This window comes from Magnolia sinica, chromosome 11 (assembly GCF_029962835.1).
Source record: "Magnolia sinica isolate HGM2019 chromosome 11, MsV1, whole genome shotgun sequence".
Taxonomy (NCBI): Eukaryota; Viridiplantae; Streptophyta; class Magnoliopsida; order Magnoliales; family Magnoliaceae; genus Magnolia; species Magnolia sinica.
Window position 1 is genome coordinate 80,911,568 of NC_080583.1, and position 72,089 is coordinate 80,983,656.

Genomic DNA, 72,089 nt, shown 5'->3' on the forward strand with positions numbered 1-72,089 from the left:
ATATGAATATCCGTAGAACAACATCTTCCACTTTGGTAATCTTTAAGGACTTCATTTCTTAAGGGAGTAAATCCATAACCTTTCCCGTGTCCTATTCTTGTGATGACATAGGCCATATGAAATTTGAATGCCTTATCTTTAGAAATCGGCAATCCACCTAAGTCCTAAACTGTATAAGTAAATTCTCTATGACTAAAAAAATGACACATCAAAAGAGGAGACTTCCTAAAAGATCACTGGAAAAGAAAAAAAAGTTCCCATCTCTTCCGAAAATGAATATCCATATGGGGGAGTTTGTGAAATATATTACCATTTTGAATAAAAGAACTAGGAAAATAATTAATCAGGACAATATCACAAGGGTAGGAATTATACGAAAAAAATCTCATACCAAACATAAATCTCCAAGTAGAGACACGCGTATGAGAGTAAAATCTAGGAAAATAAAGCTTCTGAAATTGATCCGATCCTAAAAATTTCACACCAACGTGGGTTGCAAAAAAGGATAGGTGATTCGTAGATATCTATGTGTGCTTAATAGGTAAATCTGAAAATTTTAGCATCTTTTTCATTTTGATAGTTTATATTTAAAGTTACTTCATTTAAGTTTCTTATATTTTTATTAAATTATCATTGATCATGTTGCTTGATAAGCATATTTATTGAATGATTATTATATGCACGCTCAATGTTTCCATTGTTAATATGCACCCTGCATTCCCTTATTAGCACGTGCTTATAGATAAATTAATAATTTATAGAACTTTTCATATTTATGATTTTATTGGTATATATATGGAATTAACTCTTTGTCAAATATTGACAAAAGAAGGAAAAAGATCAAATTTCACTGAAACAAGTTGAATTTTGTTTTGCAGGTTATGTTTGTTGTTTCAGGGAGTTAATGGAGTTAGGGGGAGCATAGCAAAAATCTACATATCATGTATTATATTTATGTTATAAATTATTATAATATTGACATGTAATATTTTGAGTTATTTTTATTTTCCATTGGTATGGACCATGACAAGATTTAGGTAGTTTTTGTCATGTTATTGACAAATGTGGTGTCATGAGTCGGTTGAGCTTCCATTGGAAGACAACGAAGATCGAAAGCTTGAAGACTTGAACCATTAAGGTTTTAAGACACATGTAAAAGTGCGGTGCCTGGGTAATCCTAGCCTTAGACCCCTTTAGGTCTAAAACAACATACCTTAGATGAATTGTTTCATATAGGAAAATCCTTTCTCATTAGGTTTGTGCTGGCTAGATCATGTGTTAAAAGAAAGATAAACCATATACATAAGTTCGATTGAAGGCCCTTCGCTCGATCGATTGAAGATGGTCAAAATAGTTTAACGAGCTTTCTGACATGTTTCGTAGAAGCCTTGATCAATTGACATATCAAGTTCGATTGATCGAAAGTGTATAAAAGTGTTCAGCAGGCTTTCTTCTTTATAATTGAATTAAGTTTAATCGATCGAAGGGGTTACTCACTCGATTGATACTAGCCGTTATAGATCCATTAGATCCTTATATATATATATAAAACTAGAAACTAAATCTTTGTAGACATGGTAATTTTGAGTGAATTAAAAGCCCTAGTGTGTCCTAATACTTTCCAACACTTCTAGGCTATCACCCAAAGAGATCAATGTATTGTTCATTGTGATTAATCACTCTAATGAGCATTTTAAGTTTCATTTGATAAAGAACATGACATTTTGAATTCTTTAAACTTTAGGCACCACACCTATATGTAAATCATTGTCTAAGCACCCTTTAGAATGTCCATCTAGGTAAATCCCCACTTGGAACCAACTATCATATGGTTGCAGGAGATTCAATCTCTTTCCCATTACCTTGGTAGCTTCATTAGAACATCAAGTGTAAGGTAGCCGATCGTTTGAATCCGAATGAGATCGACATCAAAGTTCGGGGGAGCAATTGAAAAACCCATTCAATATTGAAGAAACTCTCAAGCAATGTGCTATAAGGGGCTCAATCCGACAAGTTAGGTTGTTATTTTAGAGTCAACATACTCTTTACTTATATATGATTGAGTATAAAGTTTGTGATCCAAACTCAAATAGGTCCTCATGTAAGACTGTCTCTAGTGGGAGTGTACATACATTCTTGTGTAGGATGTTCACACCCCAAGTATATGTTGTGATGTAGTAATAATCTCGGTGAGACCGAGGTCGAATCCACAGAGATTGTACCTTATACGTATTCTGAAAGTAACTGGAACGAGAACTAGGCGAAGATGTAATCTAAATCAGAGGTTTTTAAGAGAGTAATGGTGAAATAATAGACTAAAACTTGTGAAATTCAAAGGTAGGAAACTAGGGTTTTCAGAGGATCCACTTGTAGAGATCAGGGAGATCTATGCTTTATTCAAGAACACATCTGGACTCAGAGTCCTATCTTCATCCAGATGGAAGATATAATATTAAAAGTCAACTATAAACTTCCTTTGATCCAGTTTTCAAGAGATAAGAGGTATGAGAATTAGACTTGATTCTATCACAAGACCATGCTCAGGAGATAAAGTAAACAATAAAATTTAATCAATCCACATCCAATCTGAGAGAGTTATGAAAATAGGAAAGGATTTCATCATCCATCCATGCCCATGGGACGATGGTGAACAACAGAGGTCCTACGATCATAACCTTCATACATGCATGGAAAATACCAGGAGATATTGCAGATCCATTGTAATTTAAGTCATAATAAACCATTAAAAACTAAATGCATTCCATATAAACAAACTAGAATAAAATAGAAGGCAATTTAAGAATCAAAGGCATAAAGAAAAGTTTCCCATCTCACTACAAGCTTCACCTCTTAGCCCTAGCTAAGAGGCTTAGCCAGAAATGCTTAAGTTAAGAGAAAATAAAGACAACATAATCAAAAAGAAAGAAGATAAAGAAGAAGAAAAGAAAGAACTCTAGGCGTTGGTTTCACGTTCCACCCTTTCTCCACGTGCACAAGCTCCCCCCGGATGCCTTTCTCTCTCTCTCTTTCTCGTCTCCTTTTATAGATAGCAGGAAGGTCGGTCGAGTGGAGAACCGACTTCACGTTCGCAGCCAGCTATGCAACTTACGTAGACCCATGTGTAAAGATTTTTACGCAGTTAAGAATGTCTGTGAAAAAAGTGCCACTTTCCTTGCTTTCTTTCTAAAAGTAGCTTAGGGCGTTTTTGGACGAACACGATGGACGGTTTGGATTATCCATCTGATTAAAGATAGTGGGCCACAACCGCTCGAAAATCCTGAATTTCCCGGAGGCACGATCCTGCAAATTTTCTTATGCTGAGATGCTCGGTGGGCCCCACAGTGATGTTTTCTGAGAAATCTGACCCATTCATTGGATTCTTGGCTAAAAATCAGTCTGAAAGGAGTGACTTGATTTTCTCGAATCTCTGGTGTGTAAATTTTTCGATCTCGGTCCCTTGGGGTCCGTCCCTTGCCTTGGTGATTTATGAGCATGAAATCCATGCTTTTAGTACCCTTTTTTAATCCTGACTCTTAAATTCACCTTGCAATACAAATACGATTAAAATAGGACGTTAAGCATTATTATGCACGTAGAACCAAGCAATAACAGGGGTGTAATATGCAATACTTGACCCTCAACATAGGACTGCCACCGGGCACGGGTGCATACATGTTAGTCTCCATGGGAGTCTTCGACGGGAGTATGCATAGGTATTTGGATTATGATCATAGTGGTTGTTGATTAGACGATAGAAAACTAAGTCTCTACGGGAGCCATCGATATGGGTGAAAACGTGGTCCACCGACATGGGTGTGTACATGTTCTACCAACATGAGTGCATAAGTGTAGGTTCTTGTATAGGACCGAAGGTTTGTGGTGAACCTATTAAAAGCCATTGTAAATGTTAGAAGTAAAGCTATTGAAAACCTTCGAGATAGCGAAATCCGGTACACTTAAGGAAAGTGTGTCCGTCGAGAGTGGAGTATATATTTAACCGAACTACTATACATCATTGTGTTTGTGATTGTCATGTGGTTTGTAATTCTATTTATGCTTGTGGATAATTTACTTATGTTAATGCATGAAATAGATTGCATGTTAGACACTTAATTTGTAGCACACACACAATTGATATTTCACATCTTTCCATAAACTAGTTAATCAATTAATTGAATCTATTGTGGTATACGTACTTGGACACACTTAGCTTAGAAGCGTAAGTATTAATTAATTTTAATTGGCACATAATTTTTAAGTGGTCTTATTTACCCCCCTCTAAGACTTAGTCGTAATTCTAAGCTCTGCTAAGCTTTCACGTGCCGTAGTAGACAATCCATGTAATTTTATTATCAAACATATCTGGATTTATGATAAGATCCTTGCCTCGATAGGTTTTTTACAAGCGAGTTGGGTATACTTCTTCAGTTTAGTGCTATACGAATTAGGGCTTCATGTTATTCGTTGCTTTATTTTCTCTAGAGGCGTGCGTACAATTCTGCGCCACTGCATTTATGGAAAGATGAGTGTCACTGAAGGATAAGGGTAAAATATATCCTTAGGTGTGAGTACGATTTTGTTATTATTAGGCATGAGTGCTGACACATGACAACTCCTTATTAGTCCAAATAGGTGTAAACAATGCCCCTGTATCCATTCGCATCGGGAGATGTGATGGGACGTTTGACGTTCGGCATTCAATGATCGCTCTGACGTGTGACACATGGCGGCAAGAGGTTCACGCTCGATCATCATACGAATTAATGATTGCGTCGGAAATCTCTTGCCATGATTGCTATGGTATGAGCTTCGACATTGAAGATTACTTATAAATATAATCGTCGTCATGTGAGCTCTTCACCGAATATTTTCCATCTTCCAGTTCTTTTATCATGATTGCCTATACTCTTTCCCTAACACATGAAGTGATAAAACTCTAAAAAAATAGGCTATATCAATCGGGTCCAACCAACTAGTTGGCCATATCATGGATGACTCTAATCCTATCCATCACTTCTCTTCAGTTTTCTCCACTTAAGGATTGGCCGGGCTGCGCTGAACCCAATAATTAATAAAATACTTATTTTGCACTCAAATTTTCTTATTTATCCAATGATTAAGTGAGCCACACTTGCATAAAGAAATTTAATAGGAATGAATCCAATGGTCTACATTTAAGATGGATGGATTGCATAACCAAAGGATTACATGTGTAGATTGGTGAGATATAACAAATCTACATATAAAATAGAAAATTTTATAAAATAATACTTTATTGATATGATATTTACATCTCGTTATCTTTCTTAATTAGATTTTCATTAAAATACCTCATAAATAAGTTGTTGTAAATGGAGTACATTCTCTATTTTTCTCCAACGGTCCTGTCTGTTTAAAGTATGATTTTTCCTAAAATGATGAAAATGCCCACAAAGCTTTTACTCTCATTAGGATTGCATGCGGTGCACTGTGGGCCCCATGATGATGTATGTGTTTAATCAATGTCGTCCATCCAATTTTTCAAATCATTTTAAACAAGATCCCAAAAATAAGGCAAATCCAAATTTCCGGTGGACCATACTACAAGAAACAGTGGTGATGAATGCCCACTGTTAAAAACGTCTTGTGGGCTATAAAATTTTTAGATCAAGCTGATATTGGTTTTTTCCCTTCATTTTGGTTTATGTATCCTTATCAACCGTTTGGATGACAAACAAATGTGGGCATTACGGTGGGTCTTAGGAAGTTTTTTACAGTGGGCATAACACCATTTTCTATGGTACGGTGGAGCTAAGATTTTGATCCGCTTAATTTTTGGATTCATGGCTTAAAAGGAGTTGGCAAATGGATGGACGACATGGATATACAATATATATCAAATTAGGCCCATGGTCAGAACCGCATGGTGTTTGGTCCGCATGTTGTTTGGGCCCACGGTCAGGACTGCATGGTGTTGGTGAAGCTGAGGCTGCACTTATTCCAGAAACTTTTAACCCGCGGCAAAGACAGAGGAAGATTGCCCATGTTCTTGAGACTTTGGGTAGTTGGAAGCTCTATGGGGACAGATTTCTATAATAAATCCACTCCCTTCATCGGTTTTGCACGACCACTAGAGACATGAATCTAAAAATCAGGCAGATCTAAAACTTATGTGGGCCACACCACATGAAACAGATTGGATTGGATGTATTTACACATGTTTTTAGCGCATCAATGGAGACTAATAAGTAGTCACCACATATTGACATTATGGGTTCGATGCTGATGGAAATCATAGTCGTGCTTGAAAATATCTTTGGTTGATGTTATCTCCAGGGATACTCATTTTCTTATTAATGTGATAGCACAAAACCTTATGTATGACTTTTGGAGAAAGAAACTGTCACGCCCTAAACTCGAAAATCGGGCTCACAAAATTTCAGATCGCCGAATCCGGTGCTGACAGCCTCCGTAGTACCCTATTCTCGGCTCCCAACGTTCATATGCTAGATTCCGATCCTGGGATCCTACAAGGAGGATTTTCCAATGTATATTTAACTCGTAATAAGCATAGCCACAAGTTTACCCAAATCACAAAGGTAACATCATCATCACATATCCACTAATATAAACATTTGAATACAGTGCTAAAAGGGAAATACATATTTCAAAATCAAAGCTCCAGAAGTCCGCTACATGTTCCAAGCTCAACGTTGCTGCGACTTAACGCCACCTGCACACATCCATCGTACATAAGCATATAGAAAGCTTAGAGGGTGGTGAAAGTGTGTGCGCAAGGTAAGTGTCAAGAATGTAATACAATGCCATAAATCATATAACATCAGTAATACATGCAAGATCATGAATCATATGATATCAGAGTAAGCGGAAATACTGGCAATCTATAAATCCATGAATGCTATCAGTTGTATCAGGGCTATGCGATGCAAAAACGTAATAAACCAATATCTTATGCTGAGAATGCAAGGTAATATGCAAATCATACTAAGTCTGTCTAAGCTATATAAGTGCTGAAACATAACAACCCCACAATGCCATATGCAACGGATGTAATATAATATGCAGTGTGAATGAAATGACCAAGCTGGAGTGAAGTCGGAATGATAGTACGTAGTATTACAAGCTATGAGGTCTATCACAAAGGACTTCTATCCAAACCAATCCCATACCTAAATTTGGATAGTCAGACTTAATGTGGTAGACTCCTGATCTCTAGTTAGTCGCGCGCCCAACTAAAATCCTGGCCATGTGAAAGTACACAATAATTAGTTGCGCACCACTAGCCCGAGTGGATAGTGAATGAATGAATGAATGAGTATATAATTCCCACTCAATAAGTCCACATATCAGTACGGTTCCTCTCTGGGGAATCACCGGGGTCTATTACACTCCAAACCAGATTGCCACCCCATCTCGCGCAACAAGGTGGGTGGAAGAGACCTCACTATCCACCTGCCAATATCGGGCCTCACTCATCGATTGCGGACCCATTCCTCGAGCTGGTCAGACTCAGCCTAGCAATGTCCCCTCCTCTCGGGCAGGTAAGGTCGTACCCCCTTCCAACCGACCACGACGCAGTGGGAGACACGGCCTAACAGTATACGGCCCTCATGCGTTCATGTATCCACTCGGTCTAGACGTTGGAGCAACCTTTAGAACTAAGAGGGTTCTGGGACTTTTACCCAAGGATATCTATAGCACCCCATGTAAAACAGATTTTCGGTGTCCCATCTGGCCATCCACGATATGCATGTGGAGGCTACAACCCTGATGTCGCTAGGGCGTACGGTAATCAAAATCACAAAATGCAAGATGCATGAGTCACACAGTCCAATCATACATCAATCCTGCGAATACGGTGCGCTCATGTGGGGCAACTCCGCCATCAGGGAGTCCCATGAACCACCTGCCCTATAGCATATACAATAGTCAACCATATCTCATATCAAACATGCAAATGATGCGTATGGGCATGTATCATGATGCCATGCTGTCACACACTCATAATCGGTATTAACAATTGGCCTCGATAATCAGCCTCGACAATGTGGACATTTAACCAACATTACCCCTAAGGGGTGGCTCATATAGAGCCTAATATATAGTGGACCCATGGCCTCACAAAGGGCCTGATATACAACACCATGGGTCTCACTCAAGAGCTTAATACACATCACGATGGGCCTTTCACATGGGTCTAACGTACATCACAATGGGATCCATCACCTAACCCTCAATTGCATCACAATGGGTCTCATCACATAGGCCTCATATACATCACATTGGAACTTAAACACAGGCTAAATACACATCACAATGGGCCTCAAATATAAGCCGCATATACATCACATAGGTCTCGACAATCGGCCTCGGCAATCGAAATCGGCCTTGACAATCGAAATCGGCCTCAACAATCGGAATCAACACTCAAAATCAGCCTCGACACTTGGCTTCGTCAATCAGAATTGGCTTATGCAATCGGCCTCGACAAATCAGAATCGGCCTCGATTATCGGAATCGATTGATAATCGGAATTGGCAAATCGGTCACGTCAATCGGAATTGGCAATCGGTCATGACAATTGGAATCAATCGATAATCAGAATCGACAAATCAGTCACGTCAATCGAAATTCACAATCGGCCATGACAATCAGAATCGATCGATAATCAGAATCGACAAATCGGTCACGTCAATCGGAATTGGCAATCGGTCGTGATAATCGAAATCGATCGATAATTAGAATCAGCAAATCGGCCACCTCAATCGGAATTGGCAATCGGCATGACAATCAGAATCGATAGATAATCAGAATCGGCAAATCAGTCACGTCAATCGGAATCGGCAATCAGTCATGACAATCGAAATCGATCGATAATCAGAATCGGTAAATCGGTCACGTCAATCGAAATCAGCAATCGGTCATGACAATCAGAATCGATCGATAATCAGAATCGACAAATCGGTCACGTCAATCGGAATTAGCAATCGGTCGTGATAATCGGAATCGGCAAGAATGAGTTTAACAAGGCCTAAGGGAAGGTCACAATGAGGACATCTAACCATCATTGTCCATCAATGTGGACATCTAACCAACCTTGCTCCCAAGGAGTGACCCACATAAGAGATTCATACGCAACGTAACGGCCACACACACACATCACATTGGGCCTCACCCATGAGCCTCAAATGCATCACAATGGGCCACATATCTGGGTCTTGAATACATCAAATGGGCCACGATATATGGGCCTAAAACACATCTCAATGGGCCACGAGCCATGGGCCTCAGTACATCATAATGGGCCGCAACCCATGGGCCTCAAATACGATAAGTGGGCCGCATCAATGGGCCTGCTACACAACGCAATGGGCCTCATACTTGAGTCACACACAACAGGTGGGCCCTGCATATGGGCCTAATATACATAATAGGTAGGCCTTACACCTGGGCCTCAAGTACATAACAGGTGGGCCTTGCATATGGGCTGCATTATATGAGCTGCACCAACGGGCTTCATGTACATCAAATATGCCGCACCGATGGGCCTCATGTGTATCTAATCGGGCCCACCCTTATGTATATTTGAGAGCCGACCTATTCATAAGTTAATATAGAGATAAATAAAGTGAAAACAATATCAGCTTAATTGGAGACTGCCATGACCCTTAGAAGTTTGAACGGTGGATGTCACGGTCCACCATTTAAATGGTGGGGTCCACTTGAACTTTAGATCTGACCCATTCTTTTGCTCATGCCATAAAATGATATCTCAAATGGTTGGACGGTTTGTATACAACACATGCCTCATGGTGGGTCCCATAGATAGACGGCGTGGATGCAACAGATGGGACCCACGAAACTTAATGTTGTGTAAAGCAGCTGGCGGTGGGATCTACTTGCTACCATACACAGCAGCAATAGGGCAGCCGCTGCTACCTAAAAGAGGCAGAGGTGGGTCCCATGTAGGGCCCACCGTTATATATACATACAGTAAATAATATAATATATATATTATATATATTATATAATAGCTGCTGCTGTGCAGCTTTTAGGCATTAAAGGGAGAGGTGGGTCCCACGTAGGGCCCACCACAATATTCAAATTGTAAAGTAATATATAATATATTATATTATATGCTAATATAATATAATATAATATATTGATATTATATACAATATATCAACCCGTCCAGGCCTTGGACGGCCTGGACATTCATACATCACACGTGGGTAAGTCCCACGTAGGGCCCACCACCTCATATATATATATATATATATATATATATATATATATATAATATAATATAATATAATATATCATATAAAATATATACTATATATGGTGCTGACATCCAGGCCCTTGGACGGCCTGGACAGTCACATACATCAAGGAGGGCCTACACGTGGGGTGGGTCCCACCGTCCAGGGATGGTGGACACCACACATACATGATGGTTTGGCCCACCCCAAAGGATGGACTGCGTGGATGGGTCCCATGGACCTCCACCGCTGGCCCACACTACACTGTCAGTTACACTTCACCGTTAGCCACTCCTAGTAGGGAATCCATGCCAAGACCTCAATGTTGAAAGGAGGTATCTTTCACTTAGCCTACCGCTGGAGCTATGGGTCTGGGCCTGACGGCCAAGACCTCAGCGTTGAAACGAGGTATCTATCACCCAGTCTACCTCTTGAGCTATGGATCTAGGTCTCACTGTCCTTGATGGATGGTGATGATAAAACCCATACATCACGTGGGTCCATAGGGTGGCCCAGGGTCCCATGGCCCAAGCTGATATTTGTGTTTCTCCTACATCCAGGCCCACCCAAAGACGGTCAGCAAGGTGGGCCCTACGGATGGGATGACGTGGACCATTCATCACAGTGGGGTCCATAATACATGAGAAGGAGAGAGAGAAAGAGAGAGGGAAGAGAGATCGGAGATAACGGACGGGCCCCACCACTATGGGCCCCTCTTGGATACAAGCATACATCAAAGTGGGTCCCACCATATGTGGGCCCTTAGATCTCAAAAAGACAATTTACAAAAGGATAAAAATGTGGGTCCAAGATCACCCATCGTCCACTCTTCTTGCTCCCTTGGCTTCCTTTGCTCCTTAGCTTCGATCCTAACGGAAGAAATGGAGTTTTGATGGTTGAGATGGGAGATGAGGGGTAGGAAGTGGGCCACACACAAAGCTCTCTCTCATGGAGGTTTGGGAGAGCTTTAGACATGTGATTTTTCTTGCTTGGGAAAGGTGAGTTTGAGAAATGAGAGAGAGAGAGAAAGAGAGAGAGAGAGAGAGAGAGAGAGGGTTGTAAAGATAAAGAGATGTGTGATGGATGTGGTGAGTGATGGGTGTGTAAGAGCCTTTTTTGACTTTAGGGGTAAATGGTATAAGAAAGGTATGGGCTTGTGTAAGAACTTTTGACTTTAGGGGTTGCTTGGGGATGGGTGTGAGGTGATGTGTACTTCACATGTACTTGACCCTTGATGGGATTGATTGATTGATGGATGTGACATTCGGTAGAGATTCTCTTGGATTTTACAACGCGCGGTGTTTTCCTCGAACCGAATGCGGGCCCACATCTCCTGGCCTGAGTATCGCCTCAGCACGCGAGACGCGGTATTGGAATCGCGGGGACGGCGCGGTCGCTAAGGTACAAGTCTCGGGTTGAGTTGAGTCGGGTTGACGACGTGTAACTCAGGGTCATGCGCAAACGTCGGATAAAGATCGAAGGTTGCCGGAATTCGACCGTAGAAGCCTACGGAACGGTACGGTCTAGGATACGGGTCTTAAAGAAACGTTGTGGCTACAATTAATGAGACAATTAATGAGGTAGCGCACTCGACACGTTTATAAAGACCCACCAAGGGAAAGAATTGTATCAGTGATCTGGCTATGATTTGCTTGATGAGGTTGTCTCTCATAGTTCTTTTAAAATAGAAGATCTTTCTAGAAATGTTTGGACGTTTTATGGTGTTTATGAAGATTCCGAATATCCGAACATTAGACTAATATTTAAGTGAACTGATTGTAATCTCAGACCCATGGATGGACACTAAATGGATTGGGTCCCTAGCCAAATTGAAGGGAGACCTCGAACGTACAGGTGGATGTAGTCTCAACAATTTAATGATCAGAAAGGTCTCACAAGAGGTGGTTTGATTAGGTCATTTAAATGAATGACCATAATCGATTTGAGGTGCGGAATCAACGATGGAGGTTATCCTTATTGATCTTGAATCTAGATTTAGGGTGATGAAGATTTCAATACGGAGACTATCTACATAAACGTATAGATCTAAAAACCCATGACTCTAGATATACGAAGACTTTTCTATTCGGAATGCATGTCATAAATATGAAGGATAGGACTAGTAAGAAAACGCAACAAAGGTTTTACCACCTAGGCAACTTATAAAAGGAGCACGCAATAATAAGCTTGAGGCCCATGCTAAACATAGTATATCTTTACTTTACTTTTATCCTAGCATAGTATAGCCTAGTCTAAGGCATAGATCGTTATTGTCCAGTGCCACCACTACAGTACCGTATGATTATATTAAATATCCACAACCCTAAGTTGTTAAATCCGATCAACTGAGTTCTTACTTGGACGATCATCTTCCTGACACATTCTGCTAACCATTTATCTCATTCATTTGTTCCTACAGACAAATCAGATATTTATCTCTCGTTTTATTTATTTCTCTAAGGTTATTTTAATACTCTATCAATTATAACGAGCTTTATTCAAAATCAGTATTATTTTAACTTTTATTTATTTATTTATTTGTCCATCTTTACGTATTTTATAAATTGATTTCAATTACTAGTAAAGGGAAAATTTTAAAATTGTTAGGCAAAAAAAAAATAATCCATTGAAAAAGACTCATCCTATCCTTTTACATATCCCCTAATCACTGATCACAACCGGTGGCATTTAGTCAAATACAACTCAGACACACCCAAACCTCATAATCACACACATACAACTAATATAGGCCCTTAATCATACACGTGACCTTATGTTTGATTGAATTGCAGAAACAAAATGCGGCTAATGGAAACTTTGCACTAAGGTCATGGGTTCAAGTACTGATTGCATGTGTGTGGGTGCATGTGTAAATTAAAAAAAATAAATAATAATAATCTTTATAACGAGTGACAGAAGTTTTGTATGAGTATGATTTTTGTGCTTGCTGTTTTCAACGTTATAATAACCCTATGAACGTATTGGATAGTCTATAAACATCATGGTCAACTCCATCAAGGTTTCAACCGTGCACGATTGCATTCCCACTGTTTAATGTGGTGTGGTCCACATCGGTTTGTCTTGCAATATTGTGGTTTTGCAAAACTGATGCACGGAGCGTATTTGCCATGAGAATCTCTATTGTCCCCACAGGAAAGAGGCAATCCGCAGTGGACAAAAACACCAAAGTGGTGCCTTTAACCTTGATTGCATACTCATCATAATGTATTTGTTTAATCCATACTGTCTATACATTTTTCGAGAACATTTTATTACATGAGCATAAAAATGAGAGAGATCAAAGTCTAAAATGAACCACACCACATGAAAAAGTGGTGATGAATGCCCACCATAAAAAACTTCCTGTGAGCTACAAAAGTTTTTTATCAACCTGATATTTGCTTTTTCCCTTCATCTAGGCATGCCTGGCTTAATCAATAGGTTGAATAAAAAATAAACATTATGGCAGGCATTAAGTTAGGCCTTAGAAGTCTTTAATGGTGGTTGTTCAATCACTACAATTTCCCATGGCATTATCCACCTGAGATTTGAATCTGCCTCATTTTTAGGCCCATGCCTTAAAATGATTTAAAAAATGAATGAATTGTGTGGATACATCATGGTGGGTGTTGGGGAAAAATATATAAGTACAAAAGTCGGTTTATGGAATGGACCAACTCTTCTACAACGACCCAGACCCATTGTAGTCTGAACCTGGTACGACCCCCAATTGCAAGAGCGGGCCAACCGACGAAAAGGGTAACGCCAACACGAGGGCCGTAAAAAGCCCAAAAGGGGCCCCAAAGACTGACCTAAATGATGGGTCGGCCAAGGGTCGGTTACTGATCGACCATAGCTCAGCTAGAGATCAGTCACAGACCGACCATAACTCGGTTATAGGCCGATCACAGGTTGGTTATAGATTGGTCATAGGACGATCATAGACCGACCACAGTTTGGTCATAAGTCAATCATAGATCGGTCGAATATTGGATATAAGATGATCATAGACCGGCCATAGCCCGGTCACAGATCTGTTATAATCTAGAGCAATTTCCTAAGCAGGATCGAGGTATCTTGAAAGATCTCAAAGCTTGAGTTACAAGGAGGGCTGAGTCATCCAAAACGACTTCCGATACAGATCCGACCCAAAACCGAGCCAACATCCGAAGAGTCTTTACGAATTCCGAAGATCTCTCTTAAGATTTCGGGGAGATAAGATCGAATCCCGATGTTCTAGATATCCTAAAATCTTGGAAAGATTCCGTATCATATCAAATCTCCAACGTAATCGAAGAGAGTCCCCCTACGATGGATCTCTCCCTTCCCTATAAAAACAGGGATACGCTTCACCAAGGAGGTATGTTGACATTCCCAATAAACCTTAACCATCGAGTTGGTCTCTTTTCTAGAGATCCTTCTTAAACCACGAGCCTGACTTATGCATCGGCGAGTCCCCTGAACGAACCGGGGCCTCCTTTGTCTCTCACCTCTGCTTGTGCAGGTTCAAGGGAAAGACGCATAGGAGGTCCGTCGAAAAACTGCATCAACAGTGGGTCCCACATAACACCAGCCAATAACCTTATCCCTATTACAAAGCAACCCGCCTACATAGGTTTTAGATTATTTATTTATTTATTATAACAACACATTTACATATACTTACCTATTTAACTCTTATTAAGAAAGTGGGAATTTTTGTCATTTGAAAAAAATAAAATAAAATTGGATGTTAGGTAAAACTAAGGGATGGTACCGTTTGACAACAACATGTTAATGTGGTAGCTTAATGAAAACTTAATTAAAATAGCTTAATGAAAACTTAATTAAAAAGTACAAGGATGTAAATATTATATTAATGAGGTATTATTTTGTAAAATTTCCTATAAAACAAAAGGTTGGGGCGGGCCCGCTTACACTGGGTTAGGTCGGGTCTTTTGACTTGAGCCTTAGCCCAACCGAAATTGATTGGCCGTGCATGGCTGGCGATTGGACAAAAGCAGACTCGGATGGTTGACTGGGCCCGGCACGTTGACGACCCTAATTAGAAAACGCGTTGTGATATTGTCAACATGGGAAGAAACACAAATCCATCAATTGGATGATCCTAGCCATCAGGGCCGGGTCTGATAATTGAACGGTCCAGATTTCAGATCCAAGTGTATACATCTCCTTCGGAGCTACGCAGATAGTACTCGCAAGAACGTATCAAGAACGTTTGACGTTGCCCTCTGTAACCGCATTGAAAGGGACTGACTTTCTCCTTTTGCACAGGCACCAGCTGTACTTCCACTCCCAACTTGAATCCGTACAAGTGGGGCCCATTATTCGACAATCCAGACCGTTGACTTGATTGTTGCCTCTTTGGGACCATGCCCCAAAAAAAAGGTTTTCCCACATTGGAAATCTATCATCCAATCTCTGTCCTTTGATCCATTGAATGTGGACCGTTGCTATGATGTTTCCTTAACCAGCTAGCTTCAAGCGATCGATGGCAACCTCCACTACGTGGGCCCCACAACCTCATACATTTCCTTGGGAGATGGTCGATGGAGCTGGTAGAACCGGAAAATGGTAGAGCTACACTCTCCATAGAACAAGTGAGAGGGAAATGAATCAATCGGGTCCGCTCATCTTGCTGCCCCTACTTTGGATGGACAGTTATTTCAAATACACAAATACCCGATTATCCTATCCATTTGAAAGTGGCCTTCAAATCCATGGTGTGAGATGAAAATAGTTAATGGTCAAACATTCATCAAGCAAAATATGAGAAATTTAATGGATAGATTGTCTAATTAGGTGATTTTTTAAAAACATGAGCCATCCGTTGTAGAGCCCATTAGATGGATGGTCCTGATTGATACATCTTCCTGCCACGTGTACTGTGGAGAGATGGCTCTACCACTTTTGGGTTCTTACGGCTCCTCCGTCTGATTTCTCTCTATTTCCTGGTACGGATTACTGACCGGTGCCCGCTCACTGTCAAAATGACCAAAGCAGATTCGGTGAGGCCGTCAATGGGGCCCACCTTGATGTATATGTTGTACATCCATGCCGTCCATCCGTTTTGCCAGATCATTCAAGGGCATGAACCCAAAGATGAAGAAAATCCAAATCTCAGGTGGACCACACCAAAGAAAACAGTGTTGATTGATGTCCACCGTTAAAAACGAGGTACTATTTGGGTTTTCCGTTTGTACAACAGGCGATCCACTCTCAATTCAACCATCCACATCATATAAAACAGTATACATAGGTTCGGGCCCTAAATTCAAATTTATCAGACAATCCGAACCGTTGATTAATGGACATTTTCCTGTTGAAATCAGACATTTGAATATTACATCCTGAATGTCCATTTTATGTCCACCAATAAGTAAATGAAGAAATTCCTTTGATATTGTTCTTTTATATATGATCTATTCAAATTGGGACCAACTATTTGGACCGTTATATATGATTAAGAAGCATGCCAAATGTAAATTTTTTGCTCATGAGTATGAGCCAACTACACTCACAGAGCATCATTAGACTGGAGCTGACCATGATGTTTATATGCCATCCAAACCGTTCATATGGTTATTAACATTCAGATAAACTGTAGGAACGAATATCATCCTGAGCCAAAACTTCTATCACCCCCAGGCGTTCAATATCCACTGTCTCATGTGGTATGGCCCACGTGAGTTTTGGATATGCCTAATTTATAGATTCCTATTCTGTTGTGTTCTTTAAAAACAGGCAGACAGAGTTGATTTGTCTCATACATCTATGTGGGCCCCACACAGCCCCGGCACAGGTATATCCCTGTGGGCCCCGGGGCACATACAATCCACCCTACCAAATAGGGGTGTACACGAACTGAGTTAGCTCAGTTGGCTTGATCAACTCAACTCGAAAAAGCTCAATTCGACTTAATTCGAAGTTGAGTTCGAGCGAGTTGATTTTTTTAGCTCAAAAAAATTTTGAATCAAGTTCGAGCTTGCCTAAACTTGACTTGCCTCGGATCGAACTAGTTCGATGACTTGGTTACTTTAATATTGATGTTACTCACCAAGTGTTTGATGAAATGACTCAATGAACATTGTCGTCTAATGGCAAGGAAGTTATACATATGAAATAAATATCATTTTTTCTTGATTTTGATGTTGCCTATAATGTGTTTGATGAAATACTTGTAAACATATGCTGTTGTTTTATAAACAGTGAGAAATTGCACGTGTTTGTGAAAATGCCGCAGATACTCGATTTTGACTTGAACTCGGCTCGAACTAGCTCAAGTTACTGACCGAACTGATCTGGCCAGTCAAGCTCGAGGACTGAGTCGAGCCGAGTTCGAGCTGGGTCAGCTAGTGGCCAAGACGAGTTCGAGCTGAGGCTAGCTCAACTCAATTCGACTCCGTGTACACCCTTACTACTAGCTAGAGGTGTACATGAACCGAGCTAGATCGGTTAGCTGGCTCGACTTGACTAAAAAAAGCTCAAGTCAAATTGGTTTGAAGCTGAATTCGAGCCGAGCCGAGTTGATTTTTTGAGCTTGAAAATGAGTTCGAGCTAGCCCAGCTCAACTCGACTTGGATCTAACCTAGCTCGAATAGAACTCAAATCAAACCAATTTGGTGACTCGGTTACTTTGATATTGATGTTACTTACGAAGTGTTTGATGAAATGACTCAAAGAAGTGTGGCTGGTGGTAAGGAGGGTATGTATATGCTCTCTTTTTTTTCTGAATTTTTTATGTTGTTTAGAAGGTGTTGGATAAAATACCTATAAAACCATTGTTGTTGTCTTAAATATAGTGAGATTTTGAAAGTGCAATTCATGTATTTGTGAAAATACTGCAATATGGCAAACTCGGCTTGATCTTAGCTTGAACTCGGCTCAAACTTGGCTTGAACTGGCCCAAGTTGCTAGAGCGAGCGGGCTAATCGGACCGAGCCGTACTACCAACCAACAGCGGCCACATGTAAAAGGACCTAATCCCTGTGGAGAAAAGGGAATTTCTGTTCCTCTATATTACGTAACGCACACGTATCACTTGTTTCTGATGATATGTACCTTTCATCCTATCTAATAACAATAAATTTCAAATTGGACACTTCTAATCTTCTTATAAGTAAACCATTACTCAATAAAAGCCGAGTGTTTCCAAAACCTTTTGATAACCATTTTTTCACAACTGTTGATATTACAATTTTTCTATTTTTCTTTAAAATATAAAAAGTCAAGAAATGTGGGGCCCACTTGTATGTTCACTACAACAAATCCGTCCTATGAATCCCATTAAAAAGTTTAGAGGAATGATCTAACTAGAAGGTGGACCCGACCATCGAAAATGAAATGCATGGCCTAAAAACATCCAAAGCCCATTTCATGATTTGATCCATCACAACATGTGGGCCCCACAAATCTCAATTATTACTTTATAGAGAAAAGAATATATGAAATTTATTTAGCAATTCAATTAGCCGGAGCATTATTTAGTAAAATCAGATTTTGGAGGGATTTTGTGGTAAAAATCAATCAATCCATCACTATCATTATTTAATATTTTAATTAAAAATATTATTAATCGGATAACTTATAAAAATTACCTTGTGTAACTGGGGACCACAATCTGATTAGAACTCCGATAATCGGTTAATCCTAATTCGATTTTCTTGGGTCAACTTGATAAACGGATATCCATTGCCAGCCCTAACTAGTCCTGATGAATGAACGGTTCCGATCATGTCAAACATGCTAACGTACCGAACCTTCCGTGCTCTCGAAATGCACGGTATTCGCTTCCCGCCAAAATCGAACTAGCCATCGAACCTGCCTGTAAATATCTGTCGTACTCTCTCCCTTCTATTTCATCCCTCTCTCTCTCTCCGCAGTACAAAACATCGCTCTCTCTCTCTCTACTACATCTGTACTGCATCTTACAAAACCCTAACCCTATTTAAACCGTAGAAAATCCTCCAAATGCATTTTCCGTCTCTCCACAGCCATGGCCAACAGATCTCTCCTCCTCTCTCTCCTCATCCTCCTCTCCCTCTCCATCTCTGTCTTCTCTCACGGTGGATCCCACGATCACGACGATGGCGACGCGGATGCGGCATCGGACGGTCACGATCTGAGATCGAGGCCACTGATTCTCGTCAAGATCTGGTGCTTGATCATCGTCCTCGTCGGGACCTTTGCTGGTGGGGTATCGCCCTACTTCTTCAAGTGGAATGAGGGGTTCCTCTTGCTGGGGACGCAATTCGCGGGGGGAGTGTTCTTAGGGACAGCCCTGATGCATTTTCTCAGTGATTCGGCGGGAACGTTCGGGGATCTGACGGATGTCGAGTATCCGTTTGCGTTCATGCTTGCTTGCGCTGGGTATTTGATGACGATGATGGCGGATTGCGTTATCTCGCATGTTTATGCGAAGAGTGGCAGTGGAAGGGATGTGGAAAACGGAGGTGGTGATTCCCTCTCTCTCTCTCTCTCCCTCTCTAATTTTATTGCGTTTTGTCATTTTTGAATTTTTAAATTTTGAGGATGTTGATGTTTTTTGTTTTATTTTTTGTTTATCTGATTGGATTGAAAGAAAGCTTGTATTTTGATGAGATGGATGGGGTAGATATGATTTTGAAGTGATTGGGCAGTTAGGGTTTTCAATCATGGATTTTGAATCCAAGTTTTGTTTGGCACTGTGGGTTTTGGTGGATTTCAAATCCACCTAGAATTAAAATTCCTCAAAAGAGGGCCTTTTTTGTGTCCTAAAAGGTGGGTTGCAAAATTCAAGGATTTTCAATCATCTCTAACTGTTCGTAACAGCTCTCTCCTCCTCTCTACGAAGTGGCCTTTTTGAAAATCCAGGTTGCCAAACACAGTTTCTGGATTTGTCAGGATTGAAATTCTGGGTGGCCAAACACAACTGATAAAACGAAAATATCAGGGATTGAAAATCATAGATTTGGATTCTTAAGTTAATACCATATTATATATGGTATGTTCTATGAAGCCATTCGAAATTTCATGTATCCAGAGTTTTCATGTATAAGAATTATAGAATTATCTGTCTGGGCTGCTCCTACTATTCGTTCTTTCAAAATTTTAAGTTAAAAGAGGCAGATTTCCACCCCAAATCATGGAAAATTTTGTTTCAACTTGAACCTTGTTGCTCTTGATTTGGCTGGAAAGCATTTGTTCTTTAAAGAATCAAATCCGCCCACACATCATTGGGTAATGAAAATACATGTAGTGCTGGCAACTTTTGTGTTCATATGGTATTTTGTGGACCTACTAAAGTTTCTATCCATTTTCTCTTATTCACTAAGTCATTTTATTATATTTTTCTTTTCATTGCAGGGAGTGTTCAGCAAAGTAAAGTCAGTGGTAATGGTGGATACTCACAATCTCATGGTCAGGTGAGATATGGTTGCCTTGCATGTTTGTGAGCTTATATGCTGTTAACTTGAAATGAAATTGGCATCGTGCGGACTTAGAATTTCTTGTGTAGTCTGTGAAAGTGAATATTAATTGTGTTTGTTTGCCCTCATATGTACATATGTGAATTTATATTTTCACAAGCAAACATTTTCCCACTTGCGTCTGTTAATTATCTTATGAAAATTTTTTCAAATGGGCCAATTTTTGTATGCAAATGCGCATTTTATTTCACGCCACCTTTCAAATTATTTTTTTTTCAAAAAATATTTCCGCATCCCTCAAGGAAACATTTTCCTATGCAAATGACCCCTTCGTGCTCAATATTTCCCAACCCACTGATTGGGTAGTTAGGATCATTGAAGCGAAGTGATTTAGAAGGATGGGCAATCAAAGGTAGATTTCGCATCGTAGATGGTCCATCAATGCTTGCACTTCTCTAGTATACCAAATATGGACCATCTATTTTCCCAAAACCACTAATTGGATGGTTCGGATCATACAACTGGAGTGATTTGAAAGGACTTGGCAATCGATGGTGCACCCCACTTGATAGACAGTCCATATTAATGATCAAACCTTTTTGAGTGTAATCAATATGGATCATCCATTTCCATAACCATTGATTGGATGGATAGGAGCATTTGATCAAAGTGATTTGATAGTGATGGGCCATCAAGGGTGGGCCCAAATGATGGGTGGTCCATAACAATGATCAGATCTTTTCTAGCATAATCAGTATGGATCATCTATTTCCATAGCCATTGATCTGATGGTTAGGATCATCCCATGGAAGTGATTTGAGAGGAACAGGCCATTAAGGGTGTTCCCCACACAATGAACATTAGCTATCAATGATTGGACCTTTCTCTAGTATAATCAATATGGTTACTCCATTCTTGCCATCGTCCAATTTTTTATGTCCGTTTTCTAGACCCCCATACAGAGGGTCTCATGCTGCTGCTGTTTATCGTAGGGCCCATTTACATGTGGTGTATGCATACAGTCAACTCCGCATGGATGTGTACAAACAATGCTTCCAAGTAAAAAATTAGATTGAAATCAAATTTCACCCTTGTGTCGTAGCATAAACAAACGTTGGAAATTGACTTTCATAGGAATAGACACCAAAATAGCAAACATGGTAAAACGCTTGTTTTTTAAAAGCTATTTCTACACAACTTGATCCATGCAAAAACACTTCACTGTTCTGCAGCATTTTCAGTGTTGCAGCTCAGATTACCAGCAAAATTATATGTGCTCGCAGATGCCGTGTAAATGCATATGCCTCTGTGTTTGATGTGCATACTTGTAAAAGGCGTGCATTTTGTATTATTGATGCGCACCCATCATGGAGTGATAGAGTGACTTGCCTATTCCTAAATATTTGGATCTTTCCGTCTAAAGTTGACCAAGTTAGCCATGACTTATATAAATTCATCATGGTGCCCTTTATTTAATCAGAATTCAATCCTTTATAATCCTAATGCATACCGCCATACATTCCTGTACTGAGGGCTTGATTCCCAAACTAGATGGGAGTATTTTGACTAAGTCATCCAGTTTCTTGAGTTATGTAATGCAGTCAAGTCTAGAAGGTGGTGAGTTTTATTTGTACGTTTCAATTTCCATATGTTTTATAGAACTTTTGCTTCCGCTCCAATATTTGATTGGGATGATGCTGGTCTGCAAGTCTTTATAGTGTCTGATCAATATCTGAAACTATGTTGGAAAGCCCGTGAAATAATTATATGCATGTCTGTTGCAGGACTCTTGTCTATGCTTCCTAATTATGGGTTGTCACTGATTTTCAAAGTAAATTAAGAAATCATAAGAAAGTGGTAATCCCAGATATTACAACTCAATTAATGTGTGACCTTACATTTTACCAGAAATCTTTTGATTTTGATTTTGAAGTGCTCGATAGTTTCTGTTATGGCATGCATAATAGATTTTGGAGAGTAATTATAGAATGGCACAGGTTTTAATCTTCTGATAACCACACTACAAATTTGAATGATTAGTGATTATTTTGTTCAAGGCATTAGTGAATTGAATCAATTGATACCATAATTCTGATAGTAGATGTGTAATCAGGTATCCATTGCTTTGCCTATTACTTCTGAACGTTCCTTGGCATGCATGTCTCTACAGGTCAATGACGGAAGGGAAACTCAATTTATAAAACCACTTCCTACGGTTGGTTCATTCGGTGATAGCGTTTTGCTGATTGTTGCGCTCTGTTTTCACTCTGTATTTGAGGGCATTGCAATTGGAGTTGCAGGTAAGATGAGATACATGCATAAAGATGCAACTGCCTTGCAAAGCATGCTAGCAGTTCAGAGAAAGGTTAATCTGTTTGTGAATTTTTTATGCTGTTTTGACAGTGTCAAAAGTGGTGTTTGGAGACGAAACCCCTGCATCAATCTGAAATGAGGGTTTTGAGCCCTGTTTGGATACCACCTGCAATTGCCGGTTTGGTAGTCACCTATGATTTAGGTGACAAATTGACTAGACCTGAAAACCCAATCTGATTGGTTTTTGAGGAAACGACAATTACAGGTATCTTGAGCAGTCAACAATCGACAATACATCCTAATGGGCCCTTTTCTCTACACTCTACCCCATACATAAAGGCAGACTTGTATGAGATCTGTGCTGGTGTGTGCTATCATGGAGGGGCTTACCCCAAAAATTGCAGTGGTCTGATGATCCTATCAACTTATTGGAGGACCTTTGCCCATTAATTTTGGTCTGCTGGTTCAACCGACCATTCGTGATCCTTAAAAGGTCCTGCAATCAGCAGTTTGTATTGTCTGGTGCAATGTGATTTTTGTATGGTCCATCATACCATCCATAACAGGTCCACTAGATGCATGGTGTACAGATCTCATCTTCTTCATGCGTGCCACTTTATGGGACTGTTGAGTGTACATGGAAGGCCAATGGAAGCTACTAACACCATCCTCATTATAAAATCCTAATAGTGAGTTGCCATCAGAGAAACTCTGACATGTTCAAAAACTCGAGAACTTAGATTCGATGTTCAGCCGGGTCTTGTTGACTCAACTCAGGTGAGTATTTACTTGACTCAACCCAGGCGAATCTTTACTTGACTCAACCCATACCTAATAATTAATTTAATTATTTTGTAAATATTATTACACAGTTGTGTGAGGATAAATAATAAACAAACTAAAGAAACTTCAAACAGCCAGCACTTGCAAAAGCTGGTTTGATATGGTAGATATTCGCAGAGAGGTTACATGTTCAATTCTGGCCTCTTACTTCTTGTAAAGACACATTTTCCAGCGTGACTCAGTTCAAGTTGTTGGCTCGAAATCTCATCAGGTCAAGTAAACTTGGCTGAATTTTGAGTCAGGTCACTGGGTTTTAGAACTATGATATGCAATAAGAGGTTGATGATGTGCATCACAGCATAAGCACATGAGTTCAAAGTCTGAGCCAATCATTAAGTGGTGCCAACTGTGACCCATAGGGCAGTACAGTCCACTCGCTGGTTGGACCACCCTCATATGAGGAAATGGGTGGTAAAAATCCAACTGTATGAGATTATAATGAAAATCTCACAATAAAATTGCAAAAAATAAAAATAAAAAATGCTGATATTCTGAAAGTCTCATGAAAATATCATCTGATTGATAAAATCACGAGATTTTTAGAATCTCGGCTATATTTGTCACAATGGCCACTCATCAATATTTTTTCATGCAAAACCTAGGACCATATTTAAAAATTGTCCAGTATGAGTCAGCTTTGTCCGAATCGTATCAGTTCCGTTCTGAAATGATGCAAGTCACCAGCCGGAAATGGGACTGAAGCTGACTGATATGGGGTGAAGTAGCGGTTTTCGGTCTCCAAGCGACTCTACTCCAAAACCGCTATCTAATCCATGCCCCAACTCTTGAATAGTTAGATCTTTTATTCCTTAGTAGGCGACACAGTGTGTGGTTCCTACCTTCAACATCTTAAAATGCTATGATTTGTCCTGAATAAATTCTAAAAACCAGCTATATACAGTGTGCAATCCTTCATTCGTTGTGGAACCATTACTCAGTAGCTAACAACCTTTTCTTCTCTTCTTTTCATGCATTGTCGGATTACAGAGACTAAAGGAGATGCTTGGAAAGCCCTATGGACTGTTTGCTTACACAAGATATTCGCTGCCATTGCAATGGGCATAGCTCTCCTGCGGATGATTCCTGGCCGCCCTTTCTTATCATGTGCAGCCTATGCTTTCGCCTTTGCCATCTCCAGCCCTGTCGGGGTTGTCATCGGCATTGTAATAGATGCCACAACACAGGGGGCTGTGGCTGACTGGATATACGCCATCTCGATGGGTATTGCTACTGGGGTTTTTGTATACGTCTCGATAAACCATCTACTCTCCAAAGGATTCACACCACAGAGACCTGTCGTGGTCGACGCTCCTTTTTACAAGTTCTTGGCCGTGACATTGGGTATTGGGGTCATTGCTGTTGTGATGATTTGGGACACATGACCCTTGGGCTGAGATGGTCCCCTGAAGCCCTCGTATTCCCTTGAGATGACTTCTCCTTAGCAGAAAGGGAATGTTCAGAATCTCAAAGTGTGGAGCCCATCTAATCAGGTTCCATAAATCTCTCTCCTGTAAAGAAAAATCAGTGCACTTTCTAGTTATATGCATGATGTAAGTCAGAAATTTCAGAGAAATGGTTCTTAATATATTACAGATGTTGTTTTAATTATACATGTGGAAAATGATAATGTCCCTGCCTTAATGGGGACATTATTAGCAATGCCCCCAAAGCTTTTAAATGTCATGTAGCATGGCCATTCACTGATCTTGGCCGTTTGTTCACTCACACCATTGGGGGCAATCTGTGTTGATGAAATTGTGTTTATATGTATCCGAATTGCTAATAAGTTCATAGATGTAATATAATTTTTGTCATGAACAAACCAAAGCATAGTCAAAAGAAGAAGAAGGAAGCTAAGGGCCTGTTTGGTAGGCACCAAAAAATGAGATCATCTCATTTTAGTTCATAATCATTATGTATTAGAGATCATGATTGCTTGTAAAGCATTGTTTGGAAACCTGAAAACTTCAATTGACTCGATTTGATGTTCTAGTCAACTCGACCAAGTTTAAAGTTGACCCAGCGAATTTTAGAGAATTTTATTTAGTCTCTAATTATGTATTACAGATGCTTTTTGGTAGGGATAAAAAAAAATATAACCAATAGTTTATATACACTATGATCTCTAATACGTAATTGCTGTTAGCTAAAATGAGATGAACTCATTTTTTAGAAGTGGCAACCAAACGTGCCCCAAAAGCCTTCCACCAAACGGCCTCTTCTCTCTTTTTTCGGTGATATGGGCCCTCTCGTACTTGGTCTTTGCATTCAGAATGGTAGATCCTTTTATGGCTGAATATGGATTGTGCTGCTCACCAATTGAAGGGCTTAAATATCATGGCCCATGGACATCACTGAAATGGTTGGTAGTGCCGAACCATGAGCCCCACTTGTACGACAAAACCACAGATTTTTGCCAGTGTTGTATAATGACCCCAAGGAGATTTAAACAAACAAAAAAAAAAAAAAATCTAAATTTTTGTGTTGCTATGCTCGGAAAATAGTGTTGTTTGTGGTTCAAATGTATGATGATAAATTTTGGAATATAACGTATGTAATGTGAGTATTTTAAGCGGCTGTTTGGATGCGCTATCAGATTTAATTACAATAACTTTGCTTTCTAGATGGGAGTTGTAAGAAATATTTCTACTGGATTCTTACTTTCAAGCTGTAGGCAGTGCGCACCTCTGGAGACATGGGTGGCTGTGATGGGATCTGGACCATTTATTTCAGTCGGTCCAATAATGAATGGGACAGGCCAAAAATCAGATTGTTTGGACGATCTTAAGTATGGGATGGAAATCAGCAACATCTCCAACTGTGGAAGGATTTTTATTTATTTATTATTATTCTTCAGATGGTTGGGATAACGGTTTCGGTTGGTAGCCAATCGGTTCACCACGTGGACCACTGAATAAAAAGACGTGCAACGCTCGCATCTTGATTAGTTCAGACTGAATTTTGTTGACGGTTGGATGTGATGCTCACCAGTGGGCCCCACACTGATTTAGGAGACCATTGGGTGGTGTTTTCCATTGTTCAGTAGTACTGGCCCACCTGATGGTTATTGGATCTGCCTAATTTTTTGGGAGCATGCTCACCTGTTGATTGGATCAACCTGCCACACACACAACTGGTGGGCCCCACAAAAAATCGATTCTGCATGATTGTTTTGTTCCCCTCAATCTCCACCGACTACAAGGAAAGAGCGGATTTAGAAGGTGAAAAGGTGTAATGATACAGCCTTTTTTCTCCACCAGTGTCACATATGAAGAATGTCCTGTCGTTACAAAAGGTAGGCTATACCATGATGATCTCCTGGTATGAAAATCAGGAATGGAAAGCAGGAATATACATACAGTCGTGGCCCACCCTAACGAGTAGATGGACCTGATTTTCCTATCGGGTAATTACCATGTTATGGCTCACCATTTCTACGGATAGGATATTCTACAAATGGTACATGATTGGCAGAAAAAAAAGAAAAAAAAAAAGAATGGTTGGATCATAACTAACAACACAACCGGAATAATCCGTACACATGGTTTCTCAATTCTGACAAGTGAGACCATTGGTCTAGGAATCCATTCCGGACTGCTGATCATTTAGTGTCCCATCGTGGGTGGACCGTGCTCAAAATATAAAAAAAATATATCTTTAATGGGACCATCATAACCTTTCAAACTCGTGGCCTGCAATAGGCAAAGAAGAGAGCAATGGCAGGCGATCAATTGTAAAAAAGTCAAAAGATTGAAGGTTAAGATCTTCCAACGGTCTGGATTAGTGAAGTGTGGGCCCCATTTTGTTTGAATTGAAGATTATGTGCTTCTCCACCTTCTAATCCCCGCTTAGGACTCTCAATCCCACTCCTACTTCCGATATATTTATACTTGTTTACATTTTGAGAGAGAGACACTTCTTCCATGCTCGAATTTGTGGTCCACCTAAACAGGCAACGGTTACAAACGATTAAGCCCATGGTTAAAAGACTCAGCGACTTGGATCAAGGGAAGAGATGACTTGCAGATGTGCTACAAGAGGAATCAAAGCAAATTAAGAGCTTTTTCACTAGAGCAGGCGTTGAGATATTCGTATCTATGAGACATCAGACAATCTGGACGGTCCATTTAGGCTTGGGCCTCACTTCATGGGGCACCATGCAAAGATCATGTTTAATCAAATAATCATCATAGCCATTGAATCGTTGGCCTTCTATTTCTAACCAAGCTGTATATAGGTTTGTCAAGACTGTTTCTTGTGGTGATAAATGAAACCAAAGTCAATCCGAGTTACCAAATGCTATCCTTCATCACCAACATGACGACAATTTTAAATATCTTTAATGTCTAATCATCACCCAAATACATTGATGCCGCTGTTTGGATTTAAAATTTTGATAGTAATGCCATAAAAAAGTGCAGTGTGTATACATTCTCTATCTCCTTAATACAAATGCATTTGACCGATGATTCCCATTTTTGATTTGGTGGTACTTTTTTATGTGTATACATTCCCTGTCTCCTTAATACATCTCCATTTGACCGATGATTCCCATTTTTGATCTGGTGGTAGTAAAATTGTAATGACTCGATTGACTCAACATGAGTTGGCATTTTTTGGGTGATTGTTTTCGAGTAAAATGCTGCATTTATGTCTATGTATCCCAATATTTATTAGTTATAACATATATACCATACAAGTGTTGTCATATGCGGGATCGCATATGTCATTTTGGGTCCTTGGACCACATATGCCAGTGGCATATGCAGTTTTTGTACCCACCATGTTTATGTGATTATGCCATTGCATACTCAGTGCGGATGGCATATCTTCAACCTTGATTCTCTCATGTTTTGCCTATAATACTCAGCCCCATGCACAAATGCACTACATTTTCCTGCATATAGGGCTGTCAGTGGGCTGGACTTTTGGGCCTAACCTGCATTTGGGCCCGGCTTCAGCTGGAGTATCAGGCCCATTAGTTTGAACTATGTACAACTACACAAGCTGAATGTGCCATGCTATCTAGTCTATTATTATTTATTACTAATATTCTTATTAATTTAATTATTAAATATCAAGTTGATTTGATTCAGATCAACATTGAGTGAGTTTTGGGGTTTTTTAAATATGCCTAGAGAGGCCACAGGCCTACGAACACAAACAATTCTTGGGAGTAATCTGTCTTTTGTTGTTGTTTTCATTGTTTCATTTTTCCAGAAGAACAATCACACAGTTCTGAAGAAGACGCTTGCGCTCAGATGTGTAAAGAACAGAAGGAAGAAATGAAGAAACTTACCATCGAGTTCCGCCGGAGCTCGTTCGGACATTTGAAACTTCTTTCTCTTCTCCAAGAACTGGTTCGAGTTAGATTCTGATAGCCCTTCTCTCTTTTTAATTGGGAGCAGCTGTTTTCTAAACAAATTCTGAGAGAAAAAGAAAAGGAGAAAAAAAAAAAACAGTATCACAGGATTATTAGATCAGAGGCTCTGGAGCTTTTGTGATATGTAGTGAGCGCATTCCAATATGGTTTGTTGAAAACAAAAACATGAATAGGAAATACGTCGGAAGATTGGCCTAAGAGCTTTAAAGGTCCCGATGAAGAACCTTCTTGAAACAAACTCCAACTATGATAGGCCCCTCTAAGTCTCCAACAGCACAACCTGCAGCAAAGAAGAGTTTGTGATTTAATTAAAATTGGATTTCATAAGGTGAGATTATATTTCTGGAGGATGAATTTTATAACATGCATTGATCAGGAAGGGGCATTCATTGCCAACATGCATTTCAAAAAAAAAAAGAAGAAGAAGCTTGGATTTTTCTAAAGCCCCAAAATAATCTTTCTGGGTGTGAGATGACCCAAGCACCCTCAAATCTGTTTTCTTTTTCTAAATTAGTAGAGTCGTGTGAAGTCACGGCATTGTGGGGCCCACATGGTGTGTGTATGACATCCAAAAAGTCCTAAAGGTGCAGCCCACCATGTTGATTAGATGCTCCAAAAATCCAGCTGATTCAATCATCAAGTAGGCCACAGTGTGGAAAACAGTGTAGACAACCCAAAAGCTCCAAATTCAAATGCAGCCCACCTGATGATTGGATGGCCTGAGTTTTGGATCATCTAATCCTCATGGCACACCTGTTGAACAGGTTGGATGTCATACACACATCCACAATGCTTGACTCCACATTTGCATTTAAAAAACAAGGCGAAGGGCATGGTCATGTCACCTCAAAGGGATCCTTCCGGGACTATAGAAAAGTGAAGTCTTTTATTGGGAAAATCAGAAATCGTGAGGATTTTTTTGATAAAAATCCCTAAAAGATAAACACAACATCTGCATTGTACATCTTTCAAAAAAAAAAAAAAAAAATGCAGTACAAATTTCCATCGATAATGTATGTGTTATGCTTACCAATCCACTGTCCAGTTGAAGGACGGATGAGGATAGCACCAATTCCAGCCCCAATGAAAGCAAAAACCAATGAGGCACCACACCTAATAGTTGCACCAGAGACCTTTCTCCTGAGAAGCTCGAGTTTTTCAGCTTTATCAACCTCTTCCTCGTTCTCATCCTCATTCTTAAAGCAACGATATATCTCAATTCCAACTTGGATGATCCAAGATGCAGCAACTCCTAACAGATGTCCTGTCAGCAGAAAATGAGGTCAGAATAAGTCATGAGAGAACTATAGATTTGAAGGAAGCAACTGGCTACTCAAGCATGGCTTTAAGACTCATCCGAGTCAGGTGCAACTTGGACAAGTTGACTTGGATTCAGCACTACCCAATCCGGTTCAATACCATGAGTCACTCCCAACTCGGGTGAGTCACAACTCGACTCAGACACCAAATGAGTCAATCCAAGTGTAAAAACCATGCACTCAAGGGAATACCAACAATAGAAGAATGCTAACCTTTGAAAGTCGTCTTGCTGACATTAAAGAAGAATAATGAAGTCGCCATCCCCCTTTCAGCCTTTCGCTTAGCTGATTTAGGAAAATCTGCATGTATAGAATTAAACTGTTAGTTGTTTTTTGAAAATCTAACCCGCACAGGCTGTGTTTGGTTACATATTGAATTGCAAACATTCTATTTAATTATGAGGAAATTTCAAAATTATCGATGTTTCCTAGCATTCGTGAGGGGAAGTTTTTATTAACATCCTAGTATTCATGAGAGGAAGTTTTTACTAAAATTATAGTTGCGTTCCTCGCAAGTGTTCCGAGACTCCTGCAATTTGGAGCTGCAGTGCTGAATATGAATGCTAAGGAAATTAGAATTTGGTCACTTCTACTTCTCAGACTAGTATCTGCAATTAAACTTGAAAATGTATCCAAACACACCCTTATTGTAGCAAAGATGAGGATTACAGCAGTTAACTGCATGCTAACAAGTGTTGGGTCTAGCAATGATTGTGCCAATTCGAAGGACTGCGGCAAAGGATCGCTCTGCAGCTGCAGACTCAAGGACAATTCTTCTTAACTGGAAGGGTTGATGCAGCCCAGGAGCAGGACTCATTATCCATCGAGATAGCTTTATGGCCATTTACTGTGGTCTGAAAAGTCTAAGGCCCCCATATCAATGGCCCATCAGTCTGTGGACTCAACATGAGTGGTCCAGTCATTCATGGGCCCACACACTCAAATTTTCTACAGCAACAGTTAATAACTTGTTGCCAAGGTCAATTTTCGAGTGCAAAATGATGTATGATGTGAAAATGGTCTTGAAGAAAAACTAATGAGTTGGCTTTCAAGCAAGATCTTGCGATTCGAGTTATGGTTGATTCATGGAGAGGTTGTATGGTTGTGATAGGATTTACAGACATTTTAGTCTTTCTTTAGCGTTGCATTAAAAGAGGTCTCAAGTCGAACTGGTTGGAACACAAGGTACTGTCCACCCCATGGATAACTTCCAACCCCTCCAATTAGGTTGGCCTCTCCATGAGGACCACCGAGTGCAAAAATCAGCCTTATCCACTGATCATGTGGACCAAACCATGAAAACAGTGTAGCCATTGAGAAATAGCAAAATACAAGTGTGGTCCACTGATGAGTGGATAATATCTGGATAGGTCATGCAAAGGAATGGGTAGTCAAGGATGCCGCAGGAGCTGCAGGGATTATCTTCATAGTCTGGGATTCTTCGTTATGGTCCAAAGAGGACAGTTGGGCAGGGGATTTACTCTTAGTGTGGTTTTTCGAGACAGGGCTTCAAGATTCAAATGGGTGTTTTCTGCAGTTTATGGCCTGAACATTGCCAATCTCAGCGACTCCTACTGGGTGGAATTAGTGTTCCAAATACAGGTATCGAGTTACGTATTGTATCCTTGGGATACAAATACGTATTGGTTATCGCACGGGATATATCATTTCTATCAAGTAATTTATCGCACTTTTTGGGAAACATGGGTACACATTGGGGAAATGGTTGAATTTTTCAATGAAACTTCAGTGATTGTTAAAAAAATACCTTAATACACACTTTTAAATTATGACATCTCAAAAAAGAAGTGCACATAATAGGTTTCCTTTGTATAGGGTCCTAAGCTATGCGTCATCTGACAAAACTAATGCAACTATATTGAAATTGAATGCATAATATTTAGAGTGTATGTGATGATCATTTCATCAAACACTCCTAAATACTTCGAAATTAGTTATAATTGACAGCTGGTTGAAGGGGAATTTCGAAAAAAAAAAATAAATTTAATAATTTTTTATTAAAAAATGATTTTTATTTTTCAAAAATTGACAAGGACTCAATAAATCAGTAGATTAGCCCTCATACATGCTTGATTTCATGTTTGGAGTGCAAAATTGCAAGGGAGAAATTAGGGAAATTTTGAAATTTCCCCAAATCGGACCGCCTACACACAAATTTTAAAATTAGAGTGTATGTGATGATCATTTTATCAAATACTTCGAAATTAGTCTCAATTGATTGCTGATTGAAGGAAAATTTTGAAAAAAACCGTGGAGAACATGAAGAACCAATGGATATCAAAATCAAAGCTCCAACTCCATGATTTTTCATGTAAAACATGAAGAACCAATGGATTTATAACTATTTGACACTGATTTAACATAATTTCAATAAAAAAGGGATCGAAAATTGAAAATGCTCACTGGATCAAACATATGGGATATATCGACACTACCTGTGCGTTTCGTATCGCACAGTTAAGATACAAGATATATCATGGGATATATTGGCTGATATCGTCGATATTTAAAACATTGGGTGGAATTGGATTCTGTTGGAGCGAGATGGGGGCTTTCATGGTGTGTGGGAGGGGTCAATGTCCCAAGATTCTCGTTCGAGAAATCTTCAGGTGGGAAAATGACTAGCAGCATGGCAGTGTTTTTTGATTGGGAGCACAAAAATAATTTGGTGGATTTGCCAATGGGGGATAAATAGCAGAAGTCAGCCTGTTCTTTCCAAGTTAGATCACTTCCTTATGTCAAATAGCTGGATTGATAGATTCCCCTTAACCAATCAGCGAGGTCTGCCGAAGCCAATTTTCGACCGTTGCCCAATATTTCTTGAGGTAAAGATGGAGGGTTGGGGTCCAAGGCTATTCAGGTTTGAATTAGCTTGGCGCCAATGGAGAGGTTTAGGAATTTAGTGAAGAGTTGGTGAGATTCTTGCCAGGTTTTGGGACAGCTGGCATTTGTGCTTTTCCTGAAACTGCACCTTTTAAAAGAAGATTGTCCGGTGGAAGAATGATTTTTTTTTTTTTCACAATAGAGAGGCAGTTATGGAAAGGGTTATGGATGATGCTTTATTAAAGAAGGGGCGACCTTATCGGAGAATGACCGCAGCTGTAGGGGTTCCCTTAAGGTTGAATACAATAATTTTTTGAATGAGCAGGAAATTAAGTGGAAGCAACAGTCGAGAGCAACGTGACTAAAGGAGGGAAATAAAAACACAAAGTCCTTTCATGGAATTGCTAGTGCGAGAGCACGTGCTAACAAAATCAAAAGTGCTGTAGTGGATACGGTTCATGTAGAAGGGAAACCAGAAGCATGCGATGCTATAGCATCCTACTATAAGGATCTTTTATCTGGCCCCAAAGTCGTGAGACCAAGATCAGATAATTGGGAATTTGAGGTGCTGTAGTGGATGAGGTTGCTTCTTTGGAAGGGATATATTGGAGGAGGAAGTAAAAATAAAAAATAAAAAATCTAGGAGTTTGGTAAGGACAGGTTTCCCATTGCTTTTTTTTTTCCCAAAGATTTTTTGGGAAATGCTAAGGACGAATGTGTTGCTTTCATTTGAGTTACTAAGTTTTTTGTGAAAGGAAAGCTAGCATCAGAATTGGGAGCTTTCTTATATTGCTCTAACTCCGAAGTAGGAGGGAGCCGACTGCCTTTTAAGGACTTCTACCCAATTAGTCTTATTAGCACTCCATACAAGATCCTTGCGAAGATTCTAGCTTCTAGGTTTTGAGCCATTCTAGGTTGAGTCATCTCTAAGGTGCAGGGAGCTTTTGTGGAGGGGAGGCAGATCTTGGATAGTTCATTAATTGCCAACAAAATCATAAAAAATCGCACCATAAAAGGGGGTAAGAGTGGTGTGGTTTGTAAGCTAGATCTGGAGAAAGCTTATGAGCATGTTGATTGGGCTTTTCTAGATTATATGCTGGGCTGAAGGGGTTGTGGGGTTAAATGGAGAAGCTGAATTCTAGAGTGTGTGGGACCGGCCAAGTTCTCACTTATCATCAACCACGGTAAGCCATAATAGCCATTACGTAAAGGTGTTACGGGGGCCATTATAGGAAAAAAAAAAAAAAGAAAAAAAAAGAAGACCCATAAAAGGCCATTACACTCCCTAGAAAGGCCATAACAATCCATTACGGGGTCGATATAGGTTTTTTGGGTTTTTTCTCAATAAAAAAAGACCATAATGGCCATTATAGCCCGTATCATAAAGGTAGCCATGGTGACCTTTATGGCCATTGCTACCATTACGGAATGCCTTGTCGTTAACAGCTCTCCTAAAGGTTTCTTTAAATCGGCGAGGAGTTTAAGGCAAGGGGACCCACTTTTTCCCTTTCCTTTTTGTTATGGTGGCAAAAGCCTGAGCATAATGCTTTCTAAGGAGGACAACGAAGGTCCATTTTGTGGCTTCAAAGTGGCCACGGGGGATTTTCAAGTGTCGCATCTTCAATTCATGGATGGCACAATTCTATTCTATAAGCTAGATGCTTCCCAAATCAATAATCTTTGGAAAGTGAATTTTTGGTTTGAAATGGTATTGAGTCTATCAGTGAACTTACAAAAATCTACAGTGTTGAGTATTAGGTTGCGTAGAGAGGAATTGACTTCTCTTGCTGGTGTGTTTGGTTGCAAGGTGGAGTCGTTCCCAACCATTTAGTTGGGCCTCCCCTTTTGTATTGGGAAGGCGAAAAAGAGCTTGTGGGATCTGGCGATTGAAATATTCGAAAGGAAGTTGTTAGTTTGGAATAGTAGGTTGTTGTCTTTGGGGGCAGAATCGTCCTTATTAAAGCGGCGCTATTGAACCTTCCATCATATTTCTTATCTCTCTTCAAGTGCCCGAAAGAGGTGCTCAACAAATTGGAGAAGTTTAAAAGGGATTTCTTATGGCAAGGTGGGGGAGGCTAAGAAAAAATTCATCTTATGAAATGGGCCAATGTTTGTAGGCCCAAAGAGGATGGGGGTGGGTATTCCTGGGGGATCTATGAATGGAGCTTTATTAGGGAAGTGGATTTGAAAATTCGAAGGGGGGGTATGGGACATGGGGTCTGATCTTTAGGAGGTTATATTTTGGAAGGGGTGGATCAGGTAGGGTGTTGGCTCAATATTGCCTCCATATATAAAGTGTCAAGAGTGTGGAAACAGATTTTGAGGCTAAAAAAAGTGGTCCTTAAGAGTGGTGAACTTTCGTAGTGGGAGACGGGTCAAGGATGTGTGTGCCATGGTGATTGGTCTTTGCAATATCAACTCCCAATGCTTGCTCAAGTGGTCATGGATCTCAACATTTCGGTTAACTGTTAGTTTTCTATTCATGAGAACCGTGGGGTATGAACTCCATTATGTAGAAGGGACATCCATGAGAAGTTCAAGAATGGTTGGAAATTTTAAATCAGTTGGCAGGGATCTCCATTTCAAAAAGGGTTGATTCGGAGCAGTGGCTAGAGGAGAAATCTCGGAAGTTCTCGATGAAGTCATTCCATACTTTGATTTCAAGTGGTAAGTGGAGGCTCAAGTGGTGGCAAAAAAGCGCATACTCTGCTCCTTTGGTCATATGGAGCTCCCTCTAAGGTGGCAAATTTTGCATGGTTAGTGGGTTGGAATAGGGTGTTGTCAATTGATAATTTGAGAAAGAGGGGCCTTTTCATTATCAAATGCTTGCTTGTTGTGTTGGCAAGATGAGGAGTCGGTGTGCTATCTCTTTATGCACGGTCCTTGGTCTAGGGAGGTGTGGGCTAGTATTCTCTAGCTTCTCGGTGTCTTATGGGTACCTTTCCAAGGTCTATAGAAGATTTGTCCAAGCATTGGTATGGTGGTGATCAAGGAAGCTTGGGTAGAAAGGAGTGGAGGTTGTTCCTTCTAGTAGGCTTGTAAGCTATTTGGAAGGAAAGAAATTTTAGATGCTCCTGAGATATTTGTGGCAATCCTAAGGAGGTGTTCTTTAGAGCAAGATCTTATGTTCTAGGACAGGTGGTGGCTTCTCCTTAAGTAGAGGCTTGTAGTTATGGGTTGGAATTTGGGTGGCGTCCTTTGTGTTTTTTCTCTTTTATTCTGTATTCTTTCTGCTTTGCTGTTTTCATCAATAAATTATCATCCTTAAAATAAATTTTTTTAAAAAAAAAAGAAAAAGAAAAAGAAAAAAAAAGAGTGGATATGGCAAATTTTTGCACAAGGTGATCCTTGTGACAGGGCCAACCTATTGGATGGGTAGGATCTCGCACACACATGAAAGGTTGGAAGTTATCCACTAGCTAGACCATACTTAGTCCAACAGGTTGGACTTGAAACCTTCATCATCATCATCATCATCGTTATCATCATCTAAGCCTTTTCCCAATTAAATCGGGTCAGCTATATGAAAGTTGTTCTGCCATTCCACTCTAGTTTTGAGTGTCACATTCTTCATATTCATGATGAAAGTCATGGCATAAGTTTGATGCCGGACTCCGAGCTGATGCAACCCTCCAATTTAACTGGCTGTGGACTGGTAGTGAGAGAACAAAACTCCCACAAGTGCAATGTAATACACTATTACATAGGTTGATTATAATCAAGTGCTATCTAATAGTCTATTATATAGGTTGATTAAAATCAAAGATTGAACTGCTGCCCCACGAATATTTCAACTGTGGAAGTTTAATTATCACGTCTTCGGCGCACTTGAGCATTGGATACGGTTCATCTTTGGCTTTATATCCTAAAATGAACTCAAAAAACGGATGGACGGTGAGGATTTCTCACAAACATCCCAGTGGGCCCCACCTGCGTTCCCAGCGCAGGAACTTCCTGCGAAAGGCTTTCGCAGGAAATCCGCGTCCGGCCGTTCCGGGCTAGAGACGGGCGGGGGTAGGACGTAATCCGCCTCCTCATGGGAACACGACAAACACGTGCCAGCCGTGCGAAGCACGTGACACCCATGCGCCCGCCAAAATACGCCCACTATAAAAGAACCCCACCCCTCTTCCACATTTCAAATCAGAGAGAGAGAGAGATTTGCAGAGGTCCTGCAATGGCGTCTAACAACGGAAAGAAAGAACCTCAAAGCTTCCAGAAGCATCCAGAAGATCCCAACTCCCCCGATCGACCTACGATTGAGGAGGTGGCCCTTGTCGTGCCGGAAACTGACGACCCGTCGCTCCCCGTCATGACATTCCGGGCATGGTTCCTCGGAATCACGTCTTGCACTGTCCTCATGTTCCTCAACACCTTCTTCACGTATCGGACGCAGCCGCTGACGATTTCGGCGATCCTGATGCAGATCGCCGTCCTTCCGATCGGGAAGTTCATGGCGTCTTCCCTTCCCACCAGGCAATACAAGCTGATGGGATGGGCATTCTCCCTCAATCCTGGACCGTTCAATATGAAAGAGCACGTGATCATCACCATCTTCGCCAATTGCGGCGTATCCTACGGTGGTGGGGACGCCTACTCGATCGGCGCGATCACAGTCATGAAGGCCTATTACAAGCAGAGATTGGGTTTTTTCCTCGCCCTCTTGATCGTCTTGACTACACAGGTACTCTCTCTATTTTTATTTTTTATTTTTTTAATTTTATTTTTTTGAGATGGGTTTGAAGATAGGGAAGACTACCGTTTGAAGATGGGTTTTATCGAGTGGGAAGAATTATGTGGGGCCCACTGTTTTTAGGTAATACAGGCCGTTGATCTGTTGGGTGACTTGAGTCCAACCGCTTGAACGGAGCGTGTCCCCATAAATCCATCAGTTGAACTTTCGGACCGTTGTTGTATTTCTCTTTTTATCCGTCCACCTGCAAGTCGCTAATCGAACGGTTAGTTTTCGTTCATATTGAGGATATTTTTATTTTTAGTACATCCATGGTGGGACACAACAGAACAACGGTCTGGATTACCGATCGGTGGGCCAGCATTGCAGAACTGAGACCGCGATGTACTATAGAAATATGCGGGTCTTACTAAGCAGAGCTACTTGAGTACGTGTTACACTTTCACTGACAAGTACACCTTTTTCTACTTTTGGTATTACAAGTGTACTTTTATGGACTGATTTATTAAGAGTGGCTTACGTGTTCTCTTGTGTCAGTTATTACTGGTACTATTCCTATTGCCTGGTCAGTCACGGACAAGAGGTCATGTTTTGTACTCGCGCGAGTAGAGTTAGATTTCTACTCGCGGGACGCAAGTTTCGTATCAGCGCACATGTGTGAGATCCGAGGCCTTTATCTTCCTGGGTCCGGTACTTATGTCCTCTTGCCCAACAATTGCATTAGAATGCTTAGCAAGTTGACCGGAGACATTCGTTGGATATCGGTTTCTTTTAACCGTTCATTTCTTTCTCATTCATATGGGCTAACTGATGACTGGACCGGATTGGTTTTGGGTGCCGGCTGATGAACGGATCGGATCTCATACATGTTGAGTGTGCTATGTGTGGGCATGCCCTTGAGTATGTTTATTTTCTACTCGCGCGAGTAACAGTAGAAATGTTCATATGGATAGCGTCGACTGTCGTTTTTTTCTTCTGGGGTTTTATTATTTTTAATCTCTTCTATGATTTGATTTTGAATTTAGCTAGATTAGGAGATTTGAAGATTTATTTTCTCATTTCTTGGGTTTTTCCGGGTGCGATATTTTGTTATTTTTAATTATTTTTTGGGCTTTTTATCTTTAAAAGCTTCATGATTTTCGATTTTTGTGGAGATTTCATTAATTCTTTATATAATCTTTTTATCATTTATTATTATTATTATTATTTTTTTATAGGAGAAGTGGAAAAATGATTAAATTTGGAAGATTAAAAGAACGAAGGAATGAGTTGGGTTGGGATGAAAATATATTTATATAATTTTGTTTTTTCATTTTTGGGTATTTGGGATATGATTTATAGTGTAATCTATGTTTGAAATTTTGTATTTCTAGATGTGAATTTTGTTTTCCAGGTGTGATTTTCTTGGCTTTTGTATTTGGTTGGCCTTCGACTAGTAGGATGTAATTGGGTGTGCGGAAATATGTGACCGTCCATTTTCCTTTTTTTCTTTTTTTTCTTTTTTTTTAAAAATATTTAAAGTAATAATTTTATTTTGTTAGTTTTTCTTATTTAATAAATTCAGGTAGCTTAGTGTATAAAAATTGTATGATTTTGCTGTTTTTCTTTTTTAATCTTTTTTTCCTATTAGATAACAGTTTATAAAGCAGATTTAGTGTACACTTTTCGAAGATGAAGAAACTAGATATAATTTGCATTATCCCATCAGTTTTCTGTTTTTTTATTTTTAATTATGTGTTTTTTTGGAGTTTTCATAATTTCCCCTCTTGTCTTTTTAGTGGGATTTTTATTTTTTATTTGTTTGCTGTAAAAGTAGTGTAAAAGTAGCTAAAAATCTCCTGCAAAAGCAGGCATTTGAGAGCGTGTTTTTCTTCTTGTTCTCTTGCAATACGTTCTTGTGGTTTTTATACGGGTCTGAATTTTATTTTATTTTTAATCTGTGGTGGATTTTTTTTTTCTAAATATCTGGCTTTCCTCTTGAAGATTTGAATGGTTCTGTTGCAGATTTTGGGGTATGGATGGGCTGGGATGCTTAGGAAATATTTGGTTGAGCCTGCTGATATGTGGTGGCCGTCCAACCTTGCTCAGGTCTCTCTGTTCAGGTCTGTATTTTTCCTCTTCTCTTTCTAGAAATCAGACGCATGACAATATGGTCCATCATCCAGACCATTCAACAGGTGGGTCCCACTGTGGATTGGGCACAGTGGTAACATCTCACTGCTCGGGCTATCATAATCATACCACTTGTCAGTGACAGATGGATGGTAGAAAAAATATGAACAAATATCAGCCCCGGTTGGGAAAAAGGTCTGCCTCAAATTGATAGGACCATCCAATCTATGTCATTCTCTGAAACTGGTCCATCCATGCTTAGCACAATTTGCATAAAGTGGTCCATTGACGGGATCCGCTTGATGAATGGAGCCGGTGGACCATTGCTCCACCTGTCCAATTTTGAGTGGAGCACTGTGGGTAAGGAAATGGGTTTGCCTAGATTCGCCTGATTTAAATTCTGCGGTCGAAATTTTATTTATTTTTTCTGGCTGTAATGGTAGTGCTGAAAAAGTTCTTTACCTGACAACTTTCATGGGTGGAAAAGAAGAGGGAATAAAATCAACCTGGGGGTTGGTATTTGGTTATGTGGGTTTATTAATGATGGCGTTTGAATTTTGAGTCGAAAAGCTTTCTTGATTTGAAGCTTGTGTGTTAAAAGTGAATAGAAATCAGGAAAGTGAAAAGGAAATGTTGGGTTCTTGATTCCTTGGTTGTGGGTACCATACCGTTTTCTAATTTTGAGAAAAAAAAAAACCAATCATACTCAGATAAATTCTACACGTGGATGTCTGTCTTCAGGACAAAAGGAATAAACAAAGGCAGAAAAAAATGGAGATGGGAAACTCTCTCTAGTTTGTTTTTGGTTTTAATGGAGAATTTTGGTCAAGAATTTAAATAGCGGTTGCCGAGTTCGACTCACCTGGTGACCAGAACTGGTGCGACTCACCTTGACTCATTCAGTTTCAGTCTGTTTCATCCCCAGTTTGGTGCGGTGACTCGTTCTGTAGCCATGATTTGGATACTGCTTCATATTTTCAAAGAAAATGAATAAAGTGAAAATATTCTTGACCGATTGTTCTGTCACTCATAGATTTTTTTTTTTTTAAAAAAAGAAGCTTGGGAATGCAAAAGGAACCCACAATGCCAAAGAACCTCGCATGTGCCACTCACTCGTGCACAAGATCTGTTCTGTTCATCAGGCAGGCCCAGATCGAAGTGCTCCAGCCCAAAATCAAGCCAGTCCACTAACTGGGTAGGCTACATTTGTGGCAAGCATCACTTGTTTGGTACATGTGATCAACTGAAGGATGCACTGGTGTGATTTGAGTGCTAAGGGAAAATTAACAGTGGACCCCTCCTGATGAACCTTCTAGATCTCCCACAAAATTTCCATGTTGGTATGTGTGGGTTACTCGTCGTTGGCTTTTACAGATTGAAGCATGCAACTACCATTCCTCTTAATATACTTTTCATTTCACTCATCATAGATGCTGTGTTGCAGAGCGCTCCATGAGAAGGATTCTCGATCGAAAGGTCTCACCCGGATGCAGTTCTTCCTTATCTTCCTGGTGGCAAGCTTTGCTTACTATGCTTTACCCGGCTATCTGTTCCCTATCCTGACATTCTTTTCATGGGTTTGTTGGGCATGGCCCCGCAGCATCACAGCCCAGCAGATTGGATCTGGGTACCATGGACTTGGAGTGGGTGCATTCACTCTCGACTGGGCTGGGATATCGGCCTACCACGGCAGCCCGTTGGTGACACCTTGGTTCTCCATTGTCAATGTTGCAGTTGGATTCATCATGTTTATCTACATAATCATCCCTTTATGTTACTGGAAATACAATACTTTTGATTCGCGGAAATTTCCAATATTTTCGAGTAACCTCTTCACTTCAAGTGGGGGTACTTATGATACTACGAAGATCTTGACCCCTCAGTACGACCTCAATATTGCCGCATATAATAGTTATGGGAAGCTCTACCTCAGTCCCCTTTTTGCACTCTCGATAGGATCGGGATTCGCAAGGATTACTGCAACCATCACCCATGTTGCTCTCTTCCATGGCAGGTAATGCCCTTGAACTATCGTTGAACACTAGGGACATTTCAAATTAGATTAATGATGAATATACCATTCAAAGTAGATGATCAGTTGCTTCAACTTGCACAATTATACATAGGTGTGAAATACATTGAAATTCATTAATCTGTCTGCGCTTATTGAGGTTTGGTAGAGTACATCTCAACATATTGCTATAGGATATGTAGTGACTTTAGCCATTCGATCTGGGGTAATCATAATGGGCCTCACCTCGGATGGGGGATAGGCAAAAAATAAAGACTCTTAGATTGGAATATTTCAATCATCTGAATCTTTTCCTTTGAAGATGGACATCTTCTTGACCTTCGAATAATCAGAGGGTTGAAAATATTTCGATCTCAGATTTTTTATTTTTTATTTTCTTTTCTTTTTTGGTATTAGCCTATCTTACAAACAGTTCGGGGCATGGAAAAGGACCCTGAGTTCCGACATATCTTATTGAAATACGTCTAGATGTATGCTTGCAAAGCTCATGATTATTTTATTCCTCTGCCTTTATTAGTGGACTTAAAACTACAAGACAGATTAATGGGCATCATTTTCTAGTATTCAACTTGTTGGGAGATGAATTGCCTCTGGACAATTTAATTATTGGTATGGGCATTTGTATCTTCTTTTTGGGGAAATATATGATTCTCAATCTGAGAATATGCAAAGTATCTTAACTGGTTTTAGGCTTGTACTAGTGGGGTCCAATGTTCAGTTAGACTGACTGTTCATCTGATGGTCACCCTTGTGGATGGACATGTCGTAAAAATCTCCTTGACAGAATAATCCTAGCCCTTCTATTGCTAGCATGCAATTAAAAACAGTTAAGCAATATAGCAGTGGCCCCCATTCAAGTGCATAAAGACCAAAGCAAGTTTAAAAGACTCCGTGATTCCGATTGACTGGTTCGGCCCTGAGTCCAGTTGGGAATTGCCTGATCAAGGGTGAGTTGGGGTATCAAGCTGGATCATGTACTAATACTACCAGATCTGAGCCATCTTGAATGAGTCGTATCTGACTCGTTCACGTCTTAAAACCATGGACCAAAGCATCGGTCACTGGGATCTTCAAATGGTTGAGATTATTTTGGCATGGTTCATCATCTTTAGGGCCCATCTGATTAACAGTCTGAGATCTGAATCACTATGCATTATTCCCCAGCTGAGAATCATATAATTCCTCCTTTATGTACTATGGAGAATTGAGTGGTTATGCTGAATTAAATCAGTTTCATCTACTTCAGAAGTGCTTGACGATTATTATTCAACTAATTCAAATGGCTCTCTCTTGATGAGGTTATGTTCTCTTATTTGATTCCTGGTCTTGCTTTCCGCAGTGATATTTGGAGACAAAGCAAATCAGCAATGAACTCGGCGAAAATGGATATCCATGCGAGATTGATGAAGAATTACAAAGATGTTCCTCAATGGTGGTTCCTTATTCTGTTAGTAGGCAGTGTTGTGCTATCTCTGCTAATGTCATTCATGTGGAAAAAAGATGTACAGCTACCATGGTGGGGGATGTTTTTCGCATTCGGCCTGGCGTGGATTATTACTCTTCCCATTGGAGTCATTCAAGCAACTACAAATCAGGTATGCCAATCTATGATAGCTACTGCATCTATGCATGGTTTTAGATTCAGTTCACCAGAATCTCTCAATAGAACTGATGTGATTTGCCATTGTAGAAAGTAATGTGCCTGTGTTAGAACCTTAGCTTTTAATAGTCAGATTTGTTGGCAACTCTTATGATATTTAAATTAATAAATATTATTTTTGATATTATATTTTAATTATTTATTTGTAAAAGAATCCCAAAATTAGCAATCTCTACTATATATAACTCGAATAGCATATGATTTTTTTTGCTTCCACAACTATTCTTCACAACATTGGTCAAGAGACGGTAAATTCGCACAAGCGACAACATAGATTCCACCTGCTTCCTTTCACTTCTTTTAATGCATATAACTCACATGGACTTGTCCGTGTGTAGCCTACACATGCATGAAGCGTCTAAAGTGCAAAAAAGGCTCCCTACGGCCTACCCTAATGACTTTGTGATGTCTACTCTGCACATCTGTTACATAGGCTCGCTTTAGGACATTAGTTCAAAAATTAGGCAGATCAGGGACTTGCGTGGGCCACAGCAAGTAAAACTGTAGGATGGGTCGCCCATTGTTCCCTTCTATCTATGTGTACGTGGCATGCATAACCCCCACATCTCTCTCTCTCTCTCTCTCTCTCTCTCTCTCTCTCTCTCTCTCTCTCTCTCTCTCTCCGTTCCACATGCGTCACAACTCTTAGTAACAATTATAATAGTAGTAGTGGAAATCCTAAAAATCAATTATTTTTACATAGCAGAGTATCCCAAAATAAAGTATATTAACAGTAAGACATATTATGTGGCGTGTCCAGGATTGTCAGAATGTGGACATGGCAACATGTCGAAATGCCACAATTTGAAAAATAAGGAAGGTGCATTCCTTATTAAATAGCTCAAAACCCATTTACATTTGCATGTATACCTGAGTTTGTAGAGCTTCTACACTCTCTTGAGTAAAACAACCTGGTTTTGAAGTGAATGCAACAATGTAGATGGCATACATAGCATACAAAACCATCATGAAATGTTATCTGGTTTTGGAAACTCCCTGTCATGTCTGCTTATCAAAATTTTAGAAGATCCTGACCTTAGTTGCATGGTCCTTCTAACCAAGTGCCACTCCCGCCTCTCTTGTTGAATCTCGCCTGCCTTCCTGTTAGATATGGGCATGTGAGGCCCACTCATAGGCAACCACTGATGGGTGAATCCCACATGGTTATCTCTGGAAACATTTCCAGTTCGATATGCCTTTTGCCTGTCCCCTTGAATTCAAATTTAAATGAGAGAAGATTGTGATAAGACAGTCCCTCTGTAAATGAATCCATCTGAGAAATTCCCCAGAGAATTGAGGGGAGTAATGAGAGAATATCCATGGTCCATTATGTTGTCTATAGATGATTTAAACAGTTGATTGTGTCCGGTGGCCATTCTAACCATAGGATCAGGAGGGTGATGTTCCTTTCTGCTCCCATAGTAGTTAGGCGGATTGCCCATCTTTGGCTGTGTGCAGGTCCCTAAGTTTGTGTAGATACTGTCAGATCCTATGGACCCATGTGTTTGAGCCTTTCAATTCCTGCTACCTCACTGTTTAAACTTGCTAAATTTGGAAACAGACAAATCCCTGCTCCCGCACCCAAATCTGTTATCACTACGTTACAAACTTGAAATCCGCAAAGAAATTCTGGAGAACTTTTGCTCAAGAATCTCTAGAAAGTGGAACCCGAATCCATGACTGATTTTAATTTAAGAAGGGAATCTGATTTGTAGAGCATTTATGAAATTTAAAATGCCTGAAGTTCAATTCCATTGGATTGAGTTCTGCGCCATTCATCAGGTGCCCCTCTTCTCCTGTGTAGAAAAAAAAAAAAATCTGCTCCAGTTATCAGGTCGGCCACCACGTGCGTTAGAGAAAAAATAATGGCCCATGTCTGACATTGACATCTGGCCCTTCTGATTGCCTGACTAGCCTGATTTCTGGCCACTACAACACAGATGGAAGTCTGCAGGATGAACAGCCTGGATCTGGTGAATATGCCACATCGGCATGTTTGGGTATAGCAATCACATTCTCATTGAAGATCCATACAGGATATAGATTCTAGGATGGAGCACCATGGATACTGAGCCTTCTGAGCATAGGGGCAAATCTCATCCCGGAGAATTTCTCGGTACGGGGAATTTCTCAGGAGATTTTCAAAATTTGATGTTTTCTTGGGATATTGGATGTTATCAGAAAAAATCTCAACAAAAATAAAGACAAAAATCATTACTATAAATTAATAAATAGTTTTAAAGTTTTAAATATAGATTTATTAGTGAAGTAGCTAAAAATTTTGAATAATTTTCACGTAAATGTCAGGATGATAAAAATTTGAAAAATGCAGATATCTTGAAAATCTTGTGATGTTGCCATGATAAGATCGTTGCATTAAAAAAAAAATTTGCGATAATATTGCTGGATTTTGAAAATCTCGGCAATATTTGTCCCACTGTTTCTGACCCATTTTCTAGCATTCCACATGCAGTTTCTAGAATCTAGACCGTCCATCAATGCTTAGTAGGTTTTTGCAATTCCACAAATATGAATTCAAGGCCATGATTTCAATGCCCTCTTGGGGAGCTCTGCTACTATGTTTAATGCCTTCCTATAGATGTAGGGAACTGTGCTTTCTTGCTGGTACTTTCAGCTGAGTTATTTGATGCTCTGACAGAGTTAGATGATACACACATTTATACCGCAGTACACAGGTTGCATACATGCACCTCAACCCAAACCATCAACATCGGGAGCCCTGATGGAGATTTGGCATGACCCAAAAATCGATTCAGTTGGATGATCATCATGACTTATGATTAACAGATGTTTCTTTTATTTCTGTCGAATTTGGGCCATATGCCATTTTTTATTTTTGCTGGCTAACAATCGGACATTCAGGACTGTTTTTTCAGTTCGATTTTCGGCTTATGATTCATCCACCGGACGGTTAGCATCAGTTTTTCAGTTTGATTTTTGGTTTATGATTCATCTACAGTGAGGCCAACAATTTGGGCGGTTTTGATTGGGGTGCATGCAGGTTGCGCTTACAGTTGCTGTATGCATGCTTATGAGTTGTCAATACCCTGTCAGATTATTTCAAGTTACTCTGTTTTTAGTTCAATGCACAGCATCCATGCTTGTGTTTCTGGTACTGAAAAGGTAGTAAGCTTACAGAGAGGGATGAAAGTGGGCCGTACAGGCCTGGTCAGAGTCCACTTTTGGCTGGATTGGGCTGGGCCCAGGTATAATTTTGAGGCCGATAACTTATCTGACTGGGCTTGTTCTTTGGCCTTCATAATGGCCCAACATGACATCCCAGCCAAGCCTAACCTGTTTTACACGATTAGGGTTGGTACTGCAGTTTTAAACTTAATGAGTCCTAAGTGTCTCTTTTGAGTCAACTTGGACTCAGTCTAACCTGATCCGGTTCGACACCTGACTCGGGTAAGTCGGGGCAATACACCCCCAAAGAGGGAGAGTCCCGACTAGAGCTGTACACGAGTTGAACCGAGTCAAGCTTGGCCTAGTTCGGCTTGGCTCGGCTGGCAGGCTACCCAAGCTCGAACTCGGCTCGGCTCGGTCTTCGAGCCTAACTGGGCAGCTCGGGCCAGCTCAAGCCGAGTTCGAGTCAAGCTTGAGCTCGCTTTCAAGCTGAGTTCGAGTTTAGGTTTTATAGTTTTTAATATATATAATATAAATATATATTATAATATAAATAATATATAATATATAATTTATTTAAATATATAAATATATACAAAATATTTATACTAAGTGAACTCAATCCGAGTCGAATCTATTCAAACCGAGTCAAGTTCCGAGCCGAGTCGAGTTGAGTTCGGTCTAGCTTGGGCTCGGCTCGAATCTAGTTTCGAGCCGAGTCGAGTCAAGCTTTTTTGAGTCGAGTTGAGCTAGTTAACCGAGCTAAGTCGGTTTGTGTACAGATCTAGTCCTGACTCAACTTGAGATCGGATGTGTTGGTCCGAGTTGCCTGGATGTTTAACCATGACCAGGCCCAGGCCTAGTTGCTGGGAAGCAGGCTGGGCTAGACCCAAGCATATGTATCTAGCTTATGGCTGAGCATGGACAAGGCTCGTCAGGCCCCCCATCGACAACCCTACTCTCTGATAAATTGAAAATCTAGATCTTAGATTAAATTTCATGAGCATCCATTCTGGGCCACTGATTTGTGGTCTTATTAAAGACTTCATAAGCTTTCATTCATGGCTGCATAATTGTAGTCACAAAACATTAACAATAAGGTCATGGGTCAAGTACCCATTGTGGTTTGTGGTGTGTGTGTTGAAAAAAATAAATAATTAAAAGGACTCTTGACCTGATTTGAAAAGAACCGCTCTAGCATGATTTGCATGGGTGCATATGATTGCACGCGATATGATTGGCGGTAGCAGAGAGCCCTGTGGAGGAAATGTGCATGAGATCCTCATTCGTCAGCCCGAGAGCCCAAAAATAAGGCTGACCCAAAACTCAGGTGAGCCACACCATAGGAAAATGTTTACTATCATGCATAAACCCCTAAATTCACTAGGCGTGGCCCACGAGTTTTGGAATAGCCTGATTTTTGGGGCATCCCGTTATCATAGTGGAGCACGTTGGATGAGTGAATTGGATGTCATATTTACACCATGTTGGGATCTCAACCATTCCCTATGGTATGGCCCACCCAAGCTTAGGATCGGCCTGAAATTCATGCACATCAAGTTGTTCCCGAGGCACACTAGTAAATTTTTTTTATTTGGAAATTGGTCTTTTGTTTTTCCAGCACTAAGGAAGAGGGATTCATTACTTGGTGATTTTATTAAATACCAGCTGAGTCAATTGTCTACTTGGATCGATTCATATAAAACCGGATAATGGACTCAGTAATCCTGCGTTTTTAAACTGAGGTGACTCGGCTGAGTTCCAACTTATGTCCGCAGGTTTTGAATGCTGGTGTAAAGCTTTATTCTATGATGCATCATCTTAGGCAGAAGTTTTCTTGTTTCCACATTCTGTGGATCCTATCCCGATCTGTCCACCAGGTGGGCCCCACCATGAGGATCCCTGCACGAAAAGATCAGCTGTGGGTCCTTTGGCCTGGTGGTCCACAGTTCACGGAACAAATGGACAGGTTTTTACGAGCTGCCTGCTTGTTTATTCAAATTCACCCACTCGATGAGTGGAGCGGCCTGATTCTAGGATCATGGAAATACACCAATGTGACCCACCTGATGGACATTTGGATCTTGCTCACATGTGTCTTGTCAGCATGATACACAGATTGAAATTGCAGATTGGATATTAACATTTCTATGTTTTTTTCTTAAATTGTGAATAAACAGCAACCTGGCTACGATATCATAGCGCAATTCATAATCGGATACATCATGCCCGGGAAGCCGATCGCGAATCTGCTTTTTAAGATCTACGGACGGATCAGCACCATCCATGCACTTTCTTTCTTATCCGATCTGAAACTAGGCCATTACATGAAAATCCCACCTCGGTGCATGTTTACAGCTCAGGTATACTGAAAACCTCTTCAGCTAATTTCTGAAGTCTCTTTCTTTTCAATTTCAGAAGAAAAATGTAATGGATACTCACAAGGGTAGCCACCCTGATTCCGACTATTGCAAGAGTGTGTGTGAATTCTGGGCCATTCATCTGGTGGATCCCATTGTGCATGTGCCGTGGCTTAAAAAACAGCTAGTCAATTCGTGGGGTGGGCCACACCTTTATGGAAAACGATGTGCAGTTATAGAAAATGAACGGTGGTTAACAACATACACATAACTGGTAACCTGATCATCTGGCTCTTGAGGTAAGGCATGGTGGACCCACTAGATGAAGGCATGGATACATGGTTTGAGAACTTGAAAAAAACTCAACTCAACTTGCCTGAGTTGACTCATACTGACCAGCTTTCACCAAGGAGAGAAACTTTATCTGGTCACTACTAAGTCGAAACTCTAGAAAAACTTCAAAAAATTCAGGTGAAACTCCAGAAAACCTTCATGGGGATGTTAGCAAAGTCTCCAAAGCGTTTGAATGACAGATGGCGCACCCCATTATCAATCAGGGCAGTTCATTCAATAGTACCTTTTGGAGGAAGCCATGGTGTAAGAATCATGCCAATCAGATGATCCTAACCCTGTGAATGAGGCCAATTTGTTCCAATTCTGTTTTTTTATGGGCCACAGATCGCATGGTTGGAATCACCAAATCAAAGTGCTACTGGTGGAATCATAATCAATTCAAAGTGGGATCTGTCAAGTAGATGGTTCAAGATGATGATTGGACTGATCTGGTTTCTTTGCTCAATCTCGACTGTCCATTTTCCATGTTGTTGATCGGATGCTTAGGATCATACGATTGGGACGGTTTTTGTTTTTTTTTTTTGTGCTTTTAAACTATGCTGGATAAATCACACATCAAGTAGGGTTTAGTAGGTTAATTTCTGTTGTGTAATTCCATCTACTACTTTCGCAGCTGGCCGGGACTGTAATTTCAGGCACTGTCAACCTTGCAATCGCATGGTGGATGCTTGGGAGCATCGAGAACATCTGCGACGTTGAAGCTCTCCATCCAGAAAGCCCATGGACGTGCCCAAAATTCAGGGTCACATTCGACGCATCCGTCATATGGGGCCTCATTGGACCGAGGCGGCTGTTTGGGCCCGGCGGAATGTACAGGAACTTGGTCTGGCTGTACCTAATTGGAGCGGTCTTGCCCGTGCCCATATGGATACTTAGCAAGATCTACCCGGAGAAGAAATGGATTCCATTGATCAACGTACCAGTTATCTCCTACGGTTTTGCAGGAATGCCGCCTGCGACTCCCACCAACATCTCCAGCTGGCTCATCACAGGGACCATCTTCAACTACTTTGTTTTCCGGTACTGGAAAGGGTGGTGGAAGAAGTATAACTACGTTCTATCGGCGGCATTAGACGCTGGGACGGCGTTCATGGGTGTTCTTCTGTATTTCGCGCTGCAGAATGAGCATGTGAGCCTGAAGTGGTGGGGCACCGATGTGGACCATTGCCCATTGGCTAAATGCCCGACTGAACCCGGCATTTCCGTAAAAGGGTGCCCAGTTTTCTAGCCATCGATTTACATATCACACAGGTGTGGCCATGCAGATGATACATGGTGAGGAGCCTACTATTATCACATGCATAATCTCACACTCCATGGGGGCCGTCGTAAACGTGTGTCGGGAGTGCTCGTCTCGCTGGCTAGATCATGGGTGGTCCACTATCTGAAAGTCACACGAAGATGATCTTAACCATTGAGTCAAGGAGCTGGTCTGGTTAAATAAAGTTAGCCAGCTGACGGAATTCAGTGTAGACAATTTAACTTCGAAATAACCGTTAGGATCGTCCGATCAGTGCAGTTTTTGGGCTGTGGCCATTTTCAGTGCAACAATCCTCTGCTTACTGAAGATTAGTTGTGAAGAAATGATAGTAGAAATCTATACATGGTACAGCTTTTTCCTTTTTCTTTTTACATGTGGGATCCACCAATGATGTATTTGTGGAATCCAAAGCGTGGATCTTGTGCACCTCCTCTCGTTCACCACACATCACAAATACTACAGGGAGAGATGGATGATCACGCCCAATATCTATATATTTAGATGTTGTGGCCCACCTGTGTTTTAAATGGTTAGAGATTCAGGGTCCTTTCATCGTGGTGGGGCACGCCTGATGAACGGGTTAGATGACATATACACAACATGATCGACCCTGCCCAACTGATGTCCCCCATTGTTCCCTGTGGTGTTGTCCACTTGAGTTATGGATAGGGATGGATTTTGGAATACAGGCCTAACAAGGGGTATGTATCATTTCTAAGCCCACACGCATACAATCACACGTGTGAGACCCTCGTGGTGTTTTCGGTTACCGGATGTGATCTAGTAGAGCCACTCGAATTAGAGAACATGGTGGAGCCATCCATCCAGACAATTTAAGCGTGGTGCATCAATCGGGTCCAACCAACTAGTGGGCCCCATATCATGGATGGCTCTAATCCTATCCATCACTTCAATTTCCACCACCGAAAGATTGGTTGGGCCTGATCCGATAAAATGCCTATTTCTCACTTGGATTTCCCTAATTTATCCAACGATAAAGTGGGCCATACTTGCATAAAGAAATAAACATTTTAAAGGAAAGAATCCAACGGTCTACATTCAAGATGGATGGATTGTCTAACCAAGGATTATAATTGCATATTGGTAAGATATGACACATCTACGTATAAAATATAAAGTTGGGTGGGGGCCGGATTGGGCTGGGCCAGGTCAGGCTTTTATGACTTGAGCCCTAGCCCAATCTGAAATTGATGGCCATGCATTTCTGCCTCGACCTCGGCTAAAAGCCGGCTCGGGAAGTCGGCACGTCGAGGACCCTAATTAGAAAACGCGTTGTGATATTGTCAAGATGGGAAGTAAACAAGTCCAACAATAGGATGATCCTAGCCATCCGGGTAGGGTCCAATAGATGAACGGTCCAGATTGAAGGGTCCAATAGATGAACGGTCCAGATTTACAGATCGAAGCGTACACATCTCCTCCAGTGCTACGCAGAGAATACTCGCAAGACCGTGTCAAGAACGTTTCACGTCGCCCTCTGCAACTCTATTTAAAGGAGTCGGGATCCTCTGTTATCTGGCCAACAGGGATTTCCTGTTACCCTAATCCTCATTGGTCCACGTCACCACTCAGTAAAAGAATAAAAAAAATAAAAAAAAAGCTTCGACACTTTCTCCTTTTGAGTAGGCGCTTGACAGTCCACTCCCCAACTTGAATCCGTACATGTGGGGCTCATTGGAAATCTCTGCCATCCAATTTTATCTTTCCATCCGAGTGTCTTTACGGTTAAATCAAACACGAAGTCACACGTGTGTTACCGAGGGCCTGTTTTTGGTTAACAGGTATGATTAAGAAAGTAAGGGCATGCCAAAGTCGTAATTAAGACTAAATTCTAGGATTCAATCATCCTCTAAACCATGGTTATTAGGGGTGTTTGATGCATGGTATTAGATGGGATTAGGTGGTATGGGATTAAAAAATATAATCATTGCATGTAATAGGGATTGTCCCTTGTTACCATGGGACACCATGGACAAACATAGCTCCATGGTGTTGAGGGTCAAATATTGCATATCAGACCCCATTTATTACCTGGATTTATGAGCATGACTCTGTTTAACGCCCGGTTTTAATTATGTTTTGTTGCAGGATGCAATCAGGAGCTTAAACTGAAATTGGGTATTAAAAGCATGGATTCGGCACTCCGATGTCACAAAAGCAGGGGACGGACTCCTGGGGATTGGGATCGACGATTTTACACAGCCGAGATCCGGAAAAAATCGAGAAACTGAAGCTCAAGTGGCCCGAAAGTCAGCCAGAATACAAGATCATAGGTTTCTCACCACCCGTTTGTCCCGAAATTTCATACACGACCTGAAGAACATAAATTAACCGTACATGCAGAATTTCGGCCATTGTATCCTGGTGGAAGTGGCCTAATGGATAGATCATCCCTCGGAATCATGATTCTGGGCCCACCTGCTGTTTGGATCTGCTTCATCTCCGGTCTCCACGGTCTAAATGATGTGACAGAATGGATGGACGGAGCGGATTTCATATATACATCATGATGGACCCCATAAGGAGCATGCGAGTGCATAGACGGTGCACTCCTGTGGTGCACCGAATTCCTACAAAAGGGTCAGCCACCGCTGACCCGCGTCCTCTTCAAAAACGCAACAGCATTTTCGCTGTCGTTCGCCGGTCCTCCTCAGTGGGGCCCACTCGACACCTGGAGTGATGATCCGAACCGTCCATTGTATCAAGAGGGTGGGCGTGAACATCGCCTAGGTGGCGTAATCTCGGAAGATAATGGAGAGTGGATTTCAGCTGTTAAAACGGATGATTAACGGTGACTTGAAAGATAACGTGGGTCACATGGAATTTAATCCAAAAGTAGTGCTTCCCACCTGATTTTTCGAGTAGAACGCAGTGGACGGCTCGGATTTTTCAAAAAGACAGTGAAATGGGGCCCACCATCGTCACAGCGTCAATGACGCTACCCTGTTTTCGCAACCGGAAGCCGTCCGGTTTTTACGGCGGATTGTACGCCCTTGGGAGATTAGGTTTCCTAATTAGCATTTTCTTGGTCTTGAGCAAAAGTTGTGAAAATTTTTAATTTTTCAGGATTTCTGATGAAGTCAAAGTGATTTTGACAGGCCATAGATGCATGATGTTGGTACTTCATGACTCTTGAATTCAGTTATCTATTAAATTTCACAGCTAAGTTTGAATTGTTAATCCATTATTAGAATTTGTAAACATTGATTGAGTCATGAATGCGCAGGACACATCTCGCTTCCATATTAAGGTTTCAGTTCGATATTAAAGGATTAACTTGGTAATCACTAAACATGAAAGGAACTAACTTGAGAAATCGAATGGATTGGGCAAACAGTCTTTACCATAGGTTTGCTCCCTATAGGTGAGGATTCAATTCCCCATGAATGATATGTGAAAAAGTTGGGTGTACAGTTTTTACCTTAGGTTTGCTCCCTATAGGTGAGGATCTGATCCCTCTTCTTGGCGTTACTTCTAATGAAAAAATCAAAAAATAAAAAAATAAATTAAAAGAATACAAAGATAGGTGTAAGCCAAGTTGGGTTATCGTGATTTCTCTTATTTTTACCAATAATATCCTTAAATAGAGAGGTGAATCTTAATGTTGATAAGTCGAGATTAGACTATACATCCATGGAATTCAGTGTTTGGAATTGTTCTAATTAAGGGATTAATATTTGAACTTGACTATGAAGTTTACTGTGAGCTTGATTTCAGGAGAAAGTAATGCCAACATTCATGAATCATAGAATTCTAGGATCTGGATTGTTTTTCAAAAATCATTCGAGTTTTTATTTTCTTATAGAAATTGTTCTGTAACTCTCAACTTATTTTTCGCATACTTTACTCGGGACTAGCAAAATGCTGGTTGGGGGTTGTGTTGAGGGTCAAATATTGCATATCAGACCCCATTTATTACCTGAATTTATGAGCATGACTCTGTTTAACGCCCGGTTTTAATTATGTTTTGTTGCAGGATGCAATCAGGAGCTTAAACTGAAATTGGGTATTAAAAGCGTGGATTCGACCTCGGTCTTACCGAGTTTATTACTACATCACAACCCTATACTTGGGGAGTGAACAAGTTTTTGGCGCCGTTGCCGGGGACTGACGGTTACGATTCTCTGAAATTAATTAGTTTTAGAATTAGGTTAGGATTAGGATTTCACTAACTTTAGGCTAAAAGTTTTTACTTTATTTTATTCTTAGAAACTAACTTGTTTCCATATTTTGTAGGATCCTGACATAAGTCCATAAATTGGTAATTCCTTCATAATCTCTTCACTTTTTCTACCTTTTAGAATTAGGGTTTGAATTTTATAAATTTTCTAATTCTAGTATCCTCCCATCTGTAGGAAATAGAAACTAGGTTATTTCTTAATTAACTTTCTACTTTTATTAACTTTCTAATCTTAGAATCTAATTTGTTTCCTAATTTATTTTTAGAATTTTTGTTTAGAAACTAACCTTCCTATTTTGTAGGCCTTTAAGATATAAATTTCTAATTCGGTAAACTCCTTCCCTACTTTCTATTTTTCAGTTCTCTTTTAGTAATTTACTTTTTAGTTTAGGACTTTCTTAATTTATTTTAGAAGTTTCCACTTCCTTTTAGAAATCAGTTTACTGTTATCTTTCTTTTAAAAGATTGTTTTTTCTCCTTTTTAGAATCTAACTTATTTTGTTTTTATTTTTGCAGGTCCTTAACTTAGGGGCATCAATTTGGTAATATCTTTCCAACTCTCTCTCTCTCTTTCTTTTTAGATTTTCTTTTCCTTTCTTAGGATTAGACTTTAAATTTGATTAAGGGCTGCGAGTGTTTCATGCCCAAGTGGGCCCGTGACGACACTCGACGTCTCTTGACTGAAGGAGGATTGGTTGAGGGGTTGACTATCCATCGCAGGACTAGACACCGCTCGAAATCCCCTGAGTTAACTGAGGTTATGGCTGAAGACCAACCTCCTCCACTTCCACCTAGGGTGGAGGATACCCAAGATGAGAATGAGGTGCAACAGGCACCCCCGCCTCGTACTTTACGAGATTATCTACAACCGGCGGGAGTGAGTATGCCCTCATGCATGATTTTTCCTGAAAACACAGGACAAATGGACATCAAGCCAGGAGTTATCCAACTCCTTCCCAAATTCCATGGACTTGAATCTGAAAGTCCATATTTACATTTGAAAGAGTTCGATGAGATAATAGCTACATTATGTTTTCCTAATGTATCTGAGGATACAATTAGGCTGAAACTCTTTCCTTTTTCCTTAAAAGAGAAAGCTAAGACGTGGTTATATTCACTGCGTCCTAGATCCATTGGCACATGGAACGATATGCAGAGGGAATTCATAAAAAAATTCTTCCCACATCATAAAACGATTACCCTCAGAAAAGCGATCATGAACTTTGCCCAAAAGGAAGATGAAACATTCTTTCAATGTTAGGAAAGGTTCAAAGATTTGGTCAGTTCATGCCCACAACACGGATTTGAAACGTGGCGCATTACAAATTTTTTCTATGATGGACTGACATCTTCCATGCGCCAAATGGTCGAGACAATGTGTAATGGAGAGTTCATTAATAAAGATATCGACGAGGTATGGGACTACCTCGATAGTTTGGCTGAAAAAACACAATCTTGGGACTATTACCCAAAGTCGAACACCACGTCTAGGCCGACTCAATTAAAGGAGAAAGGTGGATTATATCTCTTGAAAGAAGAGGATGATCTCAAGTGTAAAGTGACTACGCTCATAAGGAAAGTTGAGGCTATGGAAGGAAAGAAGGATAAGGTCAATGAAATTGTTTGCGGCATCTGTGATTGCAACATTCACACAACTGAAAACTGTCCTACAATACCTGCCTTTCGAGGAGTGTTGAATGAACAAGCCAATGCCGTAAATAACTATCAAAGACCTTTTACTGGACCTAACTCCAACACATACAATCCTGGCTGGAAAAATCATCCAAACTTTAGTTGGAGGAATGGACAAACGGCGACTCCTCCAGGTTTCTTTAATCAAAATCCAAATCAAGTGAAACCTCAAGAGGAACCGGTTCAAAATCCCATACAAGAGCTGGCTCAAGCAATGCGAGGAATTACAGATTTTATGCAAAAGATAGATTCTCGTATGACGGTTATAGAAAAGGGGATGCTTCCTGCACAACCTCTCCCCAATCCTAAACCGCAGTACGAGAGTAATGATCCTAGCTCTTCAAATCAGATGGGGCATGCTAAATCCATCACCACTCTTAGGAGTAGTAAGATTATCGATAAAACTCTTCCGGTTAGGCCCGAAAAGCCTCAAGAACCAGAAGAGGACAACAATGATGGATCCGGTGATGCCTCACAAAAAGTAGAACCGGAACTTCTAGAGAAGCCAGTTGCTCCATTCCCCCAACTATTGGTTTCACCAAAACCTCTCTCTAACTCTCAGGATATCCTAGAGGTGTTGAAACAGGTGAAAGTCAACATTCCTCTGCTTGATGTCGTTAAACAGATACCTTCATATGCCAAATTCCTAAAAGACTTATGCACGACCAAGCGACGGAAAATTATTCAAAAGAAAATCTTCTTGACTGAGAAAGTGAGTGCCATCCTGAAGTAAGACGTGCCGCAGAAATTCAAGGATTCCGGTAGCCCAACCATATCATGTGTGATCGGGAACCATCGAATTGATCACGCACTTCTTGACTTAGGAGCGAGCGTCAATTTGATTCCCTACTCGGTATATAAACAGTTAGGTTTGGGTGAATTAAAACCCACCCTAACCACACTACAACTTGCTGATCGCTCTGTTCGTGTACCAAGAGGGATAATTGAGGATGTGTTGGTCCAAGTTGATAGATTTTACTACCCTGTAGACTTTATCATCCTGGACACTGAACCCATCAATAACATGAGCACTCGTTCCTGTCATTCTTGGTCGCCCATTCCTTGCCACGTCAAATGCAATTATCAATTGCAGGAATGGTATCATGACTATGTCTTTTGGAAATTTGACATTGGAGTCAAACATTTTTTTCAATAACGGCAGCAACTCAGAGGATGATGACGATTTCCACGACATTAACATGATTGACTCTTTCGTGGAAGATATGACACCTCTGACCTTATCCTCCGACCATCTAGAGACGTGCCTGGCCCACTCCCATGATTTTGATAATGACATGATTAGGGAGACGTGCGCCTTGCTTGATACTGCGCCGGTACTTGAAGTTAACCGATGGAGGCCACAATTTGAAGAATTACCACAAACTGATGTAGTGCCTCTACCGTCTAACCTCAAGCCGCCGAAGCTTGACCTAAAACCTTTGCCCTCTGATTTGAAATATGCATATTTGGGTCAAGATGAGACATACCCGGTGGTGATCTCTGCCCACCTGGAGAAAGAACAGGAGAGTATGCTTATATCTACTCTCATTGAGCATAAAGGAGCACTGGGATGGACGATAGCGGACCTCAAAGGAATCGATTCCTCGATTTGTACTCATCACATATACCTTGAGGATAATGCAAAAACCGCTCGGCAACCACAACGTAGACTAAATCCCAACATGAAGGAAGTGGTTAAGGCCGAGGTTCTTAAACTATTGGATGTGGGTATTATATACCCTATATCTGATAGTCAATGGGTGAGTCCAACTCAAGTGGTCCCTAAGAAGTCCGGAATCACCATCGTAGCCAATGCTAATAATGAACTCGTGCCAACTAGAGTCACTACTGGTTGGAGAATGTGCATTGACTACAGGAAGTTGAATACCGTCACGAGGAAAGACCACTTCCCTTAACCATTTATTGATCAGATCCTGGAAAGGTTAGCTGGTCATTCCTATTACAGTTTTTTTGACGGGTATTCGAGCTATAACCAGATAGAGATAGCCCCTGAAGACCAGGAAAAGACCACATTTACATGTCCCTACGGCACCTTTGCTTACCGAAGGATGCCATTCGGACTATGTAATGCCCCTGCCACCTTTCAGCGATGTATGCTTAGTATCTTTTCTGATATGGTAGGGCAATATCTAGAGGTTTTCATGGATGATTTCTCTGTTTACGGTCCTTTCATCAAGTGCTTGGAAAGTCTTAAATGTGTGCTGTTGAAAAGATGTGAAGAAAAGAACAATGTACTTAATTGGGAGAAGTGCCATTTCATGGTTCAGAAAGGAATTGTCCTTGGACATATCATCTCGTCCAAAGGAATCGAGGTAGATAAGGCAAAAATCGATCTTATCTCTAACCTACCTCCACCCAAGAACATCAGAGACGTGCGATCCTTCTTAGGACACGCAGGATTTTACAGGCGATTCATAAAGGACTTTAGTCTCCTCTCTCGTCCATTATGTAATCTTCTTCAAAAGGATGTTCCGTACGAGTGGACTGAGCAATGCCAGGAAGCTTTCACCAAGCTTAAAGGCACATTAACCACTGCACCTATCATGCAGCCACCCGATTGGAACCTTCCTTTTGAGCTTATGTGCGACGCTTCTGATTATGCTCTTGGGGCGGTCCTAGGCCAGAGAAAAGACAAGAAGCCCTACGTCATTCACTACGCAAGTAGGACTCTAAATCCTGCTCAAGTGAACTACTCGACTACGGAAAAGGAACTCTTAGCCGTAGTGTTCGCCTTGGACAAATTTAGGTCCTACTGATCGGATCCAAGATCATTATGTACACAGATCATGCGGCATTCAAGTATCTTCTTTCTAAGAATAATTCTAAGCCCCGCCTGATAAGATGGATCCTTCTACTCCAAGAATTTGACTTGGAAATTAAAGATAAAAAGGGAGTAGAGAACGTAGTGGCCGATCACCTTTCTCGCCTTAATACCTCGATTCCCTTGAGACAACCCATATCAATGACATGTTCCCTGAGGAACAATTGTTTAGAGTCTCCCATTCACCTTGGTTCGCTAATATTGCTAATTTTCTTATCACAGGTTCTATACTAACACATTGGACTGCGCAAGATAAGAAGAAATTTTTCACCGAGGTGCGCAACTTTTTCTGGGATGATCCTTATTTATTTAAATATTGCCCGGACCAAATTCTAAGGAGATGTGTACCAGGCGATGAGCATCAGAGCGTATCTCCTTCTGTCACTCTCAGGCTGTGGTGGTCACTTTTCTGCTAAAAGACCACGGCCAAGATTCTGCATGTGGCTTTTATGGCCCACTATGTTTAGGGACACTCATGAGTTTTGCAAAGCTTGTGAGCGTTGTCGAAAATTGGGAGCATTGTCCGTCGAAATATGATGCCTTTGAATCCCATTCTTATCATTGAAGCATTTGATTCTTTGGGGCATCGATTTCATGGGACCATTCCCCAATCGTTTGGGAAATCAGTATATTTTGCTCGCCGTGGATTATGTCACTAAATGGGTCGAAGCGATTCCGTGTCGAAAGAATGACCATCGCACGGTCATTAAATTCCTAAAAGAAAACATCCTTTCTCGATTCGGAACGCCTCGAGCCATCATTAGTGATGGGGGCTCACACTTCTGTAATAAACCATTTGAGAACTTAATGAAGAAATATGGTATCTCTCATAAGGTGAGCACCCCATACCATCCTCAGACAAGTGGACAAGCTGAGATTTCCAATAGGGAGATCAAACACATTCTGGAGAAAACGGTTAACCCAGATCGTAAGGATTGGTCAATCCGATTGACCGATGCCTTATGGGCATACCGTACTGCATTTAAAACTCCTATTGGAATGTCTCCCTTTAGACTTGTCTATGGGAAGGCTTGTCACTTGCCTGTGGAGCTGGAACATAAAGCGTACTGGGCGATCAAAAATCTTAATTTCAATCTGGACAACGCTGGCTCGCTACGCAAACTTCAATTGAATGAACTTGAAGAAATCCGGAATGATGCGTACGATAATTCGAGAATTTACAAGAACAAGATGAAAGCATTTCATGACCAACACATTTTGCGAAAATCATTCACGCCTGGTCAGAAGGTCCTTTTGTACAATTCTCGATTACATTTCTTTCCGGGTAAGCTTCGATCTCGTTGGACCGGCCCTTACATTGTTGTTACTGTTTTTCCGCATGGGGCCGTTGAGATAAGAGATCCCGACAATGGCAAGGAGTTTAAAGTCAATGGACATCGATTGAAACCATTTGTCGAGAAATTTGATTCAGAGGACATGTCCATGCCTCTGACTGATCCTGTTTACCAGGATTAATCTCCTAGTCTGATGGAGGTATAGGTAAGTTTCCTGTTTTCTTAGGACTAGGGTAGTTGCTTTATTTGTCTGGCTGAAGACGGTAAACTTAGCGCTCCTGGGAGGCAACCCAGCTCTTCATTTCATTTCTTTTTTATCATTAGTTAGTTCAATGTTTGTGGGTAACATTGCTGCAAACCCTCACGAGACTACAACTCGTCCACTAGGGGTAACCTAGGGGTTTAAAGGCTTGTTGCATACGCTAAATGCAATCGAGAGTACCTGCGAAAGTGGTGTAAGTAGGATTTCATTTTTGTTATTTTTATTTTAGTTTTGTTGGTTCCCCTCTTGTACTGACTCGCTCTTACGTCAATATCTTTGGAAAGCCTCTTGATTCTTTCAGGTATTATCTTCCCATCACTTCTCATTTACTTACTTTGTCCCATGTGCATTGCATGCTTATTTCTTTTACATTGAGGACAATGTAGATTTTTAGTTGGGGGTGGGAGATTAGGTTTCCTAATCAGCGTTTTCTTGGTCTTGAGCAAAAGTTGTGAAAATTTTTAATTTTTCAGGATTTCTGATGAAGTCAAAGTGATTTTGACAGGCCATAGATGCATGATGTTGGTACTTCATGACTCTTGAATTCAGTTATCTATTAAATTTCACAGCTAAGTTTGAATTGTTAATCCATTATTAGAATTTGTAAACATTGATTGAGTCATGAATGCGCAGGACACATCTCGCTTCCATATTAAGGTTTCAGTTCGATATTAAAGGATTAACTTGGTAATCACTAAACATGAAAGGAACTAACTTGAGAAATCGAATGGATTGGGCAAACAGTCTTTACCATAGGTTTGCTCCCTATAGGTGAGGATTCAATTCCCCATGAATGATATGTGAAAAAGTTGGGTGTACAGTTTTTACCTTAGGTTTGCTCCTTATAGGTGAGGATCTGATCCCTCTTCTTGGCGTTACTTCTAATGAAAAAATCAAAAAAAAAAAAAATTTAAATTAAAAGAATACAAAGATAGGTGTAAGCCAAGTTGGGTTATCGTGATTCCTCTTATTTTTACCAATAATATCCTTAAATAGAGAGGTGAATCTTAATGTTGATAAGTCGAGATTAGACTATACATCCATGGAATTCAGTGTTTGGAATTGTTCTAATTAAGGGATTAATATTTGAACTTGACTATGAAGTTTACTGTGAGCTTGATTTCAGGAGAAAGTAATGCCAACATTCATGAATCATAGAATTCTAGGATCTGGATTGTTTTTCAAAAATCATTCGAGTTTTTATTTTCTTATAGAAATTGTTCTGTAACTCTCAACTTATTTTTCGCATACTTTGTTCGGGACTAGCAAAATGCTGGTTGGGGGTTGTGTTGAGGGTCAAATATTGCATATCAGACCCCATTTATTACCTGGATTTATGAGCATGACTCTGTTTAACGCCCGGTTTTAATTATGTTTTGTTGCAGGATGCAATCAGGAGCTTAAACTGAAATTGGGCATTAAAAGCGTGGATTCGGCACTCCGATGTCACAAAAGCAGGGGACGGACTCCTAGGGATTGGGATCGATGATTTTACACAGCCGAGATCCGGAAAAAATCGAGAAACTGAAGCTCAAGTGGCCCGAAAGTCAGCCAGAATACAAGATCATAGGTTTCTCACCACCCGTTTGTCCCGAAATTTCATACACGACCTGAAGAACATAAATTAACCGTACATGCAGAATTTTGGCCGTTGTATCCTGGTGGAAGTGGCCTAATGGATAGATCATCCCTCGGAATCATGATTCTGGGCCCACCTGCTGTTTGGATCTGCTTCATCTCCGGTCTCCACGGTCTAAATGATGTGACAGAATGGATGGACGGAGCGGATTTCATATATACATCATGATGGACCCCATAAGGAGCATGCGAGTGCATAGACGGTGCACTCCTGTGGTGCACCGAATTCCTACAAAAGGGTCAGCCACCGCTGACCCGCGTCCTCTTCAAAAACGCAACAGCGTTTTCGCTGTCGTCCGCCGGTCCTCCTCAGTGGGGCCCACTCGACACCTGGAGTGATGATCCGAACCGTCCATTGTATCAAGAGGGTGGGCGTGAACATCGCCTAGGTGGCGTAATCTCGGAAGATAATGGAGAGTGGATTTCAGCTGTTAAAACGGATGATTAACGGTGACTTGAAAGATAACGTGGGTCACATGGAATTTAATCCAAAAGTAGTGCTTCCCACCTGATTTTTCGAGTAGAACGCAGTGGACGGCTCGGATTTTTCAAAAAGACAGTGAAATGGGGCCCACCATCGTCACAGCGTCAATGACGCTACCCTGTTTTCGCAATCGGAAGCCGTCCGGTTTTTACGGCGGATTGTACGCCCTTGGGCGCGGTCGGACAGCTGATCTGAACCGTTCATCATGTAGGTGGGCCAGAAAGCTCCCAGAGGACGTTGTCCTTTTGGAAGGAAAGCAAAGAAGAAGAAGAGGAGAAGACTCCGAGTTTGGCTGCTGTGCGTGAAGACGTCTCCGCAACCAACTCGTCCGCGGACTACGGCCTTTCGCACGGACCTCCTGCTCTACATACAGGAGTCTCCAGCTTCTGCAGCCGAGTCCTGCCAGGACTCCACAGCAGGGAGGTGAGAAGAAAGATAAAAGGAGAGGTCTCGGTTTGGGTTGATGGGCAGGAGGAAAACGAGGAAGAAAAGAAGGAGGGAAGCTGTGTGGCTGGAGGCAGGTGGACGTGAGCAAGAGGTTGGGTTTGAGAGAAGAAACAGAGAAGAAATAGAGAAGACAGGAAAGGAGGATGTGAAGTTTTTTAAGCTGTTTTTTTTCCCTTCTCGTTCTTTTCTTTCTTTTCTCTATTATCATTTGTTTTGTTTAGTCCATCCATGTCAGGCTAAAACCTCTTAGCTAGGGCTAAGAAGTGAAGCTTGTAGAATGATAGGAGATTGTATGCGTGTGCCTTTTGTTTAGATTAAGGGGATTTTTTTATATTTAATTTTATTATGGAAGTATTGTTAGTTTTTAATGGCCTGTTGTGACTAAAATTACAATGGGTTTGCAATGGCTTTGAGTATTTCTTGTTCCTTATTTTGATTATGATATCAGGAAGCCCTGTTGTTCGCCATCGTCTCCTGGGCATGGTTGGATGTCGGTACCCTTCATAACCTTCATAATCAGCTGATTGGTTGGTAATTAGTTTAATTCTGTTATTGACTTTGTCTCTTGGGCATGGTTTGGTGATGGAATCCATTCTAATTCATATACCTTTCACCCCTTGAAAACTATATCAAAGGAAGTCTAGTTAATTTCCATGATTTCTGAAGCAGGCATAAGATCTCCCTGATCTCTACAAGTGGATCCTCTGAATCCCTAGTTTTCTTCCTTGGATTGTTTAAAGTTTTAGATAATTATTCCACAATTATTTCTGAAATTCTATTTGCTTTAGATCATATCTTAGTCTAGTTCTATTTCTACTTGGTTTCAGGTAACGTACAGGTATCAGTCTCAGTGGATTCGACCTCGGTCTTACCGAGTTTATTACTACATCACAACCCTATACCTGGGGAGTGAACACATGGTCTGATTGTGTCATGGTGGCATTCCCTCGTTAGTTTGTTGACGATTGAATGGATATACCAATCAACATTTAGAATCACTGAAAATAACATATATGTGCTATATTCGTACCGTCCATCTGTTTTGCAAATGAGGCAGATCCAAAACTTACTTGGACCACAGCACAGAAAGAAGTGGGGACAATGACGCCCACCGTTGAAATCTTCCTAGGTCCACCGTGATGTTTATTTGTGATCCAATCTGTTCATAAGGTCAAACAAACTTAAATGAAGGGAAAATACAAATATCAGATTGAGCCAAAACTTTAGTAGGCCCCAGGAAGTTTTCAATGGTAGGCGTTCAATCCCTACTGCTTTCTATGGTGAGGTCCACTTGAGCTTTGGATCTGCCTGGTTTTTGGGCCCATACTCTAAAATGATCTTGAAAAATAGGTGGACAGTGTGAATATAACCCATGCATCATGGCCGGACTTACAAAACTTGTTGTTATCAACGAACTATTTCAAACAATTTCAAATGGCAGGGTGGGAAGCAATGTTACAGTGCTCATAATTCAAGAGGAATTAAATGCAATTCCATTTAACCCAATCCCAACCTTTCTCATTCTCCCCAAACGTTAGATGAAATTTGTATGGGACCAAATGCACATCCATTCCATCTAATACCGTCGGCCAAATGCCCCCTCAGTGATTGGGCGATTTGTAGAAAGGTAGAAGTTTATCATTCTGGATGGATTTTTTTTTTTTTTTTGTCTTGTGTCTAAAGGACTTATTCTTTCACTGGTAATTGTAGCCAAAATTATATTTCTCGATGGAACGAAAATGAACAAACTAAAATAAAATAGGCTAAAAACAATGTTAATTTTTATTTATTTATGAATTAATGTTCATTATAATTGATAGAGTAACAAATAACACTTAAAGAAGAAGAAGAAGAAGAAGAAGAAGAGATAAATATCTAAACCGTCCGTGTGGCCAAACGATCCATGCGAATGGTGAGTAGGATGTGAATAGAGTATTTGATTTTTCAAGTCAGGACTCGGTTAATCGGAATTCGACAAATGAAGGTTGTGGATATTTATCCTATTTCTAAGCATACTGTAGCGATTGCACTAGACAATTGTGATCTAATCTAAGACTAGGCTAGGCTATGCTAAGATAAAAGATAAAGATAAAGATAAAGATTATGAAGATAAACGTCTTTAGTGTCGGCCGGGAGGCCCTCACCGCATTAATCTTTTATAGCTTTTAGAGGCGGCAAAACCCTCACTGGATTTCCTTGTTGGATCAAGATTCTTCACAATCACGACTTTTTATATTCTATTCTTAAGGGAGACCTCCATATATTAGAAATCATTTTCAGATCTCTTGCCAGTGTGGATGATCCATGAACCTTTAGAGCTCTGTCTCATTGGATCCGGTTGGGTCACAAATTGTGTTTATATCCCCCCCTATCATGACCTTGAATATCCGTGGAAGTGGTGGAACTAGTCTCATTGAATTTGGATCAAGACCCAATACATTAGTTCTCATCTGCATATATATTGGTTTGATCTTCGAATATTCGTAATTGTCATGAGAGCTCTAAATGTCTCTGGGAAGATCTCTCATTTTGGAAGGATTGTGAGGATGACCTTACCTGTTAGTACCTCGGTTTTGTTAATGATGTAAGCTAGGGTGTCCTGACTCGGTCAAGCCTCTATTGGAAGATATTGAAGACCAAAAACTCGAAGACTTGAAGCAGTAAGGTTTGAAAACACAGGTAAAAGTGAGGTGTCTTGATAATCATAGCCTTAAACCCCTTTAGGTATAAAACAATCTACCTTAAATGACTTGTTACATATAAGAAAACCTATTTTCATCAGGTTTGTGCTGGCTAGATCATGTACAAAATAAAAGATCACTATCAGAAAAATGGGCAAAGGCTACGGATAAAAGCGGTAGCTATATACATATAGCTACAGTTATAGTCCGTAGTATGTCTGTAGCAGTTAGTGTTGTAGCCATTTGTTTCATATGGCTACGGATTAAATTCGTAGCCATACCTTCCGTTACTCAAACATACATATAGCTACGGATTATATTGGTAGCTAAAACTAGAACCAGAGCCTTGGCAATAGGCTAAAATTAGAAACAGCATGGTTTCCAAATAACAAGGGCTACGGTTAATAGCCGTATCTATATCTTCTATTAAATTTTTTTTAAATAAAAATGGTATTTCTTGCCATTGTAGTACGTGCCCTGATAGAAATTATAATACTAATGTCTCTTGTATACTGACAAGAACTAATTTCACTAAGAGATGAATGATTTAGTCTTAGAAAAAGACACTAAGTTACCTAAAACCAAGGCGTTGACGTAGTTTCGTAAGTTCATTTTTCGTTTTTTCCTGTATAACATGAAATGGACGCAAGTACTTGGATGAAGACCATCAATCCAGCAAACTTGAAAACCCATGTCCCAAAAATAGAAACCAATGCTACTCTACTTATTACAAAGTCTACATGATCCTTTGGAAAGTGCCAAAATTTGATATGTTATATGAATCAAAACAAATCGTAACTTAAAATGCTGAGATGAGTGGGTAATACCTGAAGATGATAGCCAACAAGAAGGTCATTGATGGAAATAACTTGGACATGACATATGCAAATGTCGACGGAGTTCGTTCTAGTCTAGTATGATACAATATCCTAGCAATCACAGCCCTGAAACACACCAAGAAACACACCAAAAATTCGAAGTAGGATAAGACACTTGGAATAATAAGCACCAAAAATGCTTCCAAAAAGGAACTGCAGCAGCAACATTTGAAGTAGCATTATACATAATAGTATACATGTGCAAGAAAAGAACTAACTTGATCCTTGGATTTGCAAGGAAGAAACCGTTGTTGGATTGCCTTCCAGTCGTTGTTATATTCCAATAAACCCTTTGCTAATAATCTGCCACATACCAAAAGGCCAGACCTTCAGAAGGAAACATACATCGAACACATAATACAGATAACTGCAATGAATTAGACTTATTTAACTTCTATAGGTCTCTTCCTTCAGTGCCTTTTCTTAGTAATATTGAGTAAGGCATATGGACAAAAGCTTCTTAATATGAAACATGGATGATTTAGATTAATAAAAAAATCATAAGGGTTGATTCAGCTGTAAATCCATGCGCACACCATGTTCGAATTTTGAATTTCTGGGTTGTTTTTGTTGACTGGAGTCTGGACAATCATTCAGAACAAGGACTAAAACACAAGCTGATAGACACCCACCATTATCACCATGTACACATGTATATTGTGTTTCTTTGTGGAGAGCATGATTTTACATCATTACACTTTTAATCCAATCGAAATTGCATGGCACACAACTGGAGTTGAAGAATGTAATATAAAACATGACAGAAAAAAGTTCCTAGAATGTATAATTGTTGCAATTTGAATTTCTTGCATATGATAAACAAGCATTTATTGTAAAAAGAAGTAAACGCAAATAGATTACTGATCCAGATTTTTATTTTTTTTCATGTCGAAATTGAATGCATTTCCTGCTTCTCGAGCCATTATGTGACATGTTTCAGCAATGCAATTAGAATTCTTGTATGAAATAAGATTCCAAGCACATACCTGTAATTTTTCCAGCATGTGCAAGCTTGTACAGGCCTTTTGCGTCCCTTGCTTCATATACTTCCAGTGGCACGTTCATGAAAATCATCAAGTATGTATGCCAGCTTTCTTTTGCGATGCAACCCTTGGCTTAATGCACATGCCAATAAGCTTTTCCCTAAAAATTGAATGTAAGTGAGAAATAAGAAATTTATCAAATAAAATAACAAGGCAATTAAGAAACAAATATCCAAGCCACGTAAGAAAGATGAAGAAAGTGATGGGACAAAATATCCAGCCTTCAAATTATGAGTAGGAACACTACCACAAGTCCCATCACCACAAGATATCCAAAGCATAGATATCTGACTGTCTTCGGTGCTCAATCAACTCCTGGGAGCTTACCCGGAAAGAGATGTATGACCATTGTTTCCTCTCGTATGGTCCACTTGAGTGTATGACCACCGTTATCAATGTTTATTTGAGCACCAAAAGCAGTCAGATATCTCTCCAAAAGAAGTACGGTAAGCCCATAAGGCATCGGTCAATCGAATTGACTAATCTTTAAGGTCAGGGTTAACCATTTTCTTCAAAATGTGTTTGATCTCCCTATTGGAAATCTCAGCTTGCCCACTTGTCTGTGGGTGATATGGGGTGCTCACCTTATGAGAGATACCATATTTCTTTATTAAACTCTCAAATGGTCTATTATAAAAGTGTGAGCCCCTATCACTAATGATGGCTCGAGGTGTTTCGAATCGGAAAAGGATGTTCTCTATTAGGAATTTAATGACTGTGCGATGGTCATTATTCCGACACGGAATCACTTTGACCCATTTAGTGACATAGTCTACGATGAACAAAATATATAGATTTTCAAAAGATTGAGGGAATAGTCCCATGAAATCGATGCCCAGCAATCAAATGCCTCTATGATAAGAATGAGATTCAAGGGCATTATATTTCGACGAGACAACGCTCCCAATTTCTGACAACGCTCACAAGCTTTGCAAAACTCGTAAGTGTTCTTGTACATAGTGGGCCAGTAAAAGTCACACTGTAAAATCTTGGCCGTGGTCTTTTTAGCAGAAAAGTGACCATCACAGGCCTGTAAGTGATAGAAGAAGATGACATTTTGATGCTCATCATTTGGAATACATCTCCTTAAGTTTGGTATGGGCAATATTTAAACAAATATGGATCGTCCCAGAAAAAGTTGCGCACCTCGGTGAAAATTTTCTTCTTATCTTGCGCAGTCCAATGTGTCGGTATGAAACCTGTGTCAAGATAATTAGCAATATTAGTAAACCAAGGTGAATGGGAGACCCTGAACAACTATTCATCAGAGAACATGCCATTGATATGTGTCGTCTCAAGGGAATCAAAGAGATCAAGGTGAGAAAGATGGTCAGCCACTATGTTCTCTACTCCCTTTTTATCTTTAATTTTTATGTCAAACTTCTGGAGTAAAAGGATCTATCTTATCAGGCGGGGCTTAGCATCATTCTTAGATAGAAGATACTTGAGCGCTACATGATATGTATAAATAATGATCTTGGATCCGATCAAGTAGAACCTAAATTTGTCCAAAACGAACACTACGGCCAAGAGTTCCTTTTCCGTAGTCGAGTAGTTCACTTGGGCAGGATTTAGAGTCTTACTCGCATAATGAATAACGTAGGGTTTCTTATCTTTTCTCTGGCCTATAACCGCCCCAAGAGCATAATCAGATGCGTCGCACATAAGTTCAAAAGGAATGCTCCAGTCGGGTAATTGTATGATGGTTGCACTAGTTAACATGCCCTTAAGCTTAATGAAAGCTTCCTGACATGGCTCACTCCACTCGTATGGTGCATCCTTTTGAAGTAGATTACATAAAGGATGAGAGATGAGACTAAAGTCCTTTATGAATCTTCTATAAAACCCGGCGTGTTCTAAGAAGGATCGCACGTCCCGTATGTTCTTGGGTGAAGGTAGGTTAGAGATAAGATCGATTTTTGCCTTATCCACCTCAATTCCTTTGGATGAGATAATATGTCCAAGAACAATTCCCTTATGAACCATAAAGTGTCACTTCTCCCAATTAAGTACCAAGTTCTTTTCTTCACATCTTTTCAGCACACATTCAAGACTTTCTAAACACTCGCTGAAAGATGGACCAAAGACAGAGAAATCGTCCACGAAGACCTCTAAATATTGCCCCACTATGTCGAAAAAGATACTCATCATACATCGCTGAAAGGTGGCATGAGCATTACATAGTCCGAATGACATCATTCGGTAAGCAAAGGTGTCATAGGGACATGTAAATGTAGTCTTTTCCTGATCTTCAGGGGCGATCTCTATCTGATTGTAGCTAGAATACCCATCAAGGAAACAGTAGTAGGAATGACCAACTAACCTTTCCAAGATCTGATCAATGAAAGGTAAAGGAAAGTGGTCCTTCCTCGTGATGGTATTCAACTTCCTGTAGTCAATGCACATTCCCCAACCAGTAGTAACTCTAGTTGGCACGAGTTCATTATTGACATTGGCTATGATAGTGATTCCGGACTTCTTAAGAACCGCCTGGTGATTCCGGCTACAATGGTGATCACCCATTGATTATCAGATATAGGGTATATGATACCCACATCCAATAGTTTAAGAACCTCGGCCTTAACTACTTCCTTCATGTTTGGATTTAGTCTACGTTGTGATTGCTGAGTGGTGTTCACATTATCCTCAAGATAAATGTGGTGAGTACAAATCAAGGGGTTAATTCCCTTGAGGTCCGTAATCGTCCATCCAAGGGCTCCTTTGTGCTCAATTAAAGTAGATATGAGCATACTCTCCTGTTCTTACTCCAGGTGGGTAGAAATCACCACCGGGTATGTCTCATCTTTACCTAAATATACATATTTCAAATTAAAGGACAAAGGTTTTAGGTCAAGCTTTGGTGGCTTGAGGTTAGACGGTAGAGGCACTATATCAATTTGGGGCAACTCTTCAAATTGTGGCCTCCACCGGTTAACTTCAAATATCGGTGTAGCATCAAGCATGACACACGTTTCCGTAATCATGTCATCATCAAAATCATGGGAGTGGGCCAGGCACGTCTCTAGAGGATCAGAGGATAAGGTCAAAGGTGTCCTATCTTCCACGAAAGACTCAATCATGTTAATGTCGTGGAAATTGTCATCATCCTCTAACCGTCTGCCTGTATTAAAAAATATGTTTGACTCCAATGTCATATTCCCGAAAGACACAGTCATAATACCATTCCTGCAATTGATAATTGCGTTTGAGGTGGAAAGGAATGGGCGACCAAGAATGATGGGAATCTGAGTGCTCATATTACTGATGTGTTCGGTATCCAGGATGATAAAATCTACAGGGTAGTAAAATCTTTCGACCTGGACCAACACATCCTTAATTATCCCTCTTGGTATACGAACAGAGCGATCAACAAGTTATAGTATGGTTAGGGTGGATTTTAATTCACCCAAACCTAACTGTTTGTATACCGAGTAGGGAATCAGATTGACGCTCGCTCCTAAGTCAAGAAGTGCGTGCTCAATTCGATAGTTCCCGATTATGCATGATATGGTTGGGCTACTAGGATCCTTGAATTTCTGCGGCACATCTTACTTTAGGACGGCACTTACTTTCTCAATCAAGAAGATTTTCTTTTGAATATTCTACCATCTTTTGGTCATACATAAGTCTTTCAGAA

At 40.4% G+C, this 72,089-nt stretch overlaps 3 protein-coding genes, 1 long non-coding RNA gene and 1 other non-coding gene across 7 annotated transcripts; 2 read left to right on the forward strand and 3 right to left on the reverse strand.

Moving 5' to 3' along the window:
* The first annotated feature begins 19,191 nt into the window (after positions 1 to 19,191).
* On the forward strand, positions 19,192 to 25,434 carry LOC131219483 (zinc transporter 2-like). Of its 2 annotated transcripts, none has more exons than XM_058214644.1 (4): positions 19,192 to 19,717; positions 20,607 to 20,665; positions 22,839 to 22,968; positions 24,812 to 25,434. In XM_058214644.1, the coding sequence occupies exons 1-4, from the start codon at positions 19,258 to 19,260 to the stop codon at positions 25,204 to 25,206; spliced, it is 1,044 nt and encodes a 347-aa protein (XP_058070627.1). In that variant the 5' UTR covers positions 19,192 to 19,257; the 3' UTR covers positions 25,207 to 25,434. The 2 variants fall into 2 exon arrangements, with proteins under 2 accessions (XP_058070627.1, XP_058070628.1); XM_058214645.1 differs by having other exon boundaries at positions 19,199 to 19,714.
* A 3,563-nt stretch (positions 25,435 to 28,997) lies between these two features.
* On the reverse strand, positions 28,998 to 37,702 carry LOC131219485 (uncharacterized). The gene is made up of 4 exons (XM_058214648.1): positions 37,576 to 37,702; positions 30,740 to 30,826; positions 30,238 to 30,471; positions 28,998 to 29,487 (listed from the first exon to the last, which is right to left on the reverse strand). The coding sequence occupies exons 2-4, from the start codon at positions 30,786 to 30,788 to the stop codon at positions 29,411 to 29,413; spliced, it is 360 nt and encodes a 119-aa protein (XP_058070631.1). The 5' UTR covers positions 30,789 to 30,826; positions 37,576 to 37,702; the 3' UTR covers positions 28,998 to 29,410.
* On the forward strand, positions 37,501 to 51,415 carry LOC131219484 (oligopeptide transporter 3-like). Of its 2 annotated transcripts, XM_058214647.1 has the most exons (7): positions 37,501 to 38,054; positions 40,068 to 40,165; positions 41,620 to 42,189; positions 43,547 to 43,802; positions 49,195 to 49,377; positions 50,342 to 50,979; positions 51,012 to 51,415. In XM_058214647.1, the coding sequence occupies exons 1-6, from the start codon at positions 37,548 to 37,550 to the stop codon at positions 50,954 to 50,956; spliced, it is 2,229 nt and encodes a 742-aa protein (XP_058070630.1). In that variant the 5' UTR covers positions 37,501 to 37,547; the 3' UTR covers positions 50,957 to 50,979; positions 51,012 to 51,415. The 2 variants fall into 2 exon arrangements, with proteins under 2 accessions (XP_058070630.1, XP_058070629.1); XM_058214646.1 differs by having other exon boundaries at positions 50,342 to 51,415.
* Positions 51,416 to 56,388: 4,973 nt separating this feature from the next.
* LOC131219788 (small nucleolar RNA R71) lies at positions 56,389 to 56,495 on the reverse strand. Its single transcript, XR_009158432.1, has one exon. It is a non-coding gene; the product is annotated as a small nucleolar RNA R71 (small nucleolar RNA).
* A 10,730-nt stretch (positions 56,496 to 67,225) lies between these two features.
* On the reverse strand, positions 67,226 to 67,715 carry LOC131218469 (uncharacterized). Its single transcript, XR_009157755.1, has 2 exons — positions 67,628 to 67,715; positions 67,226 to 67,475 (listed from the first exon to the last, which is right to left on the reverse strand). It is a non-coding gene; the product is annotated as an uncharacterized LOC131218469 (long non-coding RNA).
* Positions 67,716 to 72,089: the final 4,374 nt, after the last annotated feature.

Excerpts from the sequence above, each read along its gene's own strand:
- LOC131219485 (XM_058214648.1), bottom strand. The coding sequence starts at position 30,788 with ATGGCGACTTCATTATTCTTCTTTAATGTCAGCAAGACGACTTTCAAA. Across the intron at positions 30,472-30,739 it reads CAGCAAGACGACTTTCAAAG|GACATCTGTTAGGAGTTGCT; the intron begins GTTAGCATTCTT and ends TTCTGCTGACAG. Across the intron at positions 29,488-30,237 it reads TTCAACTGGACAGTGGATTG|GTTGTGCTGTTGGAGACTTA; the intron begins GTAAGCATAACA and ends TCTTTGCTGCAG.
- LOC131219483 (XM_058214644.1), top strand. The coding sequence starts at position 19,258 with ATGGCCAACAGATCTCTCCTCCTCTCTCTCCTCATCCTCCTCTCCCTC. Across the intron at positions 19,718-20,606 it reads GGATGTGGAAAACGGAGGTG|GGAGTGTTCAGCAAAGTAAA; the intron begins GTGATTCCCTCT and ends TTTTCATTGCAG. Across the intron at positions 20,666-22,838 it reads ACTCACAATCTCATGGTCAG|GTCAATGACGGAAGGGAAAC; the intron begins GTGAGATATGGT and ends ATGTCTCTACAG.
- LOC131219484 (XM_058214646.1), top strand. The coding sequence starts at position 37,548 with ATGGCGTCTAACAACGGAAAGAAAGAACCTCAAAGCTTCCAGAAGCAT. Across the intron at positions 42,190-43,546 it reads GTTGCTCTCTTCCATGGCAG|TGATATTTGGAGACAAAGCA; the intron begins GTAATGCCCTTG and ends TGCTTTCCGCAG. Across the intron at positions 49,378-50,341 it reads GGTGCATGTTTACAGCTCAG|CTGGCCGGGACTGTAATTTC; the intron begins GTATACTGAAAA and ends CTACTTTCGCAG.